Below are 72,089 nucleotides of genomic sequence, written 5' to 3'. Positions count from 1 at the left end.
AAATCACTTCAGAGCAACAACTGCTGAGCTATTATAACCAATGTAATCTAGCTGTTGAGAGTGAAACAATGAGAATGCACATCTGTTTTTATTGTGTGTGCATGGCACTATTTTCACTATAATAATGGGTAGGGGAAGGTGCAGACCCTGGATTTCTAAGGTAATTATTGAGGCTTGGGCAACTTGGCCCAGTTTCTATTTCTCAGATCCGTGCCCTGCTGCTCTTTCTTGCAGTTTCTCCCTGCTAGACATTGCTACAGCATTTTTTCAGTTGTTCTGCTCTAGCAGCTGATTATTTACAGAGAGGGGTGGCAGAGGAATGGAACGGAGGGGATTACTCTTTGCAAATAACATTTGTTATGAATTTAGCCCTTTTTCCTTCTTCACACACCATTAGGGAAATGCAACCTAGATGGAGCTACTATAAGGTGGGTCCAAAACTGGTTGGAAAACCATTCCCAGAGAGTAGTTATCAGTGGTTCATAGTCATGCTGGAAGGGCACAACAAGTGGGGTCCCGCAGGGATCAGTTCTGGGTCCGGTTCTGTTCAATATCTTCATCAATGATTTTGATAATGGCATAGAGAGTACACTTATAAAGTTTGCGGATGATACCAAGCTGGGAGGGGTTGCAAGTGCTTTGGAGGATAGGATTATAATTCAAAATGATCTGGACAAACTGGAGAAATGGTCTGAAGTAAATAGGATGAAATTCAGTAAGGGCAAATGCAAAGTACTCCACTTAGGAAGGAACAATCAGTTGCACACATACAAAATGGGAGATGACTACCTAGGAAGGAGTACTGTGGAAAGGGATCTGGGGGGTCATAGTGGATCACAAGCTAAAAATGAGTCAACAGTGTAACACTGTTGCAAAAAAAGCGAACATCATTCTGGGCTGCATGAGCAGGCGTGTTGTAAGCAAGACACAAGAAGAAATTCTTCTGCTCTACTCCATGCTGATTAGGCCTCAACTGGAGTATTGTCTCCAGTTTGGGGTGCCACATTTCAGGAAAGATGTGGACAAATTGGAGAAAGTCCATAGAAGAGTAACAAAAATGATTAAAGGTCTAGAAAACATGACCTATCAGGGAAAATTGAAAAAATTGGGTTTGTTTAGTCTGGAGAAGAGAAGACTTGAGAGGGGACATGATAACACTTTTCAAATACATAAAAGGTTGTTACAAGGAGGAGGGAGAAAAATTGTTCTTTTTAACCTCTCAGGATAGGACAAGAAGCAATGGGCTTAAATTGCAACAAGGGAGGTTTAGGTTGGACATTAGGAAAAACTTCCTGTCAGGCTGGTTAAACACTGGAATAAATTGCCTAGGGAGGTTGTGGAATCTCCATCACTGGAGCTTTTTAGGAACAGGTTAGACAAACACCTGTCAGGGATGGTCTAGACAATACTTAGTCCTGCCATGAGTGCAGGGGACTGGACTAGATGACCTTTCGAGGTCACTTCCAGTCCTACGATTCTATGACTATGATTCTATGATTTGTGAACTGATCCTGATTTCTGTGACTGTATTGGCTATCTGTACATATTCTCATAATTAGTTTGGATGAATAATTTTTTTAGCCCCGAGGCTAATTGAGAACTGTTTGCTTTGCTCCTTTGCTATTTGTTTTTTTTGGTGTGTCTCCTGAGTCACATGGCATTGTTTCTGCTCCAGGAGGAGTCCACCAGGGGGAGGGATAGCTCAGTGGTTTGAGCATTGGCCTGCTAAACCCACGGTTGTGAGTTCAATCCTTGAGGAGGCCACTTAGGGATCTGGGGGAAAATCAGTACTTGGTCCTGCTAGTGAAGGCAGGGGGCTGGACTCGATGACCTTTCAAGGTCCCTTCCAGTTCTAGGAGATGGGATATCTTCATTTAAAAAAAAAGGCAAAAGGGGGGAAATAAAGTAGCTCAATTCCAAAGTTTGTGAGAAACTGTAAGACAAAGAATATAGAATTGAAAAAAACACTGCTAATTTTGGAACACTTATCTTCATAAGATCCACGAATTTTATAACATTCTGTTTAAATTGCAAAGCACTGGACTTGACCTCTCAAGGTCCCTTCCAGTCCTAAATTTCTACAATAAACCTCTATTCCTTTTATTGAGATTTTGCATTATTCCCAATCGAATGAAGAAAGATGGAACACTTTTTGAATTATTTTTTCTCTCCAAACCCCCCCCCCCCCCTTGGTTTTGAAGATCACATTGTAATATGCAAGAACCCAGCCAAGGACATCTTATTTTCCTTTGAATGTATTAAATGTTGCTTAGATTTCAGCTGAATATGTAACCCTTTATTAAACTATGGCTAATGAGACAGAACTCAGTTAGGAAGACTAAGTCAGAAGACCAGAATGAACACTTGTACTCATTTACTTTTATTAAATCCATTTAAAACTAACTTTTCCATTTATCTTTCATGAGATTTTCATTACTTTCTTATCCAGTGAGGACCAGATGCAATTGTCAGTTTTATCGTTCATTTGTCTAATCTTCTCTTAGCTGATGGGCTATTCAGGCATTGGATGTGATATTTCACTGCCAGTCTGAGCTATTGTTTTATCCCTCTCCTTCCACTCTATCCTGTCTCCTCTTACTGGCTGTCATTACTGAGTCTTTCTTGCAGTTAGGAGGGTAGAATATACACCTTTAAGATCCTGTTCAGAGTCATTCCAGAAAGGAACTCAGCTAGCAGAAGACGCTATAAAAATGGCTGTTGGCCATCCAACTTCCCCCTAGAAGTCTGATAATAATTCTGTACATATTTTACATGGCATGGAATAGTTTATAAGGCCAACCATCAGCATATCCAAGGTCATTCAGAACTGGATCTCACTCAAGGCACCACTCAAGGCACTGTCCAGGAGAAGTCTGAGGCTGTGTACATACAGCAGTGGCACATGTATGTACACTATATATGGGGCAATTGAGGCTTCATTAACACAAACAACTACATTAAATGTAACGGTATTACTTGTGTGAGGAAAGTAGCAGGGTTTGGTCCTGTAATGTCAGTGGGGTTTCTCATTTTGCCTATACTATAAATCTTCTCTAGTCTTATTAAAATGTACCTCCGAAACCTCTTCCAACAATAGGCTCCGTTAACTGGAAAACATTTTATGGGATCCAAAAGTAGCACAATAACTGGGTTTTCACAAGTCAGTTATATAGTTATTTGTGGTAACTCCACTGTAACTTTTGTTGGAAATTCTGCAGTAATTCATATCAACAAAATCATATCTCCAGATCATTTTGCAATTAGCTTGTGTCATTGCTGTGTCTCAGGGAAGGTGGCTTGGATGGGCAGGTATGTCAGTAAAGAAAACAACGTGGTTCCCTTTCCCCTCAAATATTTCACTCAGATCTGACAAGAGTCTTGATTCTGTTTTTAAGTGGAGCTGGCCAAATATAAAAAATGATGATCTATTAATATATTTTGAGCCAAAGCTCTTTGTTCTGTTCACCATTATTGATGGGGTCCTATTACTTGTTATTTATTAATATTCTTTTAGCTGTCAGGGTTTGTGGAAATATACACAAATCCTGAAAGTTGCGTGAATTTTAGCAAAATGACTATGGTCCTTCAAAAATTCACACTGGAAGGGTGCTATTGGCTAGTCATTATCAGTAACTGGATTATATAATAACTGAATATTATTATTATGATGTTATTCTCTAGTTTCATAAGTTTCATTCATCCAGTCAGGGAGCAGAAACAATGCCATGTGACTCAGGAGATATAATTTACTTACCATACAAGCTTACTGAGAATCCTTCTGAGCAGGGGTTCAACAGTGCTAACTGTGAGCAAACCTGACTTCAAACTGATAAATTCTACCATTCAGCCAGCTATGTGTGTTACTGAAGACCAGCCGTTCCAGGCTGCTATTTTCCTGGACTAAGGCCTGGTCTACACTAACCCCCCAATTCGAACTAAGGTACGCAACTTCAGCTACATGAATAACATAGCTGAAGTCGACGTACCTTAGTTCGAACTTACCGCAGTCCAGACACGGCAGGCAGGCTCCCCCATCGACTCCGCGTACTCCTCGCGCCGAGCAGGATTACCGGAGTCGACGGCGAGCACTTCTGGGTTCGATTTATCGCGTCCAGACAAGACAAGATAAATCGAACCCAGAAGTTCGATTGCCTGCCGCCGAACCAGCGCGTAAGTATAGACAAGCCCTTAGTTGCAGCAAAGCTATGAGATATAGGAAGGCCAGTTTCTCCATTTGGTTGCTGAAAATAAACATACACACAAGCTTAGGCCTCAATCCTGGTGACAGTTAAGCATGTGCAACACTTTACACAGACACACAAGTAGTCCTATTGACTTCAGTGGGATTATGTAAGTGAGTAAAGTGAAGCATCACAGCCTTAAATGTTTGTCTGTTTATCTTTATTTCATGGATCTTTTTATGCAAACTGACTTGCTCCTGTCAGCGAATAACATAAGCCCACAACTGACAGCTAACATTCCAGGGCCTCCAAAGCCGAAAGCATGAGCTATTAGTTTGGCTAAAGAACCAAGGTGGGCCTGTAGCAACCCATATCCTCTGTGGGTTCTGCACAAAGCGGCACCTGCAACACAAACTCACCAGTGGGTTACCTCATCATGCACAGGTTTTTTGTACAGCTCTTAACACAATCTTTAGGGGTCCTGGGTGCTACAATGACCACCAATAATAAATAAGAAAAACATGCTTGAAAAGCCAAGTGGGATCTTCACATCTGCTAGGCCAGTGTTTCCCAAACTTGGGATGCTGCTTGTGTAGGGAAAGCCCCTGGCGGGCCGGGCCGGTTTGTTTACCTGCCGCGTCTGCAGGTCCGGCCAATCGCGGCTCCCACTAGCCGCAGTTCGCTGCTCCAAGCAAATGGGGGCTGCGGGAAGCGGCGGCCAGTACGTCCCTTGGCACGCGCCGCTTCCATCAGCTCCCATTGGCCTGGAGCAGCGAACCGCGGCCAGGAGGAGCCACGATCGGCCGGACCTGCGGACACGGCAGGTAAACAAACCGGCCCAGCCCACCAGGGGCTTTCCCTACACAAGCGGCATCCCAAGTTTGGGAAACACTGTGCTAGGCATAAATCCCAAATCCAGTGTTTATCTGTTTAAAAAGGAAGTTTTCTTCTTCAGCTGCATGTGCATGATATTGTACCAATTTTCATCTAAAACAGGCCACACCAACAAAAATGATTGGATACATTTTCTCAGACAACCCGGAACATTTCTGATCTCAGATAAATATTGTACAGTAATTCCACCCATGCCTGTCTGTTGTGAGAACCAGGAAAAATCTTTTGGGATTTTTTTGTTTTGTTTTAAAGAAAGCCACTATTTTTGATGGGTTACTGAATATAACCTGCTGGTGTGAACAGAAATGGTATAACTGCAAGGGAAGTCCATAGGGAATACTAACCACACACATTAAAAACGAGGCTCCCATTCCAAATGCAAATTTTGAAAAAATAAACTCTAGGGTCTATTTGTGTAGTGCCTTCTAATTAACTTCCTCTTAATCACTGCAATTGCCACAGGCTATCGCAATCCTGAAGTTTGTGTCTGTGCTGATCCTTTATGATGTACATACATGAAGGTTGTCGAAATAATTATCAGCACATATTTCACTTACTGTACATATTTTCTAGAAGATGAACAAGAACAGAGTGAAACTTTGGTGGTGGATTAATTTGCTATTCTCTGGCAGAGAAGCAAAGCAGCATTAGAGCTGATTTTAATGTTATCATTCTCAAAGTCCTCAGTCAATAGGGCTATGACTCATGACGCTAGTAACCTACTTTCTACACTCATACAAATTATGGGAGGGGAAAGAAATCACCAAACTCAACCTGTGATAGCCACCACCTTGAAATCAGAGCTTCCTAATGTAGTGTCCTGGGCATGTCACCATTACTATTTCTTAGGCTGAAAGTCATGATCTTGCACGCCTTGCAACAGCATTGTTCACTTGTTAACAGAGTTTATATTTAGCAAAATGTTGTATATAAAAAGCAGAGCACGACAGCCATTTGGGCGATGAGATTCAATAGGACAGAGTAATACGTGATGAAGGTTTAGTATACACACTCACCTTGTCTCACATTCAAGGCTACAAACAACAAACTGTTTTGGGGAAGACCAAATGGAACCAATGAACAGCAAACAAGGGCCTCACAGAGATGCAGAACGATGACATATTACAGCTCTACCTCAATATAACGCTGTCCTCGGGAGTCAAAAAATCTTACCGTGTTATAGGTGAAACCGCGTTATATCAAACTTGATTTGATCTGCCGAAGCGCACAGCCCCGCCCCCCCGGAGCGCTGCTTTACCGCGTTATATCCGAATTCGTGTTATATCAGGTGGCATTATAACTAGGTAGAGGTGTGCTATTAAATTATTTCCCTTGAGACCTCCTATAGCCAGTGTATCTTACAGGAGCCCTTGGGGAGTTCTAAACTATGCTAGGGGTTGGTCAATGCTCAGAAGAGTGCAAAAGTGGATTAAAGCCACCTTTCTCTCTCCAACACTCTAGGTCCCATGCCCCTCACAGAGTTTTCTTGTGTCTAGGGGCAGTGGTTTGTGGCTGGCTGAGGATCTGGGAGCCCAAGCCTTTTCCTAATCCCACAGTTCTTGAGGATTCGTGGGGAAAAGCATCCTTTTTAACTGGGAGGCAGGAGCTGCTCTGTAGGGATGGCTGCTGCTCCAATGACCCAGTCCTTCTTGGCAGCATGGCTCCCGCACCAGCCGTGTGGCCAAAGGATGCATCCTCACATGTCTGCTCAATGGCCCTGTGGAGGGAAAGCAGAGGGACATAATACAGCTCCGCTTGGATTTGTGTATGGAAAAGCAGGAGAAGAGACTGGAGTGTTTTGCAGATCAGAACCCTCCTTCCCCTTCCTCACTACGTCCAAACACACTGGAAGGCTGTGAAGTGCCAGCCATGGGACGCTCCAGCACAGCACCATTCAGCAAGGGAAGGGAGGAGAAGTATTACCACAGAGGCAGTACTCACCACTTCTTCACGAAAGATCCATGTGTGGGAGAGGGGCTTCTGTGCTGGATCAAGGTAGGGATGTGGCTGCTTGGTCTTAGCCCATTTGGATCTATTGTAAGGCAGCTGCTGTGCACTCACTTTGCTGAGTTTAGCTGTCAGAGATACACATTGCTCCAGTTATAAAGCACATCTGCCAACAAAGCAGGCAATTGAAACTGCCATTTCACAGCCTCCTACTGGCAGCCACCATGCTGATGGACACTGGCAGAATGTGGCACCCTGTGTCAGAGATTATAAACCATTTTCTACCCTGCTTTCACAGTGATCTAGTGATCAGAGGCAGAACTTCACTGCTTACTATTTAAACAACGTGTTTCATATTTAGACAGTAATATTAATCGGTGTGCACACATGGTTGCCAACCCTCCAGGATTGCCCTGGAGTCTCCAGGAATTAAAGATTAATCTTTAATTAAAGATTATGTCATGTGATGAAACCTCCAGGAATACATCCAACCAAAATTGGCAACCCTAGTGCCACAATAGTATGCCAGCATGGTGGAAACTGGTTTACAATTGGAGATGTCCCCTGTTACAAATTACAGCAAATCAGGCCCACAAGTTCTAATTTTAGCCAAAAACTTACTTTAAATTTTAATTTACATTTATTTTCTACAAACCAACAACTGCCTTTGTTATTTCCCACTGCTCCGTGTGTTATGTATCCCACTCTGTGCCTGATTCACAGAAAAAACGAGTCTATTACCGCCTCCAGCTACCGCGCTTGGCTTCTTAACTCAAGCTGTGTGGAAATTGCACTTTCGGCTCCCAAGGTCCCTGATTCAATGCCTGGGGCTGGCCAAGATGGTGGCTGTCACGTAAGTGGTTACTGGGAGCTGTAACAGACCCATTTCATTTCAGGATGCAGTGCAGAGCAAAACAATGAAAACAGGCATTTGTAGAGACTTCTAACCAACGATCTCAAAGTATTTTACAAACATTAAATAAAGAGGCTTTGCTATTAATTCTGAGAGCAGTTACCCACTGGGGAAACTGAGGCAAAGCTATTAAATGACCTCTCCAAGGCTACATACTCTCAAAACAGAGAAAACATATTAAAGTGAAGTCACTTTAGGCAGCAAAAGTCTCAGGGAAACAAGCCTTTTCTTCTACTTAATAAGCTGCAATGATGCTTTTAACACTTGCAGAAAGAACAGTATTTATCCTGAAACTGAATGAGTAGTGTACATCTGCACACCAGGTTCTGTGAGGAATCACCAGGCGGCGATTTGCAGAACAACTAGGAAATGACTTGCTTCAGTTCCCCTCCATCTGTTTGATTTCTTGGATTTCTGTTTTTTTTTATTGTCTCTAATCTTTTTAAAGGATTGATGGGTTCACAAAACAATGCCCCCTAAAGATGATTGATTGTATCCCTCCTCTCTCTGAGGCATTATCAAAAAACCCTAAAAAGAAGATCGACACGGTAAAGAACTAACACTTCCGTAGCCCCAGATGACAGTCATCCTCAGATGCCAGAGCCTCAGCACAGCCTGATTGGATGGCACATCTCCATAAAGGTTAAAGCAGCTCCAAGGAAAGCAGCTAGAGGAAATACAGCACAGCTTCCTAGTGTGTTGTTAACATCTCTGCCTGAAGTGTCACCTTAGCCACGGGGTTAGATGAGTCTGAGCTGCAGCAGGTTCCCTCTTTTAATGATGAATAGAGAGAGCAACTCATAAACTGCAGCCCCAGGCCTGGGGAAACAAAGCCATGGTAGCTGATTAGCCAGCTGGAAGGATGATGGTGGTCTTGGTCTCCATTGACATAGTGCGCTCAAAGTGTGTCTTCGTTACACAGTAATTGATTATAATGGCTCCAGAATGATTGGTCTTTTAGATTAGACTTTTAAGCAGGCTCCTTCATAGCTTGTGTTCAGAGACTTATCTGCGCTCCCTGCATTTGCTGTTTTTATTATACGTAGATTTTCCAGTCAGGGTCTCTGTCTTTTGGCTTCCTTCTCTATGGGGACTAGAAGTGACTTTAAAACGACAGAACTCTGTGGCATTTGCTGTTGATCCCTTTTTTGTTATTAAACTCCATTTTGTTCATGTGAATGTTTTAGTGTTGTTGTGCAGTGATTTATGGTATTGCTATCGGAGACAATAACAGCAGCAGAAGGTATGGATGGCCCAGGAGCTTGGGATAGAGGCTTTCAGCCCTAGTTTGTATCCAACCCAAGCTGATTGTGACCAGAAGTCACATCTGACGGCTGTTTGCAGGCCTCTGTAAGTTTAGTGGTCTCAGTCCAGGTCCCACACCACAAGTATCCACATGACAAAAACCATTGCTACAGCTAGCAGTAATTAGCCATTTGGCTAGCACTCTCATTGGAGACCAAGGTTGGTACTTACTATTGAGAGAGAACTAGCTGCTCATCTATTAATTGCTATAATGACTATAGAGCCTACCAGCCCTAGTTGTAGACCAGAACCCCATTGTGCAGTGTACTATATTAACATAGAAGAAAAAAATCCCTTACAATTTAGATCATCCCTACAATTCAGAGCTAAAGCACATTGGTGGGAGCCTTGACCAGACGATAGGGCTTGGGAGTGGAAATCAGAAGAGCCGGGTTTTATTCCAGGCCATGCCACTAACTAGCTGTAATATCCTGAGTAAGAAATAACTTTTCTAGGCCAGTTTCTCTATTTGTAAAATGGGCATCACGATACATCCCCACCTTTGTAAAGCGCTTTTATTGGGCCTGATTTTCCACTGCTTTGCACCTTTCTCAAGTTATTTGCCCTTGGACAAAGTAGGTTTAAAAGCAACTGGTGTGAACGGAGGATTCTGATTTGCGCTCATTTTGCATAGGTGTAAATATCTACATTGTTTGTAAGGCTTTGGAGAATCAGGACTAGAATATGCAGGGAATAGGGGGAAGCTGCCATTGTTCTGTAGACAAATAGAGTCATATAATTTTCTTCTACATGTATGTATGGATATTACTAGCATACAGCATACCATCTGGCTATAACACTCAGGTATACAGAACAACACCCAGGACAAACAAAAGTGACATCATTCAGGCACAGAAAAAATCTTGAGGTATGTAAGGTCCAAAAAAAAAAAAAAAAAAAAAAAAATTATATGCAAGGAAACAACAATCTTGATTAAAATCCTGACAAAGTCCTGACAAGAAAGAAATTCAGACAAAAGCAAGAAGATTTGTAAAAGGAATTATATAAATCCAATATGGATTGTATTTCTATCTAAATCCAGAATGAAAAAGTAATATCCAATTTAATCGGTCTCTATAGCAATTACTCTATAAACCTGTAATATTTAATAGCAAATGATACTCTTCAACAGTTTTATTTTTAACTATTTCAATAGAAAGTATATAATTCTCTATTCAATTCTATAAGGTGGTAACAAAAACCTATAGAAAGGTTTTCATTTTTATTACATTCTATAGGACATTTCCATATGTATTAATATAGATCTGCCATTCCTAGTAATTAAATCTTTGTTTTCAGCTGATAACATTCAAGCCATAGAGTGCTGTCCATTAAATAACTGTTCTTCAAATTTGTATTGCATGCACTTTTCATTTGTCACTTTCCCATGAATAAGCTAAATTATAGAAATGTTGGCATGCCTTTCTTATTCCCTCAGGTACTATTGGATGTGGTAGAATAAAATACGTGTTTATTTTATGCACCATAATCTTGCAGTCAAAGCTATTCTGAAGTCGTCAACATATTTTGTTCCCTAAATATGCATCAGAGCAGTCTCACAGGAACTGTAGTCTTCTCCTGGAATTGATAAGCCATTTAATGCATTATCTTGGTGACAGACAAGATGGCATTTGCTACAAGCATTTTTCTTTTCATGATTCAATAGTTTTCAGAAAGGCTGAGAAACTAAGCAGCAAATTTACACCATAACAAAGTAAAAACTAAGATCTCAGCTACCTGATGAATGACTAAGCAGCTTCTGTGTGTCAATTTCTATCCGACTTGCTTGGTGGAGAGTAGTTATTTGCATTACAGCAGCCCCTAGAGGCCACAATCAGAACTGGCATTGTGCTGGGCGCTATGCAAACAAAGGGTATGTCTACACTACGAAATTAGGTCGAATTTATAGAAGTCGATTTTTAGGAAGCGATTTTATACAGTCGATTGTGTGTGTCCCCACTAAGCGCATTAAGTCGGCGGAGTGCGTCCACAGTACCGTGGCTAGCATCGACTTTTGGAGCGTTTCACAGTGGGTAGCTATCCCACAGTTCCCGCAGTCTCCGCTGCCCAATTCTGGGTTGAGCTCCCAATGCCTGATGGGGCAAAAGCATTGTTGCGGGTGCTTTTGGGTACATGTCGTCAGTCGCCTCTCCCTCCGTGAAAGCAACGGCAGACAATCGTTTCGTGCCTTTTTTCCGTACAGACATCATACTGCTTTCAGCAGATGGTGCAGTAGGAATGCTAACCATCGTCCTCCAACCACCGCTTCCGCTACAACTCTGCTCTCCTGGTGCCATGAATCCACCTTGCACGTCCTCTCGTTGTTCTTTATCAATATCTATTCTCGTGGCATCCCGTCATCATCCACCGCTTCCGCTGCAACTCTGCTCTCCTGCTCGTGTCTTGATAGCGAATTTCTCCATGTTGTCTGTCGTGGGCTCCCAGGAACGTGTGTTCTTCCTTGGGAAATGTGCGCAGTGCTAACTGTCATCCTCCACCGCTTCCCCTGCAACTCTGCTCTCCTGCTGCCATGAATCCACCTCGCAGGTCCTCTCATGGTTCAGTATAAATATCTATTCTCATGGCATCCATCGTCATCCACCTCTTCCGCTGCAACTCTGCTCTCCTGCTCGCCTGCAGACGCCAGACCATGGCAAGCATGGAGCCCGCTCAGCTCACCGCTGCTGTTGTGAGCATTGTAAACACCTCGTGCATTATCCTGCAGTATGTGCAGAACCAGAACCTGCAAAAGCAGGCAAGGAGGCAACGACAGCGCAATCACAATAGTGATGAGGACATGGACACAGACTTCTCTCAAAGCACGGGCCCTGGCAATTTGGACATCATGGTGGTAATGGGGCAGGTTCGTGCCATGGAATGCCGATTCTGGGCCCGGGAAACAGACTGGTGGGACCGCATAGTGTTGCAGGTCTGGGATGATTCCCAGTGGCTGCGAAACTTTCGCATGCGCAAGAACACTTTCATGGAACTTTGTTACTTGCTTTCCCCTGCCCTGAAGTGCAAGAATACCAAGATGAGACCAGCCCTCACAGTTGAGAAGTGAGTGGCGATAGCCCTCTGGAAGCTTGCAACGCCAGACAGCTACGGGTCAGTCGGGAATCAATTTGGAGTGGGTAAATCTACTGTGGGGGCTGCTGTGATCCAAGTAGCCAATGCAATCACTGAGCTGCTACTATCAAGGGTAGTGACTCTGGGAAATGTGCAGGTCATAGTGGATGGCTTTGCTGCAATGGGATTCTCTAACTGTGGTGGGGCGATAGAACGCATATCCCCACCTTGGCAGCCAGTACATAAACTGCAAGGGGTACTTTTCAATGGTGCTGCAAGCACTGGTGGATCACAAGGGATGTTTCACTGACATCAGTGTGGGATGGCCGGGAAAGGTACATGACGCTCACATCTTCAGGAACTCTGGTCTGTTTGAACAGCTGCAGGAAGGGACTTACTTCCCAGACCAGAAAATAACTGTTGGGGACGTTGAAATGCCTATAGTTATCCTTGGGGACCCAACCTACCCCTTAAATGCCATGGGTGATGAAGCCATACACAGGCACGCTGGACAGTAGTAAGGAGCTATTCAACTAAAGGCTGAGCAAGTGCAGAATGGTGGTACAGTGCATTTGGATGTTTAAAAGCGCGCTGGTGCAGTTTACTGACTCGGTTAGATCTCAGCGAAACAAATATTCCAATTGTTATTGCCGCTTGCTGTGTGCTCCACAATATCTGTGAGAGTAAGGGGGAGACATTTATGGCGGGGTGGGAGGCTGAGGCAAATCGCCTGGCCTCTGATTACGCGCAGCCAGACACCAGGGCGATTAGAAGAGCACAGGAGGGCACGCTGCACATCAGAGAAGCTTTGAAAACCAGTTTCATGACTGGCCAGGCTACGGTGTGACAGTTCTGTTTTGTTTCTCCTTGATGAAAACCCACCCCCTTGGTTCACTCTACTTCCTTGTAAGCCAACCGCCCTCCCGCCTTCGATCACCTCTTGCAGAGTCAATAAAGTCATTATTGTTTCAAAATCATGCATTCTTTATTAATTCATCACGCAAATAAGGGGATAACTGCCAAGGTAACCCGGGAGGGGTGGGGGAGGAGGGAAGCACCAGGTGGGGTGGTGGATGAGGGGAGGAGGGAAGGACAAGGCCACAGTGGTTGGGTGCCTGGAGCCTCCCCCCCCCCCCCCCCCGCGTTCTTGGGCATCTGGGTGAGGAGGCTATGGAACTTGGGGAGGAGGGCGGGCGGTTACACAGGGGCAGCAGCTGTGGTCTGTGCTCCTGCTGCCTTTCCTGCAGCTCCACCAGACCCCGGAGCATATCAGTTTGATCCCCCAGTAGCCTCAGCATTGCATCCTGCCTCCTCTCATTGCGCTGCTGTCACCTCTCATCTTGCTCCCGCCACCTCTCATCTCGCTCATCCCTCCTGTCCTCGCATTCATTTTCTGCTTTCCTGGACTCTGACATTGTTTGCCTCCACGCATTCTGAGCTTTTTCCATGTGGGAGGACTGCATGAGCTCAGAGAACATTTCATCGCGAGTGCGTTTTTTTTGCCTTCTTATCTGCACTAGCCTCTGGGACGGAGATGATAGGGGTAGTGTTGAAACATTTGGAGCTGCGGGAGGAAAAAAGGGAGAGTAGTATTAAAAAGACACATTTTAGAGAACAATGGGTAGACTCTTTCACGGTGAACCAAGCTGTTAACATTACATAGCACATGTACTTTCGGTACCAGGTCGCATTTTGCCTCTTATATTGAGGGCCTGCCGGTTTGGTGTGAGAGATCACACATGCAGGGCCGGGCAACAGAATTTGGCTTGCAGGCAGCCATGGTAAGCCACAGTCTTTCGGCTTCTTCAACCTTCATAACATGTGGGAATGGTTTCAAACAGCAGCGCCCTCCTTTCCCATACCAAGCACCCGTTGGGTTGGCCATTTAAAAGGAGGGGCTGTACTGGCCCCGAATGCATCCCAAATCTTCAGGGCAAAATAATTATTAAACATGCTTGCTTTTAAACCATGCATTATATTTACAAAGGTACACTCACCAGAGGTGCTTTCTCTGGCTTCATGGTCCGTGAACCTGCCTTAGGAGGGTTGGGAGGGTATTGGCTCCAGGGTGAGAAACAGTTCCTGGCTGTTGGGAAGAATGGTTTCTCCTCTTGCATGCTGTGCGCTATCCTCCTCCACCTCATCATCTTCCTCGTCCCCAAAATCCTCATCCCTGTTGCATGAGACTCCCCCCTTGCAGGTGTCCACGGACAGGGGTGGGGTAGTGGTAGGGGCCCCCCCTAGAATTGCATGCAGCTCATCATAGAAGCGGCATGTCTGGGGCTCTGACCCGGAGCGGCTGTTTGCCTCTTTGGGTTTTTGGTAGGCTTGCCTGAGCTCCTTAATTTTCACACAGCACTGCTGTGGGTCCCTGTTGTAGCCTCTGTCCATCATGCCCTTGGAAATTTTTTCAAATATTTTGGCATTTCATCTTTTGGAACAGAGTTCTGATAGCATGGATTCATCTCCCCAAACAGCGATCAGATCCAGTACCTCCCGTTCGGTCCATGCTGGAGCTCTTTTGTAATTCTGGGACTGCATGGTCACCTGTGCTGATGAGCTTGCCACGCTGGCCAAACAGGAAATGAAATTAAAAAGTTCCCAGGGCTTTTGCTGTGTACCTGGCTAGTGCATCTGAGTTGAAAGTGCTGTCCAGAGGGGTCACAATGGAGCACTCTGGGATAGCTCCCAGAGGCCAATACCGTCAAATTGTGTCCACACTACCCCAAATTCGATCTGGCAATGTCGATTTCAGTGCTAATCCCCTTGTTGCAGAGGAGTACAGAAATCAATTTTAAGAGCCCTTTAAGTCGACAAAAATGGCTTTGTCATGTGGACAAGTGCAGGGTTAAATCGATCTAACGCTGCTAAATTCGGCCTAAACTCATAGTGTAGACCAGGGCAAAGAGGAGAAGATGAACCCTGCCCCAAAGAGTTTACAGTCTAATTAAAACAAGAAGCTATGAGTAAGTGCAACAAACAACTGGAAGGACTGGGGGAAGGAGAACAAGGAAGAGAGGAATAGAACATGCATTTACATAGGTCCATAAATAAGATAAAAATCAGAAGTCCCTACTTAGTTGCCTGAGTTACCAGCTGACAGTTTCCTATTGACATCACAGTAGAAGTGGGTCTTATGGAGGAATTTGAAGGACAGGGGAGTGACGTTACAGGCAAGCTCTGGAATCACGTTATGTGCACCAACAGATGAGCAGACTCAGTAGAGTAAGGGCTGGCTCATCCTCTGGCAAAATATATGAGATTTAGATGTTTCACCCTCCTCTCCCGAAGGGTGGCAGGGTCAGGTACACAGTTCAGGTCTCCTGACTTCCCATTCTCCTCCTCAAAGCGCTAAATCTCTCTGCCTCCCTTCAAGAAGTGTTCAACACCTGAGAAACTTGGGTGGCAAGTATCCCAACCATATCTGTTTGGCAGAAGAGGGCAAAATAGCCAAACCTCACGCATTTGCAAGTGGATGAACCAGCCATTAACATTGTGTCTGTCCATCCACTGGCACCCAGCCACCTCTCTTTATGTCCATCTGTGATCCCATATCCTGCAACGAGCTCCTCACAAGCCAACATCTGCACCCTTGCAAAACCCCAGTGAAGTCAATGGGGTGCCAGCTATGAGCAAGTGTCCATTTGCAAGAAGCTCACTGCAGGATAAGGCCTATGAACCTCAGCCAAAACCCACTGAGGTCAATAGGAGCATTGACTTCAGTGGGCTTTGGATCAGGCCCATGAGCGTATAACAGGGGTCGGCAAAGTTCGGCACGCGGCTCGCCAGGGTAAGCACCCTGGCGGGCCGGGCCAGTTTTATTTACCTGCTGACGTGGCAGGTTTGGCCGATCGCGGCCCCCACTGGCCGCGGTTCGCCGTCCTGGGCCAATGGGGGCGGCGAGAAGCCGTGGCCAGCACATCGCTCGCCCGCGCCGCTTCTCACCGCCCCCATTGGCCCGGGACGGCAAACTGCGGCCAGTGGGGGCCGCGATCGGCCGAACCTGCCACGTCAGCAGGTAAATAAAACTGGCCCGGCCCGCCAGGGTGCTTACCCTGGCGAGCCGCGTGCCGAACGTTGCCGACCCCTGGCATATAACACCAGGTATATTATTGTGCTATACAAACAACTTTTAAATGATAAATAATTTAAGCCTCCAGTGATTTTGCCTTACATTTGCACCTCACTCACAGATTCTGCACCTCGCATAGACATGAATGTGCTTTTAAAAAGAGCCATTTTCAACCTTTAAGTTAATTTGTCTCTTAGGCCTTTCTTTTGAGGAGAGGGTAATTAAACTAAAATAGCTTGGAAAAGCCCCTTGCAATAAAAAATGTACAAGTTTCTCCCGAGGGACAGTTTTTAATTTTAACTCCTCCATTGGTCAGTTCTTAGTGAAAACTCTGCGATAGCATTCCCTGATGGGATACTGAAGTATAATTAACTTATTCCTTTGGTAATGATATTTTTCCTTCAACTATCCATTTCTTATGAAAGGCAGGCAGACTTGTTTATAAACAAGGTGGAACTTTACTGCTTTGAGTGCTTTGTCACGAGAAGAGCGATAATGATGTTCACTGTATTTGGAGACTGAAACAGACTGTAGCTTACCCATTTGGGGAAAGATTAAACCATTTAGAACACATTTTTATAATTCCTAACATGACATGCCAGCATTAATGGATACTGTAGAAGAACCAGTCAATTCAGTTTTGGCAGCTTGCCCTGCTCCCCCCAAGTGATATTGTATGCTGAGTAAACTTAAATCATTCTGACCTGCATGCCAATTCCTTAACCCTTTCCCTTGGAAACACTGTTATATGCTGTATAGCTGACAATGATATCAGGGTATATGGAAAAAAACAAACACAAACAAACAAAATTGAGTGACAGCAGGAAGGCTTGGATGTCAAATTAAAGCTGTTGCATTTATTTAGCTGCACCAGGGCCGTAACCAGGACAGGATGAGCGGGGCAGCCACCCAAGGCGCAAAGCCGCGGAGGTGGAAAAATGGGCCAGAGAAATGAAGGAAAAATACAGTAGGGGATACAAATATGCTTGCTCACACCGGGTGCTAAAATGCCCTAGTTATGGCTCTGAGCTCCACAATTGTCAAGATAATATAAGTTCATGTTTTTCTATCACCAAATCGAAAGAGTCACCCACAATAACCAGTGTCCAATGGTTCCCAAACTATGGCCAATGGAGCGCTGTTGGCCTACAAAACACCAGTCGGTGATCCGCTGAGAGCTGGCTAAGCACATAGTGCTAACATCTCCTGCTTGTTCCCAAGCAAAAATACATTGAATGTTTACATGGGAAAGTATTAGGAAAGCAACTGCTGTAATAGCCATGGAATGGTTTGTGACTGGGAGGGAAAGTGTCTATGGGAGAATCTCAGTATTAAAGTGTGGTCCGCAATATAAGAAGTCTGAGAGCCCCTGATAAATTATGGCCCCAATCATTCAAAGACTTACACATGTGCTTAAGCTTGTTTACACTAGGTGGTTGCATTGACTTCTGTTGGCTCTTGCAAGTAAAGTTAGGCATATGCACGAGTCTTTGCAGGATTGGGGCCTATATTTTTAGTTCAAATTCTTGCATTTTCCCCCTCAAATTTCCACATGAAAAACTAAACAAAAACATGAAGTAAAATCTATAACAGAGCCCTTAGCTCCATTTCAGTACTTTGTTCTTGTGCTGAGTAGTTTGTGCTGTCCCCAGAACCTATTCATCATATAATAGTTTTTTTATACATGGTTGCTTACCTATTATCATCTGAATGGAATCTGTACCAGTCAGCCTGGCCATTATTCATTTATTAAAGTTAACAAATCAACTCTAGCCAGTCAGATAAGAGTTTATTCAAAAAGGTGATAGTAATTTTGTGAATAAACAGATATCTAATTGGCTAGGTACAATAATCAATCTCTTTTATAGAGAATGCCGCAGGACATCAATGGTATACCCTGAAACCATTATTACACTGGGCCATCAGATAAAATGTTTCAATCTACAGCAGCCATCCTGTTTAAATGAAATAAGTCATTCTAATAGAACATGGTCAAAAGATATGATGTCCTAGTTTGAAAACAAACACGATGGCTTTGCCTCAGCATTTGTGTAGCAGCAGCAAACCATTATCCTCTGACAATGTTCTGTTTCACTGGTGTGATCTCTTAATTTTATGTATAATATGAAACTACAATAGAATCTATGCAGTCAAAATTAGGTGTCTCTAACAAAAAAGGCAAAACTCCTAATGTTGCTTTCAAACCCTGATTCAGCAAACCCAGGAGCGCTGCCAGCTTTCTGCCGCCCTAGGCGGTGGAAGGTCCCGCCCCGAAATGTCGCCCCCACAGAGGCGGCGGAAGGTCCCGGCGCCGAAATACCGCTGTGGTCGCCGCCCCCCAAATTGTAGTGCCCTAGGCGACCGCCTAGGTCGCCTAATGGGTTGCGCCGGCCCCGAGCAAACCATCCCTAGTCAGCAAAGCACTAAAGCATTTGCAGAAGTCCCATTGACTTTAATGGGATTTAAGCATGTGCTTTGCTGAATAAGGATAGATTCTGCTTGAAGTGTTTAGCTGAACTACAGTCTCAGTTAAACAAGTGCGGGTGCATTGACTACAACGGAGCCACACCAATATAACAGAGAAGAATTTGCTCCCAAACTTCTAACAGCTGAGTGCTCACAAGGGGCTAATGAGCAGTGTGCATCAGTCTGCAAAGAGAAGCTAGAATTCTACTCCTGCATGCTAATGTTCACAAACATGCTGCAATCATTTTTTCATACATTAACATAAGTTCAGTGATGGAAAAAGGATTCAAATAGCCAGAACAGGAGCTGTACCAAATCCACATCTTCTCACTCAGCATGTCTACTCCGTGTCTTGAACTGTATCTGCCTGACTTACTGACATAACCAAGTTTGTACAGCTGCCAGTCAATACAGGTATGGAACAGCAAGCTGGAGACTATTCTCCTTCAGGCATCATCACCAAAATTGTCAGCTAACCTTCTGGCTGCAGTCTTTATGATGCAAGAAACAGGAAGACCCAGAATGACTTTCAGATCCCAGGCTGAGTTAGCAGAATAAGAAGTTAAAAAAAATCATCTTTTCACTGATAAAGTGAGCCAATTTGGTATGAAAGTGATTGAAGGCAAAGAAATATGGACATTCACTGGGTTGTTTTTACAGACTATGTTCATAGTTGAGTGTTTCAGTTCCATTTTCTGAGTCATTTCTTAGAGCATATAAAATATATTAACTGAATCCAAATCCTCAATATTCTAAAGTGACTGTATATGAAATGGCAAAATATCCATTTCATTACAACACCATTAATTACATTTTATTAAATTCCATCCAATAATGCACAAGGCTGACATTAATCAAACGCCATGCATTCCATTAAAATCATGTATTTCCAAAAGATCATCAGAACATCAAAAGCCAGACAAAGCAGTTCAATGTACACGATAAAGAGGTGCATAATCCATCTTTCATAAAGCACAAATCCTCTCTAATAAAATCTATATACACTCAGTTTACAAAACTGAAAAATAAAAAACATCAGATACTAATGCATGGGAGCCATAATTTTACTAACTATATCATACCAGAAATTGCTACCACTAATTCTGTTAGGTCTTACACCATCTATCCATCCATCCACCCACAAACAGGAACCTTAAGGAGCTCAAACTGTTTAGCTTATACAAAAGAAGTTTGAGAGGTGACATCATTCTGGGATGTATTAGCAGGAGTATTTTAAGCAAGACACAAGAAGTAATTCTTCCACTCTACTCCGTACAGATTAGGCCTCAACTGGAGTATTATGGCCAGTTCTGGGCGCCACAATTCAGGAAAGATGTGGACAAATTGGAGAAAGTCCAGAAAAGAGCAACAAAAAGATTAAAGGTCTAGAAAACATGTCCTATGAGAGAAGATTGAAAAAAATTGGTTTATTTAGTCTGGAAAAGAGAAGACCGAGGATCGACATGATAATTTTAAAGTACATAAATGGTTGTTACAAGGAAGAGGGAGAAAAATTGTTTTCTTCAACCTCTGAGGATAAGACAAGAAGCAATGGGCTTAAATTGCAACAAGGGAGGTTTAGGTTGGACATTAGGAAAAACTTCCTGTCAGAGTAGTTAAGCACTGGAATAAATTGCCTAGGGAAGTTGCAGAATCTCCGTCATTAGACATTTTTAAGAACAGGTTAGACAAACGCCTGTCAGGGATGGCCTAGATAATACTCAGTCCCTTCCATGAGTGCAGGGGACTGGACTAGATGACCTCACGAGGTCCCTTCCAGTCTTACAATTTTGTGATTCTGGCTGCCCATGAGACACCGACCCACCCATTCTGACTGCATTCTATGGTGTGTAAGTATCTCCACAGGGAGAAAATACCAGGTATTAAACGTCTCTTTTAACCTAGCTGAGAAAGGCATAACAAGAACCAGTGCCTGGAATTTAAAGCCAGACAACTTCAAATTAGTGCTAAATACAAATTTATAACAGTGAGAGTGATTATCTATTGGAACAAACTACCAAAAGCAGTGAAGGATTCCCCAGCTCTTGAAATCTTCACATCAAGACTTGATGCCATTCTGGAAGTTACGCCACAGTCTAACACAAGTAAATGGGCTCAGTACACGAGTAATTGGGTGAAATTCCCTGGCCTGTGTTATACAGGAGGCCAGACTTGAAGATGTAATGGCCTTCTGGCTTTAAGATGTATGAATTAATCTATATATTTACCTACCCAAAGATAGAGCCTTTAAATAGACCCTATATGAAACAATGAGCATTGACACAGCAATTTAATATTATATACACTTAAGTATTATTCCTGAAATTTGTCAGCTTGCTAACGCTGGAAGGAGGAGTTCTGTTTGGACACAAGCAATGATAATACAACAATATTACTGTGCTGCCCAACAAAATTATCAACCCTGGTCTGTCAGGACCACCTGTAGGTGGCCTCAAAGTCCTTCATTCTCCACATTTTGTCCATTATTGACTTCTAAGCTGAGACTACCAGTGAGATCACCAGCTCCTACCAATTAAAGGGCTGACTTTATGGCAGGGGCATCAGTTCACTAAGAACTAGCCTGAGACCACTAACTCATTTCGGATAGTCTCCACATAGCAGTCATGCTTATCAGTCAGTTTATCAGCACTCGTTTGCAATGATCTGCATAACTCACTCATTGCTTCAGCATTTGTGGGTAATGTGACCACCCCAAACTCATGTCAGTACATATTTATCCAGCACCCTCATGTTCTCTCTCTCTCTCTAAAGATTCCGTTTTCTAGAGGTACAACTCAATTTCACTTAAAAATCCCATAAGGATCCTTCTTTGGATGACAGTATATTACTATTACTCATTTCTTCTTCAAGATAAATTTGCCCTTTTGGTTAAATTCAAGAGGGCCAGACCTGCAATCCTTACTTACGCAAGAAATGTGGTTGAAGACAGCTGGGTTGTATCATTAAGCCCTATATGCATTATCAGCTGATGCAGCCACTATTTGAGCAGCTCTATCTATTTTGGAGGTTGAACTCAATGGGTTGATCATTTTTTGCAGCCACAGATCTTTCCAAAGAGCTGGTCAGCAATGCATCTGGATTGGGACCTTTCAAATGCAAATATCCTCCTGGGCTATTTCAAAACAGAGAATTCTGTCAGATCTCTTTGTGGCTGCTTCCATTCCATGGATACCTTCATTATATTTGGGAGGAATTTAACTTCATCCTGAAGCAAATCCTCAAATCTATTGAATTTACAATTACACAGGATTTTTTAACACATAGTTATTGAGTTACTATGGTATCAAAAATAGAAGTGAAATTGAACACAACAGTTCTAGATTAAAAAGCCCATGTATATTGTAGGCATGATTTAGTTCACAAAAATTATCTGTGAAGTCTTAAGGGCTTTCTGTTCTGTAGTCAGTGCTTGAGAATTCATAGAATTTTTAATGTGCAAACAGAGTGAATTGGTTAAAATGAATGAAATAATGTGCCGGTTGAAAGAGAAATTATACATGTACAAAAAATGTATTGAAGGAGGCAAGGGTAGGATTGAAAGAAAATGAAGATTGTGTTCCCTTTCATTATTACCTTCTGTTTATCTTTAATTCTCATATCTGAATATTACATTAAAACGCTAACTACCACCACATCCTTTCAATGGATATTTTTCAGTGTTCACACAATTACTTTGGATGGCACATAGAGCCCAAGACTGGGAATATTTTGGTGCACTCCAATTCTATTTCTTACCTGGGACATGTACAGATAGCTATCTGGCATAGTGCTGCAAAAAAGCTAGGTGCTGAATTGTGCACAGACAATTTATAGATCTAAATACCCACAGGATGGGCTAAATCATGACTATCGGATCTGTCCTGAGCCAGGGGCAACATCCTATTGTGCTGCCACTGGAGCAGCCCGCTAAAGAGAGCGCACAGTGTTCCTCTCACTTTCCAGGCTGCTCCAGGGAAGGAATAAACCATACGAGGTCTATACCCAGTGTAGCTTTGCCAGTAAGAACATCGCCACACTTTCCCACCCACCTGCACTGGGTAAGAGACAGAGCAGCTCTGCGCTGCCCACTTCCCTTCCTGCACTGCTACCTGTAGCATAAATCGCCCACGGAAGAGAGTAAGGGTCTTCTTTCTCCCCACTCACTCCCTTGCATAACTGTACAAGCGGGGCCATGATTCAGCCCTGAAGAAGGAAAGAATTGTTATGCATAGGAATAGATTATCTGAAGCCAGAACTCACTGAAATCAATGGAAAGACTCCATTATCTTCCGTTTGCTTTGGATCAGGCCCCTAGCCCTTTTCCATGATAATTAATTAGAACAATTTATCCTGTTCTCTCTCCCTTTATGTCAGTTATTCTGCATCCCAGAAACGTTCCCTTCCACCATCTCCAATAACCCCTTTCATCAATTTGTACCTATTTAATTGCTTTAACCTTTTCTGAGTCCATCCCTTCTAAACCCTACCATCCTATAGTAGTTGCTCTCCCTGCAATTCCTCTAGGCTTCTCTCTTGCCTTTCTTCAACATATTGTACCCAAATTTCATGCACTATTCCAATACATTATGGAGTAATGACCTGGAAAATTATAGGTTTTAAATCAAAACCATTTCTGAGTTATAGTTTAAAAAATGCTCAGCTTGAGAACTCATCTACCAAGTTTCTGCCCAAGGGAAATTTTTATGGGTTTATATTTGAAACCTGGAGATTGGGTATATATTAAAAACATGGTCCGATCCCTAGCTATGCAGTTGCTAGCATACAGATCTTCTATAATTAGACAATGGTTTAACCACCAAGTATGTAATCTAAATTGATTTTACAATCAAAGGCTTTTTCTATTCACTCCTTTGTGATCATGTTAGTGTGCGGCTTACGTGGTGATTTCTTGGGTACTAATGTTTTCTAGATGGTTGTGCATAATTGTTAAGTACTATGGCCATATTTGAAACTTTACTTCCAATAAATAGTTGCTTTCAGATTGGATGATGAAATCTCATTAGTAACTGAGCTCAATTTTAAAACAGGGCAATAAAACGGTCATGTTAAATATCGGGTAATTCAACAAACAGAAACATGATTAGATTAAATTATCTTTATTTTAATAAAATAATCACCCATTCTTGTTTCTATTGATTCTAGAATAAGATTCACAATAGATATTTGCTAATTGGAATGAGATCAATGCAGTCCTTATTATCATGAATGTAGAGCTTTTTGTTGTTGTTGTTAAAATAGTGTATTTTATTGCTACACAAATAATATATGACTATTACAAGTTTGTGCCTTGCTATGAAGTCTTTGGTTGGTCAGTTTGTAGTCAGCGGTATCCAGATGCTTTTAGCTATCTTCATAAAGGATTTCATCTATTTGGATATCATTTTCTGCCACTGGCACTGAGTCACAGATCTGTTCCTTGAAAGCCAAGGCAATGGTGTAAGGTTTTCCTTTGGGATGATGCATGCATCGTTCAAGGTAGGTATCATAGTATCCTTTCCCTCTTCCCAATCTGTTGCCGCTTTTATCAAACCCAAGGCCCGGCATGAGGATGAGGTCAAGGCCTCCTGTTGGAAAAGATACATCAAATTAAATAAAGATTAGTGGATTAACAAACCAGTGCTGTGGATTTCCTTATGGCTTAAATATTTACACATATCTGCCGATATTAAGCTAAAATGCTGGTTTTAGATTTTGCTAAATGCCTCCTTTTTCTTGCACAGATGAAAAATACCTTGAATATTAAATCTGCAACTTTACATAGTCACCTTATCAAGTGCCTATTAGATCAGCAGCAAAATAATTAGGCCTATGAAAAGCCTGAAGGGAAAAAACACCTACCTTCAAACAAACCCTAGTAAGTGTGGGAAGAAGCAGAAAAGCAACCCACAGTACCAGCCACAAAATGGAGAAGAAAAAGAAATTAAAAGAAAAGATATAGAGGGAGGAAACTTCTTAGCACAGCGGTAGAATTTCCTGTAATTGAACCTCCCCCTGGTTCCCCATAAACCAAGCAAGTGAGATGTGGTATGTTCTAAACATAGGCCACTGTGACAAACTTGCTACCTTATATCTAGGACACACTGTATGCTCTTGTTAGCTAGGTAGGGGTTTTTTAAATGATTACTCACAGTTATTGGGTTGGGGGGAAAAACACTGGTACTAGTAATAATCTTGCTTGAGCCATCGCTGTCGCTCCCATGGTAAGTCCCTCTTACTCCCAGTCTCCTTGATTCATAAACTTTGGCTTCTATGCTATAGGTCACATTCTGTTCTGTGGTGGGGAGCAGAGGCCAAAGAGGGGCTGAGCTGTGGAAACGGATGCATGCTTCACCACCTTCCCCAAGGGTATCTGAGTTTGTATGGAAGGGGGCACCATCGTGGAGCCATGGAGCAGCCACTCTGTATGGCATATTCCCCAAGGTTCAAAGGATTTTCAAGTAGAAATGTACAGAGGACGCAACGCTACTGTAAGCAGTATTAATTCCTCCCTTTGGCTCTCCCTTTCTGGGAGGCAGTGGGGTGGGCAACAGTGAGCAGCTGCTAGGGGCTTCAGGCAGCAGCACAAAGATGTTGACTCTCCTTGTGGTTGCATCAGGATCTGTCAGCTTTAGTACTGAATTCCCCAGAGCCTGAGGGTTTCAAGGCCAGGCCCTTGCCCCTCTGTGATGCTCACATTCCTCCCCAGTGAGGGCATCAGTCTTCTGAAACCCCAGAAGTTCACCCTCTTGAAATTCTACAAGAGCTTTTTTCTCGACATGTTTTTCCCACAGGAGGGGAGAGTTTATCCTTTTATGACTGAGCTTCTAATCCCAAGTGGGTTAGCAGTTAGCTTGGATAGGAGAGAAACCAAACTTCTGTTGGCTAAGAAGTCATTCTCCTAAACAAAACAGATATGTGTTCTAATGTATAAATGGTAAAACCTTTACAGGTGATCCACCCAACCAGACTAGAAAAAAAAGCACAGTACATTCAGGATCAGATTAACCATTTTTTCCAGCGTTAGTAATACTTTGGAAACTGATGTGGTCAGGGTCAAACCAGTAGGGCAACTAGAATTTAGAGTCTGCTGCCCACCTTGTTTTGACAGATGATTCACATCTCTACCAGGCAGAAAAAGGAAACCGACTATGCTGAACTGCTGCCAAGTTTAGAGGCAGACAACATGTAGAGAACCACTGCTTGTCCTGGGAGTATGAAAAGTCCTGCAAAGGTATCTTCTGAACAAATAAGCCTGGCTAACCTAGTGCAGCTCTTTGGAACCACGAGCATCACACTTATTGTTTCACAGTGTAAGGAAACAGTGTTCTGTCCGATGCTGCTGTGGCAGGAAAAAAGATTAAAATGAGGAAGACAGAAATATATGGTGAAGCCTAGAAAACACAGCAGAACTGAAAGAATCTGGAGAGGGCATTCATTAACATCCTGCTTACTGTTCCTTATTTGCATTCCAATAATGGTGTTTCAGCAGTGGTGTTTTATTAAAGTTACTTTGATTACTTTACTTCTTCCAGGTATTTTTACAGCTTGCCCTAACTGCAAACCAGCATCTGCCACCATCTTGAACTGCATTGTTCTCATCACAAACCAACATCAAAATGGGACACCTAGTTGACAGATAACGCACTATGAGTCAGGGATGAGGCTCAACACACAAGGCGGTGTAGGGAAGGTTACACTGGAAGTGCTACAGCTGAGAAGGGATGTTTCCAGGGTCTCCACCTGATGCCATGTACAAGTTAAAAAATACACTCAGGCCAACTCATTTGCACATACAGAGCAGACTGTCAGATTTCCTTTCACTGCTCATCATTCTTGAAAGAAGAATTACCGGTGTGAATGTCCATCCATTCTACCCTTCTGACTAATTAGAATATAAAAAATGCAAAGTGAGATAGTGGAAGTTGTATCTCGCAAATATGGCTTGGGCCAGTTTAGTCAACTTGCTTTCAAAAAAGCCCAGGGAGGAACAGCAGGGAATTGGCCAATGGGAGGGCTGTGAAATGTTTACTGGTTCCCTCCTACCTGAAATAAAAGGGGAAGTGAGAGCACTGTAGCGGTCTGAACGTTTTGATTTAAAAGGGGAGACAAATGGCAAATAGGAGTAAAATAGGAAAACAGAAGAGCTGGGCAGGAGGTCTTAAAATGCAGTTGTACCTTAAAAAGTGACACTGCAAAAACAGCATCACAAGGTTCCATGTTTATGGTGTCTCAGCCACTGGAGATCGTATGTGCTCAGTTTATAAGTCAAAAGACACATTTGCTGACAAGCCTGCAAACTCAGTCTGGGATCTAGGGGTACGTCTACATGGCAATTAAAAACCTACGGCTGGACCATGCCAGCTGACTTGGGCTAGCGGGGCTCAGGCTAAGGGGCTATTTAATTGCAGTGTAGACGTTTGGGCTCGGGCTGGAGCCTGGGCTCTAGGGATCTGAGCTGGGACGATCCCAGAGCTTGGGTTGTAGCCCAAGTGTCTACATCAGGGGTCGGCAACGTTCGGCACGCGGCTCGCCAGGGTAAGCACCCTGGCGGGCCGGGCCAGTTTTATTTATCTGCTGACGCGGCAGGTTCGGCCGATCGCGGCCCCCACTGGCCGCGGTTCACCGTCCCGGGCCAATGGGGGCGGCGAGAAGAGGCGCGGACGAGCAATGTGCTGGCCGCGGCTTCTCGCCGCCCCCATTGGCCCGGGACGGCAAACCGCGGCCAGTGGGGGCCGCGATCGGCCGAACCTGCCGCGTCAGCAGGTAAATAAAACTGGCCCGGCCCGCCAGGGTGCTTACCCTGGCGAGCCGCGTGCCGAACGTTGCCGACCCCTGGTCTACATCATAATTAAACAGCCCCGTGAGCTTGAGTCAGCAGGCCAGCTGCAGGTGTCTAACTGCAGTGTATACATACTCTAAAAGTCAAGTGATCTCTTTCCTCCTTTAGCATTGTCACCAGTAATAAAGGTCAAATTCTCCACCCAGTTACCCCTGTACAGCCCCATTCCCTTCAAATTATGCCTCCGGTAACTCTTGCCTTTCATTGGGGCTGCATGAGTATAAATGATTGGCCCTGCAACTGGAACTTAGAAAACAATTCTGCTGATGATGCACAAGGAATAGCCTCGAGCACACTCTCTCTCAGCTCTGTTGAGCTCATAGGGTAAAGAGCGGTAAAAACTTGTTTTAGTCACTAAAGTCAGCAGATATGAATATATGCAAGGGGCAAATCTCCAGAGTAAGAAGGTGCATTTTACACAGTCACTTTCATTTTACTTTATATGTATATTGCAAGCAGGAAGAAGGCAAGCGAGTGGGAGTGCTGTGGAAAGAGGGAATTGGCAGGGACAATGCTGCGAAGAAATAAATTTTCTGTATCACTTCACTGATGGCATAAGCCACACTTCAATGAATTTAGATATATTAGTTTAAGAAACTGTTGGGTTTTTTTCTGGGATCTCTAGAGAACCAGAATCTGTTCTAATGAGCGTGCCCCTCTGCAATCATTGATTTTATGCTGAGTAACTCAAACAAGCTTGTGCAAATCTTCAATATGAAAAATGATGCTGTGAATATTGTAATAGGCACCCTCACACTTTTCAATATGTCAAAGGGCTGTCGAATTTCTTTGCCCTGACTCATAATGTACTGTCTGATTTCAAAACAACTCACACAGCACAAAATTAAAGTAAAATACCAAACAGGATTTCAGTAGAAAGATGACAGGCCATAGGTGCTACCCTACAAGGAAACTAAAGTCAGTTCAGGTAGCAGTAGCCCCAAATCCTGCCCCCAGACCCGAATCTCTGTAATTTGGCTGAGTGCTGGAGAGCTCCATCGGAGAAGACTCCTCCAATCCTCAGGCTGCAGGGGAGCAGTGAAGCTCCTTATGACAGGGGTTGGGAACCAACTATAGTGGGATCAGAGGTGCAACCATATAATAATTCACACAGGGGTACCAAGAATGAAGATGCATAAGACCAGCATCTGCACTGAACAGGGCCTCGACAGGATAGTACAAGGTTGGGGAGGGAAAGTCCCTCTCACCCCCATAACGCTTGCCCCCATTCATAGAATCCTTGCAGTAATAGTGACACCTCCAGCCCTGCCACCCAAGTAGCTGCCAGTCATGGACATGCTAGCACCTCCTACCCCCATAGAACCATGCTCCACCCAGTATGGACCCTTGCATCCTATTTTCCTTTTCTCCACACACAGCTGGGTCCACGTCCACTGAGGGACAGGGTGGGGATTTGGGCTGTATTATGTAAACAATGGTTTATTTTTATTATCTTTCAAAACCTAAGTGCAGTTTAAACTGGAAAGGAGAGAATGGCTGCATGCCCCATTCATTTGCCTTTCCATATAGGCTTTTTCCTTCTCTGCAATGTCCACAAAAAAGACCATTATCAATGTCAAATATGAGGCTGCCAAAGTAGGATTAAAAAAAATCAGTGAAAAAAAAAGGAAAGTCATGATCTTTGAAAGAGGAATCAGCAATTATGGTGCGTATGTGATTGAGAGCGAAGAATACAGCAGAGTTAACAAGTCTGTATATCTTGGAAGCACAAGCAGTGCTGATGGCCATCTCCATAAGGAGGTGAAAGCAAGAATTGGAAAGGCAAGTGGAGTTTTTCAAAACTGGCAAATATTTGGAAAACTAAGGAAATTCATAGAAGAGCCAAGATAAAGTTATACAGTGTTATTGTGATCCATTGTTACATGCTTCTGAAACTTGGCAAAGAGATGCTTGTGGAGAATACTTGGTGGGATAAAGTAACTACAGCAGAACCTCAGAGTTACAAACATCTCAGGAATGGAAGATGTTCATAACTCTGAAATGTTCGTAACTCTGAACAAAATGTTATGGTTGTTCTTTCAAAAGTTTACAAGTGAACATTGATTTAATACAGCTTTGAAACTTTACTATGAAGTAGAAAAATGCTGCTCTCCCTTTATTTTTTTAGTAGTTTACGTTTAACAAAGAACTGTACTGTATTTGCTTATTTTTTTTTGGTCTCTGCTGCTGCCTGATGGTGTACTTCCAGTTCCAAATGAGGTGTGTAGTTGACTGGTCAGTTCGTAACTCTGATGTTTGTAACTCTGAAGTTCTACTGTAATGCTGACGTGTTACAAAGGACTGGCCAACATACTACAGTGACAATGATCCGAGAAAGAAGGATAAAGCGGTTTGGCCATGTTGTATTGATGTAAAAAAAACCCAAAAAACTGTATTCCTAGACAAAACCTCGATTGGATACCACTTGGAGGAAGAGGGAAAAGAGGAGGACAACAGATGACATATGAGAACACCCTTGAGAAAGATGTTGCTGTCATGGAAACAGACTATGAGGAAGCAAGAAACATGGCATTAGACATACGGAGGAGGAAACACTGGGTTGCCTCATATGTCACAAGGCATGAGAACATTTAATAATAAAATAATACATAAAATATATAATCTGCAGTGTTCACTGCCTACTTATACAATAATACATTGCACTGATATAGCATCTTCCTTTCAAGGACTTTATACTTTACAAACATTAAACAAGCTTCACAGCATCCCCGTGGGTTTGGAAAGTACAATTCACAAAGGGGTGAAGTGACTTGCCCAAGGATTTGACAAATCAGTGGTAAAGCCAGAAACAGAAACCATGTAGGCAGGTTTCCAGTCCCCTGTCCTAATCACGGTTAGCTCACAGTCACTGCCAGTGGTGGGTTGAAACAGGGATACCACTCTAAGCTGATTTAAACACTGATACAATGAGGCTTCACTTCCTCTTACTGCTGTGGTGGATTTGCCCTCATTAGGCTGTGTGAAGCCATGATCTCACCTCCTCCCACCCTTCCTGTCCCCTTTGGGGCTTCGTATATGCCATAAGAATCAGGGAAAGAGCAGCCCCTCTACTCCCCAAAGCACAAGGCCTGCAATTCTGTTTGTCCCTAACATGGGCCATGCAAAATGCGAGGGAAGACTCCTTATGCCCCCGCCCCATTGCGCCCACACAATGCCGAGGCAGAATCTGGGCCTTGGTAGTCAGAGGTAGAATCACAGTGTTTCCTGTGTCCCTGTAAGGGTGTGGCAATGTATGTCAAAAATACATGCTCTCAGCACAGAAGCCTCCTGAGCTTAGGATCACAAAAGGTCAGATAGTAACCAGCTCTACATACCATAGTCTCCTCCTTTCACAGCAGCCATTTGGCATTTTAAGCATTTTCCTGAAGTAGAGCGTTTGTGCTGCTTATATTCTTGTTAGGGCTGTCAAGCGATTAAAAAAATTAATCACGCGATTAATCGCACTGTTAAACCATAATAGAATACCATTTATTTAAATATTTATGGATTTTTTCTACATTTTCAAATATATTGATTTCAATTACAACACAGAATACAAAGTGTATAGTGCTCACTTTATATTTATTTTTGATTACTATTTCTTTTTTTTTTCCCCAGTGCAAATACTTATATTTTTCAATTCACCTAATACAAGTACTGTAGTACAATCTCTTTATCATGAAAGTTGAACTTATAAATGTAGAATTATGTACAAAAAACTGCATTCAAACATAAAACAAACAATGTAAAACCGGGGTCGGTAAGCACCCTTGTGGGCTGGGCTGGTTTGTTTACCTGCCGCGTCCGCAGGTTCAGCTGATCGCGGCTCCCACTGGCCGCAGTTCGCCGCTCCAGGCCAATGGGGGCGGCGGGAAGCAGCGCGGGCTGAGGGATGTGCTGGACGCTGCCCCCATTAGCCTGGGACGGTGAACCGCGGCCAGTGGGAGCCGCGATCGGCCAAACCTGTGGACGCGGCAAGTAAACAAACCGGCCCGACCCGCCAGGGTGCTTACCCTGGCGAGCTGCGTGCCAAAGGTTGCCGACCCCTGATGTAAAATTTTAGAGCCTGCAAGTCCACTCAGTCCTACTTCTTGTTCAGCCAATCACTCAGACAAACAAGTTTGTTCATATTTGCAGGCGATAACACTGCCCACTTCTTGTTTACGTCACCAGAAAGTGAGAAGAGGTGTTCTCATGGCATTGTTGTAGCCGGCATCGCAAGGTATTTACGTGCCAAATGCGCTAAAAATTCATATGTCCTTCATGCTTCAACCACCATTCCAGGGGACATGTGTACATGATGATGACGGGTTCTGCTCGATAACAATCCAAAGTAGTGTAGACCGATGAATGTTCATTTTCATTATCTGAGTCAGATGCCACCAGCAGAAGGTTGATTTTATTTTTTGGTGGTTCAGGTTTTGTAGTTTCCACATCGGGGTGTCGCTCTTTTAAGACTTCTGAAAGCATGATCCACACCTCGTCCCTCTCAGATTTTGGAAGGCACTTCAGATTCTTAAACCTTGGGTCGAGTGCTATAGCTACATTTAGAAATCTCACATTGGTACCTTCTTTGTTTTTTGTCAAATCTGCAGTGAAAGCGTTCTTAAAATGAACAACATGTACTGGATCATCATTGGAAATTGCTATAACATGAAATATACAGCAGAATGTGGGTAAAACAGAGCAGGGGACATACAATTGTCCCCGAAGGAGTTCAGTCACAAATTTAATTAACATTTTTTTTTTTTTAAACGAGCGTCATCAGCATGGAAGCACGTCCTCTGGAATGATGGCCGAAGCATGAAGGGGCATACGAATGTTTACCGTATCTGGCATGTAAATACCTTGCAATGCCAACTACAAAAGTGCCATGCAAATGCCTGTTCTCACTTTCTCGTGACATTGTAAATAAGAAGAAGGCAGCATTATCTCCTGTAAATGTAAACAAACTTGTTTCTCTTAGCAATTGGCTGAACAAGAACTAGGACTCAGTGGACTTGTAGGCTCTGAAGTTTTATATTGTTTTGTTTTTGAGTGCAGTTATGTAACAAAAATAAATAAATCTACATTTGTAAGTTGCACTTTCACAACAAAGATCGTACTACAGTACTTGTATATGGTGAATTGAAAAATACTATTTCTTTTGTTTATCATTTTTACAGTGCAAATATTTATAATCAAAAATAATATACAATCTGATTTCAATTACAACACAGAATACAATATATATGAAAATGTAGAAAAATATCCAATATATTTAATAAATTCCAATTGGTATTCTATTGTTTAACAGTGTGATTACAACTGTGATTAATTGCGATTAATTTTTTTTAAATCGAGATTAATTTTTTTGAGTTAATTGCATGAGTTAACTGCAATTAATTGACAGCCCTAATTCTTGTAACCCGCACAGAGGGCCTTGCAGCTTGTGTAATATTTATTTGTTATACAGCGCTTTCAATCCCTAGATCACACATTGATTTGGTAGCGTTTGCCACCCACTTTCATAGCTGTGAATGATTGCAGATCAATGGAGAATCGAGCCCAGAGAGCATCATTTAATTTTGTGTTTAAGCCATCCTCCTGAAAAAGATATTCTCTCTCCATAGAATGGACACCATAAGCAACAGGAAACTGGTATATGCACCTGCCTTTTCAACACCACTCAGTGCTGACTGCTTTTCAAAACCTATCCAACATCAGGGAATGAAAAGTTTCTCTGATCTCAGAGTTATGCAGCTCAGCTGGGTGACAGATCACAGAAATAAAAATATCTACATTTTATTTTTTTGTAAAGCTTCACTTTTCAAACAGGGAAAAAACTCTAACTGCTTGCTGCCTACAGTTCTATTCTGATTGCATAGACACAAAAGTTAACACACTCAATTGCCTTCAACATTAAAGATATCCACCCTGGTGGCATACAAAGCACAGAAACATGTACCAGCAGCTGGAGACAGGGCTTGCTTAGCTTGGGAAAGTTCTAATACTAAAGGCTAAGTGCTTGCAAAGGATCTATGCACCTCATCACGTAATGAAATTCTTTATTTCCTTCTAAAAATAATCTCTCTCTACATTTTAGCACAAGATTCATTTAAACATGGGTAAAATTTTCAAAAACATGTAAGGCCCAGATCCTCAAAGATATTCAATGGGTGTTAGGAAATATCTTTGAGGATCTGGGACTAAGTGATTTAGGGGACTATGACTGGATTTTCAGAAGTGCCATTGAAAGTCCAATGGAGTTAGGCACCTTACCTTGCTTAGGCACTTCTGAAAATCCCATTCTAAGACTCATTTTCAAAAATTACCTAGTCATTTAGGAGCCCATTAACTTTCAATGAAACTTTGGCTGCTAACTGCCTAAATCACTTTTGAAAATGAGACTTAGCCTCCTAAATCACCTACGTGCTGTTCAACATTTTACTCAAGATAAACCCATTCAACAGCATCCCCAGTTGTGACAAATGGATGGAGGTGGGAAATACACAAAGTGCTACACAGTCACTAGACATGGAGCCAGATTTCCAGCAGTACTTAGTAGCTGTCACTATGGCTCTTACAGACAAGATGCTGAACTCTTTAAAATCTATCTTCTCAAACCTGGCTGCTTATTTTGGTGCCTAAATGGAAGCAGAGCTCTTTTGAACACCTGACCCAAGACGTCATTTGTACTGACATCCAGGGGATGAAGTTTAGACTATTTGTTATGGATTGGAGGATCCAGCCATGGGAACTAATGATGTGAATAATCTAGGAGTGCCTTTTAATAGTGGGGTACTTCCTTTTGAGCCAATTAGGGCACACTCATGGTTATCACTTAACATCATTCCTCATTCACACACAAAGTTTACTGACATTTATTTGGAAGTTTCATTAGCTCCAAGACTCACTTATCTCCAGTGCTGTGCTTTCCCACGCTAGCTTAGCCCCAGACTACCTCTGGTACAAATTTTCCTTGCTCTGCCACTTCTTTGGTGGGGTTTTGGGGGAAGGACCCGGGTATGTTCCTGGGCATGACTGGGGGAAAGTGAGAGGCTTTTCTGGAGTGTTTGTACTTCTGTTGACTGAGGTAAATTACTACCTTTGATTAATGAAGTTAATTTATTTGTATATTAGTATTAATGCTTCTGAGTGGTTACTGCAAGTTTAATTATGCTCAGGGTGCTTGGAGCTTTTGTATGGGCATTCTTTTTTAATGTAAGGTCTTTAGGGCAGGGACTGTCTTTTTGTTCTGTGTTTGTACAGCAGCTAGCACAATGGTGCCCAGGTCCACAAGTGGGGCTGTTAGGCGCTACCCAGGACCGGCTCTGGCTTTTTTGCCGCCCCAAGCAACAACAACAACAAAAAAAACCCGTGCGGGGCGGCCGGAGCCAGGGTGCAGGGGGACTCCCTGCGCTGCACATGTGCCCCGGCTAGTGGGAGGAGAGAGAGAAGGGGAGCGGCCAGGGCTTCCTTCAGCGGGGCGCTTGCCACGCGGCCCTTCCCACTGCGCCGCCTGCCGGGAAGGCTCCACGCCGCTCCGGGCGGCGAGGAGGGAAGGACGCGGGCTGCCCTGCCAGGCTTGCTGCAGACCTGGCACCGGCTGGGGCAGACGGAGTACGCAGCCCGCTCCCAGCAGGGCGCTCTCCTCCTCCGTGCCGCCGCCCCCTACAGGGCGGCTAGAGCTGTGAACCAAAAAAAAAACCTGCGGGGCGGCCGAAGTGGCGAAGCAAAATAAAAAAAAAAAAAAGAATTGGAGGGAAACCGCCCCTTAGAATCTGCCACTCCAAGCACGAGCTTGCTCGGCTGGTGCCTGGAGCTGGCCCTGGCGCTACCACAACATAGATAATAAATAGATAGATAAGAATAATGTTATATCTAAATAAATAAATAATTTGATAAGTAGCAGTGATGCTAGGCTGAGGGGCCTTTTCCCTGCCTGGTCTGGATGGGGCCAGCACAGCTGCTGCAGTTGTTAATAACGCTAATACTTCAGCTCTAAATTTTAGAAAAGTCCTGAGCTTTTGTGGAAATATTTGAATTCAAAAGCAGAGTCTTGGGTCATTGCAGAGGTTGCACTATCTGAGATGACGGGTGTAAATGAGAAACTTCTCTTGATCAGTTTATTGGCACTTGATTTATTTACAATGTTAATCAGCATCCTGAGTTTTAAAGGGCTACAGCCATAATTCTTCCTTAAGCACTGCAGTCCAGACCCTTCCTCCAGCACAAAAGCCCACAACACTGCACTGTATGCTGAGGAGTTCTTTGGAGCCTGGAGAAGAGCTCCTTACCACCACAGTGCTGGATGATTCTGCTGCTGCTTCGTAAACACTGCTCCAGGCCAGAACAGCCTCTGTGGTGCCTGTGCACCACTCCTCCTGCAGAAGGAATGGCCAATGAATTCACATCACAGCAGGTCCACAGTCCTTGCTACAGCTGCTTCCTTGGCCCACCTCACCGTCAAATCCCCACTGCACAGGGAGTTCTGATAGAGCTGGGCTCCATAGCTCACAAGAGGTGCTCCCTTGGAGCCCCTGCCCCCAGCAGTGGAATCACACTGGTTACACTGCAGGCAGTGCCTTGTGCATGTCCACAAGAGGTGGTGGTGACCTATGTTGACATTCTCTATGCCAGTGTTTCCCAAACTTGGGACGCCGCTTGTGTAGGGAAAGCCCCTGGCGGGCCGGGCTGGTTTGTTTACCTGCCACGTCCGCAGGTCCGGCCGATCGCGGCTCCCACTGGCCGCGGTTCGCTGCTCCAGGCCAATGGGAGCTGCTGGAAGTGGCACGGGCTGAGGGACTTACTGGCCACCGCTTCCTGCAGCCCCCATTGGCCTGGCCACTTCCTGCAGCTCCCATTGGCCTGGAGCAGCGAACCGCGGCCAGTGGGAGCCGCGATCGGCCGGATCTGCAGACGCGTCAGGTAAACAAACCGGCCCGGCCCGCCAGGGGCTTTCCCTACACAAGCGACGTCCCAAGTTTGGGAAACACTGCTCTATGCAATACCATTCACTCAGAAAAATCCCAGTGGAATACTGTCCCTTTATACATTAAGATCCCCCAAAAGTATATCCATCCAATACAATGACTCAGAGTAAGTTAAATATTTTTTGTTATTACTTCAACAAAATATTTTGCAGAAAACAAAATCATCAGTGGACTCTACAAACAGGTATTGAGCAACTCAGCATTTATCCATCTACTCATTCATGTCAATGTTTTGTGTCAGCACTAAACATTAGTCTTCACAATTCACACTTGTCCTGCCGAACTATGGCTTAATAAAATATTTACACCTCTCCCTGAGAAACTACATGATTCCCATCAGTCATACAGGTTTAAAACAGATGAGTGGCAGTAATTCTTTCATTAGTAAAGTTGCAAAATACACTAATAATGCTCTTTGCTCAGCTTCTATTCCAATATGCTGAGATACAAATAAACATTCTCATTCCTTTTATTCCCTTTTTTAAAAATACATTCTTGTAAATTTAGTGCCCAAAAATGGGAGAGGCTTACAGCACTGTCTGGAGCCAGATACAGAGTACATGACCGTATTGCACAGACATTCCTACTAGCTTCACCAATAAATATCCTTTCATTTACAATCAGAGCCTCTAGTGGCATCATTTTAAGACTTGAGCCAAAACTGTAGCTGGTTTCACAATATGAAAAAGACTATGTTAGGGATCAGACTGAAACCATCACATGCTGCCTTTCACTTGTGATTTAAGTATATGTCAGCTCAGGTTTAAAAGTTTAGTATGTCCCCTTTTCAGAATTTGCTAGGAGAAATGCAAATTTAATTGGAGTGGTTCTTTGAAGTATTTTCATAAAGTACATTATGTAAGCAAAGCATGTAAGCCACATTCCTCACTTAAAGCCATTTAAAACACTTTCTGGTTTTGCGTGTCCAAAGTAAAAGAAATCATTGCTTAGAAATGCTCTGGTTATCTGCCTTAATATTTCCTTCTTTGATAGGTGAGTTATTTGCTCCCGTAATCCTGAGCAAAGAGGCTAGAATAACTTGACTGGGAAAACACAGATAGTGAAAGCTTTCTGGCGCTAAAGGAGTTGCACCTGGGTAAATGCAAAGTTAAGACAGCAAAATACAGAGCACCTGCTAAGGAAGCAAAAGGAGGAGGACAAATCTGTGCAAGAGCAACTTGCAACATGTTGATACCTTTTGTTAGATCAGCAAATGCTAGTCACAAAGCTTCTGCTTTAAAGAAACTTGCAACAGCACTGGCATTTGAAGTGTTCATGCCAAGATGGACCTTACACTTGTAAAACAGTATAAAAATATGCGGATTTTAGGCTTGGTCTACACTGCAAACTTGTTTCTGTACTACTATGTCGCGCTCAGAGGTGTGAAAAATCCACACCCCCGAGCGACACAGTTATACCGACCGAACTCCTGGTATAGACAGTGCTATGTAGCTAGAAGGTCTTCTCCTGTTGACATAGCTACCGCCTGTCGGGGAGGTGGAGTACCTACGCTGACGGGAGAAGCTCTCCTGTCGGCATAGGTAGCATCTTCATTAAACACTGCCGCTGCACCTCTGCAGTGCTGTATGTGGGGACAAGCCCTCGGTGTACATGACATTTTCAAACCTTATTATTCTGCTTCTCTGTATCGTTATTACCTGTACACTTTAAAATCAATAAAAATGACTACATCGAAATATGACAGATAAAAAAAAAATCCCCAAACTATAAACTATTTATAACAGATTATGCTGTGTTACTATCAATATTTCTACTCCATTGCTGGAGCAACTAAATTGCCTGTGAAATATAAACCATTAAGATGTAAGCCATTAATTTCTTCTTTGATGCATAAACATAACTCCCATAAAGAGTTAGTCCACAGGATAGAAAGGTTAGGAATGTTTATATGGCAGGGTTTATTGTGCATGTAGTCAGCAGGTAACTGCACCACTGCCATCCGTGTCAGACATGTTTTATAATCACAATGACTGAGAATGGCTGCTTTCTACCACTATATTTCTTACACACAAACCTTGTACAGATGATCAGCTTTATAAAAATGACCACACCTGGAATCCCAGCACCCACTCCGTGATTGCTCATTTTTTTAGACATTAGGTTGGAACGTTTGCTCTCCCCAGTGTGTGACTGCAATGCCTAAACAAGATTTTAATTATAGGAGACAGCAAAAATGACACTAGCTCGCGCTACTAAATCTGTCGAATCCTGACACCTGCTGGTAAAGGGAAATCATCGCATCACTTCAGTGCACGAAAGTGCTGGCTTGATGGGTCTAGTCCTCACATCACAAATACTCAAAATAATTACAGTCAGCACAAACTGGAATTGTTGAACCAAAAGGTGATGCTCACGCTGAGTTAGATCCTTACTCACATTATGAAGCAGCAGGGGAATCATCCCGCACTCTGGCGCTGAGGAGCCCTCCTTCTCCAGGCTCCAAGGTACTTCCCAGTGTACATGATGAGGAGATCAGGAGTACTTGTGGCACCTTAGAGACTAACAAATTTATTAGTCTCTAAGGTGCCACAAGTACTCCTGTTCTTTTTGCGGATACAGACTAACACGGCTGCTACTCTGAAACCTGTCATGATGAGGAGGTGCTATGAGTTAACTGTATTACAAACTGGTCCACTGCTAGTCATCTCAGCAATGAGGACAAGGATTAAATGGGCCAAGGAGGGAGATCTTCTCTCCCCAGAGATGGTCCATCCAAGACCAGGCTGAAGCACACTCTTGGGCAGCCTGGAGACATATCCACTCCTATTGCCCATACTGTCTCTACTCTGTGGACAAAGAGAGGGGTACAGGCTCCAATGCTGCCAATCCAGCTCTACATTTACTCCAAAAGTCATGAACAAAAATCATCTGTAAGAATAAAAGCAATGAAGATAAAATCTCTCTTTAAATTAGTCTCACTGAGGGAGAAAGTAATACTCGCATGTTCAAATTTTTCTCTTAAAACTCTGATGTAGGTCTCAGGCCATAATCCAGAACAACCTGATACTTGCTTTTGAAAGACTTCTGTATCTAGGAAACAGTACCAAGAAAACAACAGTGTTATTGTTCACACTGTAATAAAATTAGCCCTCTTTGAGACAAAACACTTCAGAGCCACTTGCAGTGAATTTACAACCTTTTACAATGCCATTTCCACTTTCCTTTACACTTCAATTAATTACAGAAGAAGTAATCTTTTCAGTTGTTTTGCTGAGTGAGAGAGATTAACAAGGACATTTTATGCACGGTGAATAGTGATACAACACTTAAGTGTGATTAAAAGGAACAGCAACCTTTTGAAGAGTTAATGAACTTTACAAAAGTGAACAGCTTTAATATTCCAAAGGATTTTAGAACTTCAACAATATGCTGTTGGTTAGATATGCAGTTAGAATTAAGCCATATTTTGTTCATTTTCTATAGGCTACACAAAAGGAGTTCACAGTAAAGAAGTTTAAAACATTACAAAATGATGCCAGTGAAATCCACCTGCTTTTGTACTTCAGCAGTTCATTTATTTATTACGTTCCAAAGAAAGGGAGAGCAGCAGTGGTAAGGGAAAAGGGATATTTTATGAAAAGAGACTAGAAAGATTGGGATGGTTTAGTTTAGAGAGGAAAAAAATACAAGGTGATATAACAGAGCTTTAAAAGAACAATTAATATTATAGAGAAGGTAAATCAGGAGGTCATAGTTACCCTCTCATAATACAAGGACAATAGGCCAGTTGATGAAATTGAAAGGTAGCAAATTTAAAATGGATACAAGGAAATATATTTTTACATTACACATAATTAACCTGTGGAATTCATTGCCACCAGGCAATATTAAGGCAAAAAGCTTAGCACAATTCCGAACAGGATTAGATTCTTATAATAATGATGAGAAAGAGAGAAAATATGGACACATTATTACATAGCTATACACTCAGGGGTTTCTCGCACCTTTCACTGAAGTATCTGACATTAGAAACGGTCAGAAACAGGATACTGAACAAGATGCAACACTGGCCTTATCTAGAATGGCAATTCCTATGTTACAAGAGAGGAAGAATCATCTCTTCACCAAAGAACTCAAACACCAGAATATTAACGACCCACTAGAACTGAACTGATTCTTCCTATGCAACAAAATACTATGGCTCATTGTCTTCAAGTAGAAGTTCAATCCAAACTTTAAATCATTTCATTAAAAAATAAATTACATTAAGAGCTAAGCCTCAGTTTTCAATTTGGTTTCATGCCATGGTCTCAGTTTTTCTTTTTATGACCATTCTAAAGACATTTCAAATTATAATCTATCCCCTGACATATATTGTACTGTAAATTTTAATCAAGTCTCCCCAAAGAGAAGACAACCTACTAGTACCCTCAATCACTTTAAAATCTTGTTTGGAGAATTCTGTTTTCCCACTATGCAGTAATATTTAACATCATTGCTTCCAACATATCCATTTATCCAACATTCAGAACATATTTTCTTTCAGTCTGTCTCAGTAACCCCCAGAGTATTGTATGCAATGTGTCTTATTTCAGAATGCTTAACACAGTTTTATAAGCTACCATCATATTTTCATGTATAGCTATTGAACAACTAATGTATCTGAAGTGACATAAAAGACATTTACTTTGCTTTCAGTTATACTATTTTCCTCTTATATTGTTTTCTATTTCTAAACTCCTTTATATGCCTCATATTTCCAAGTTCTCTTATTCCTGGTGCACTGTTTTTAAAATTCAGCCTCTTATCTTTTTTAAAATGCCATCTTTCTTTTGTAGCCATATGTTTCATGTGATCCTCTCAATAATATATTGCCAATCCATATGTCCCAACACTAAAGGCTCTATATATTTTTAAGTTGTTAAGAATTCTGAGCTGACTATCACTACCAAAGTCCTGCGTGCAGTGAGTGCAACATAAATAAATAGTAGGACTTTAAAGGTGGCTAAAACAGTGTATTTCCAGCTAAAAATATTTCCACCAGGTAGTTCCCAATGGCAAACTTTGAAATGGGGCTAATGCTCCCTCAATAACAATTTCAAAGTACTTACCAGTGGGTTGCTGCAATTGTAAATTGAAAGTATCCATTTTCCTTTCAATGGGATCATGCTAACTGGTGTAAGCAGCTCTACTCAACCCTAATGCATCCCCAGAGCAGGTCCATCCTGTGCACTGAATTAGACAGGAGTTTTGTGTTAAAAATAGCATGTTATCATGTAATTAAAGACTGACTCAAAACGCAGACTCACAAGGGGGCTGAACTTTGACTTTGCCACTGTTGCACATTTGCTCGTTTTATTGCTTAGTATCTAGAAAGGCCAACAGAAAGCAACATTTTAAACGACAAATGACCCTGTGTCATTTTTACGTGGTAGAGAAGATGAAAGACTTCCTCTTAGAGAAATTGTCTTGATCTATTTTTACGTCAATAATGTGTGTAATGTTGTGCACTGCCAAGATGAAAAGGAACAATCCTGATCTAACAGAGAAAGACTATAATTAAAGGGAGTATCTATCTGTTAGAACCTGGAATGCAAACCCAAGATTTAACAACACCATTCATAGACTAGATAGTGAGCTATCCTCCTTAAGAGTCAGACTTGTGAGATGCAAAGAAGTTTTACAGATAATCTGGATCTGAGCTTTCTGTTTTGTCATGTATAAATGAATATAGTCAGTGGTGACATAACTTATTTATGTACCTGCAAGATATTTCATGGAAATTAATAGCAATATATGCAAGCAATGGGAACTTTACTATTAAAACACCATGTTATCTACTCATAAGAATGTAAATACCATTCATCACTACAGTATCTGATAACATCATGGAGATAAAGGATTCAGACATTCATAATTACAATGGATGATAAGGGTGGTAACAAAGCAGTTTGGCATTCCTGCATATATACCAAAGTTTAATAAATATGGCAACACCCATAATAAAAATATGGCAACAACTCTTTGCACAGGTTCTGTATGTTTTTCTGTTAGGAATAGTCTGTCTACTTCATGTCTCATCATGCAATAGCCTCAAAGACCCTAAATGCACTTTCTAACCTTCCAAAAGCTATTCAGGGGAAGAAGAGGGAGGTCTGCATTTCCAGTCTCTGAACAGGATAACCCCTGAACTCATCTAAAGATATCACAAATTGATAATAATAAGTTTCCATACAGGAAGATTGAAGAGGAAAACTCCACCCCCTCAACCCAGGACCAAAACATGTGTTGCCATGCGCGCGCGCACACATCAGTCGTTATTACAGAGAACCGAAAAATGGGGAACATTTTTTCCTAATTCTTTTTTAAATTCAAACTTTCATCAAAACATTGAAATTTGAAAAACTCTGACCAGCTTTAGCTGCTATTCCAGCCCCTCTGGCACTACTTGCACTGGGAGGTACAGAATCCATGTAAACATGCCTCCCCAGGCTGCCCTATTGCAGACTTCTGTGCCAGGCTCCTTCCACAATGCACAAGAGCTACAGTGGTCCCTACATTACCCCTCCTTATAATAATAATTATAATTAATGGAGATATCCTATCTCCTAGAACTGGAATACAAGTCCAGCCTGCCTTCACTAGCAGGACCAAGTACTGATTTTGCCCCAGATCCCTAAGTGGCACCCTCAAGGATTGAACTCACAACCCTGGGTTTAGCAGGCCAATGCTCAAACCACTGAGCCATCCCTCCTCCTTGCCATTCTCCTCCCCCCAACTGTAGGTGAGTTTCACCCTATGATTTTCCTGTTTTCTCATTCTGATTTCTAACTTAGGCTTGTTAAATGCAACTAACTATAGTTCATCACACGTAGTAAGTTGTCTCTTATGGCTGAACTAAGCTGAACTAAATAAAACGCTAAGACATTTTAAGAGCCACCTTCCAAAAACCTCAAACCTGCTGATTAATGATTTACAGAATTTCATGTAAGACAGACAACAGGAAAGGAAGTAACAACAAAAAATGCTGGATACGGGGGAAAGAAAGAATGACCATAGGTGGCAAATGAAATCACCTGCCATCTAACACATAGAGAATTCTAAAGTGAGAAAAATGGACAAAAGAGAAGAAATTAACAAGTCAATCAACTGAAACAAAATAAAGTGAAAATGCTGATAGATGGAGACTTAGGCCTGGTCTACACTTACCCCCCAAGTCGAAGTAAGGTACGCAAATTCAGCTACGTGAATAACGTAGCTGAATTCGACATACCTTACTTCGAACTTACCGCGGTTCAGACGCGGTCCACACGCGGCAGGCAGGCTCCCCCGTCGACTTCGCGGTACTCCTCTCGCCGAGCTGGAGTACCGCAGTCGACGGGGATCACTTCCTGGTTCGATTTATCGCGTCCACACCAGACGCGATAAATCGAACTCGGAACTTCGATCCGCAGCCGTCGAACTACCGGGTAAGTGTAGACTAGCCCTTAGTACTGATGCTATGCTGATAACACTAAATGACTAAAGAGAATTCCCATGAAAGAAAACTAATGCTTCTGGGAAAAGAACATGCTAATAAGAAACATTTAAAAATCCAGTTAAACTGAATTGGTTTGAATTGCTGCAGTATCCAACTTCCAGGAGCTGTTGGCGACTTCACCCAAGGTGTGCAATCTGGCAAGTCTCTGTATAGGTGAGCAACTCTCAGGCCTTGTCTACACTGGCAAGTTTCTGCACAGTAAAGCAGCTTTCTGAGGTGTAACTCCCGAGATGTACGCACTGCCAAGCCACTCTGTGCGCAGAAGCTCAGTTGCAGCGTTGCAAAAAAACCACCTCGACGAGAGTCGGAAGCCTTACAGCACAGAGGCTCCAGCACTGTATTGGCAGTGTAAACACATTACAGCGCAGAAAGCAATCAATTGGCCTCCAGAAGTGTCCCATAATCCCTCAAGTGGCTGCTCTGCTCAAGACGGCTGCCCTGAAGGCATGTGCCCCTCCCCTTTCAAAGCTCAGTTTCTAAATGCCCTTGAAAAGCAGCTGACAATGTAGTAGGATGCCCATGGAACAATGTGATTGGGAAACCTGCATCATGTGACGCTGTGCCTGCCCCATGAGGCATTGCAAACCCTTCCCAAAGCACCCTGCGGCCAGTTGCACAGTGGGATAGCTACCACAATGCACTGCTCTCTTTGCCATTGCAACAGCTGCTAATGTGGATGCGCTCCACCGTCACAAGGAGCACAGTGTGGACACGCAACAATGGTTTAATTCCAGCACTTTAATAAAAGTGGTATAACTTGTTGCGCAGAAACTCACCACCGTAGACATATCCTCAGAATCAGGTTTCCCACATGAATTCAGCATTTGCTTTCCATTAATATTCTTAAATATTTCTGCCAGTGAAGATGTTCACTGAAATATTTGCAGAAAGCAAACAAAGAAGGAATGTGAACAAAGGCAAAGCAAGTTTGTTTATAATTTGTGGGCAGTTGGAGAGGGTTGTATTGAAGAACTGGATGTGGTGGGGGTTGATCTGGAGGTCAAATGGCAGTAAAATTAGTTTTCTACAGACTAGAATTTTTATATGACTTATAAAACTAACAAACTTTTAGATCTTGTAAAGTGCCAAGAGCCAGAGGCTGAAATGAATAAACAAATGAAAATGTGAATGAATAATGACAGAAAATAAATTGAAATATTCCCCCAGCTCTAGTAGAAAGTGCTTTTATTTTGCAGTCTAAGACCTCAATCCTAAAAGCTATTCTGCAGGCTCTGCGAAGACACTAGGATACATCCACACACAACATTTAGGATCCAGGATTCTATAAAAATTCCTACATTCCAGCTTACAACTTCCAGAAATTAGGACATCAGGAACCAGAGTGCATTCTAACACACTGTCCTTCCCTTCTAATAGCTTCTTATTGACCCCAGGCAACTCCTGCTCATTGAGTCTGAGGATGGGGCTACACTACAACTTAAGTCGTCATAAATTGGGTCACTCAGGGATTGAATTAGCTACCCCCTTCAGCAACATAACTTACGCCAATTGAAGCGCCAGTGTGGACAGCGCTACGTTAGCGGGAGAGCTATCGTCAGTTGTGAGGGCTGGAGTAAGCTCCCTAGTGTAGGCATCGCCTGAGATTCAGCATCAGAAAGAAGGAAACACTTACCCCCAGACAAAGCTTCTTCCCTTACATCATTATCACAAGGCTGATGAATGTTCCAAGATGTCAAAGGAAGTGAAGAAATTTCTTCAGCGGAAGTTAACTTGACCATATCCATGTGACTGCTCCGGGGCTTGTACTGTGGAATGAAACACTCCTTCCCTCTCTGAAATATGTCTTTAATGATTTCTTCTGTCTCAATTTCGTCGTGCATACTCAGAAAGATTGCAATTCTTTGGGACTCTTGGTACTTGGAATGCCCAATCACCTACATGGGAAATTATTGCAATGAGGTTTAAAAGCTTATGAAAAGATCCACTTATTCTTTTTACATAAAAAATCAGGTTTAAGCAATATTCTCCGTGAAAAGGTTGAAAATATTAAAGAGAGTTTATGTTTCACATCAGGAAAACTTTTTCCTCCCACCCCGGTGTTTACTAAAAGTGAAATTAACATAGATGATTTTGTGTACTCAGTTTATAAACCATATTAGCATTATTGAGGATATAGCAACATAGCTTTGGGACAGCATTTGTGAGATAACTCATGGATGGAACATTTCCCTCTTGTCACTAGCACAGGACCAGTGTTCAGTATAATTTTGCTGATCCTATAAGCATTTGTACTTTATGCATTTTTAAAATGTATAGTGCAAGCACGTTCAGACAATCAACATCACTACAGAAAAAAGTGCATGGGACAGGGAGATGCTAGTCCACAGAGCAGAGAAAGTGTTTGTATTCCTCATTTATGTTTTAAGTCATACATTTTGTCCCGGTCTTGGCAGGTGAGAAGTACATCAATGACAGTGTCAATGTCCAAAACTCAAAAGAAAAAGCTAGCTAAAAGCTTTAGCTCAGGCACAGAGTTGTTTCCTCCTGCCTACCTAGGAAAATAAGCTGAGGCTCAATGCCTTGCGAGATCAGGCCTTTAGTTCTTTAGCCCAAACTGACCTTTGTACAGGAGTTTGAGGTCCCAAATGCTTCTGCTGATAGGCAGTCTTACTGCTGCCCACTCTCCTAGCTGATCTAGGGAATGTCGGCGAAATTGCCTTTGCACTTGTTTGATCTAAAAGAGGCCCTCTAGACCAAAAAGCTGGACAAGGGCTGAACCTAGGAAGAGAATTAGAAATTGCATATGTGGTGTGCGTGATAAAATGTAAAAAGTTTCAGATCTTGCATAACACCCTCCTGAACCACAATGAAATTTTAAAATAGGGTTTTTAAGGCCAGGGTCCTGATTGCCCTGCACCTTGTGTCATCACTTACAACAGTACAAAGCAAGTGTAATATGCTTCCATTCTGATTTGAAAGTGATTTACACTCAACTTTGTAGTGGTGCAAATGCAAAGTGCAGGGGAATATAGGGGCTACGCTTATTAATTTAGTCTTATTTAATGAGACTGGAGTATGCAGACCAGAATTAGAATTCTCTTTTGTGTGTCTGTATAATCCTGGGCTAACTGCCTTTCTACCCTTTGACCCTTGTCACTTTCCTTTTTTTATAGTTCTCTAATTCTCACCTATATTCCTTTTTCTACTTGCACTTGTTTTTAATCCTTACTTAATTTTTCTCCCTGTCCTCTGACTAAGTCTCTTACATTTATTTAAAAAGCCTATAGTTGTTTGGCTACTCCCCCCCTTTGTGTGTGTGTAATATATAAAAACTAAATCAATTGTATCTCTTTATTGCCTTTTAAAAAAATAATTATCCCATTCCCACTCTTCTCCTCTCTCTCTCTTCAGGTTTCCTCTTCCACCTACTCCTCCCCTTCCACAGTGTGGAAAATTCATAGTGCGATCAATGCATGGTGCAGTTACATTGTGCCCTTGAAGACAAATACAATCAGACAGTCATTCACATTAGTACCAACAGCCAGAAGATGTCTCCCTGGCCCAGGCAGTAGCTTCTGTCACACCACAGAAGTTTCCAAAGAGAAAACGCTTTGGCCTTTGAACATTAGCTGATGACTATTATTGCAGAATCAGAGCATGCAAACAGCATGACTTTAATCAGGAACACAAACATTAAGCAAGCACAGTCATGCAGTAGCTAATTAAATACTAGTAAGAAGGTCAGCCTAGTGCAGCTATTCCAATTAGAATTTAAGATCTTTCCAAGACGGGAATTTACGTAAAGGCATTCTTCAAGTTCTAAGTAAAGTAGTCAAGTCTCTTTTATCCTTCTCAACTGCAATTCCTATCATCTATTATGAAGATAATTTTTCAGCCTTTGCTCAAGATGTTTTCTCAACATTTTCAAACATTTCTCGATGCCCACTACACTAGTCTCCTGATAATGAAGGTAATTCCTTTATCTCAATTTACCACTGACAATCTGTTTGAAAAGAGCTTTGGATTTAGATTTTCACTGTATATTTTGCAAATATTTAAGTCCCTGGCCTTGCAAACTCTTACACATGGGCTACTCACAGCAGTAAAGTTAAACACTTGTGTGTTTGCAGAATCAGGCCTTAGTCAGTTTACATATTCTGCTGCAAACTAGACAGTGGCCCAGTATCTTCCCTTTAGGCCAGGGGTCGGCAACATTCGGCACGCGGCTCGCCAGGGTAAGCACCCTGGCGGGCCGGGCCAGTTTTATTTACCTGCTGACGCGGCAGGTTCGGCCGATCGCGGCCCCCACTGGCCGCGGTTCGCCGTCCCGGGCCAATGGGGGCGGCGAGAAGTGGCGCGGGATGTGCTGGCCGCGGCTTCCCACCGCCCCCATTGGCCCGGGACGGCGAACCGCGGCCAGTGGGGGCCGCGATCGGCCGAACCTGCCGCGTCAGCAGGTAAATAAACTGGCCCGGCCCGCCAGGGTGCTTACCCTGGCGAGCCGCGTGCCAAACGTTGCCGACCCCTGGTTTAGTTGGTGCTGTTCAAGACACAAACAGCAGCCAGTCCAAAGAGCTCTCAGTAGAAGACAGGCTATGGGCTTGTCCACACTGGAATAAAAGGTGTATATTTATAATATGCTAGCTGACAGGTTTTTAAACCCTAAGAGAGACAGAGCAAGTTGTATTTTAACATGTGTTAATTAGTTGAGGTGAACTCTATGCGCCGCTACCCTAACTACACTACTGTTTAAAAACATGTTGGAACACATGTGCTAGCTTAGCTACCCCCCCTTTTTTTTAAATAAATACTTCATTATCCTAGTGTGGCCAGGCCCCTAGTTAACAGGCTGCACTGGAAAATCCAGAGCTGATTTAAAGGTTATTCATTATTTTAATATTATGAACTTGCAGCCGTGGAGGAAGCAATATGTATTTTGGGTGGGATATGAACGGGGGTCTGGCACACAACCCCAGAGATCAGTCCACCTGTGGGGCATGGGTCTGGAGGCAGGAGTGGAGAGCAGAGGTTTAAGGGAGAGGTAGGGAGAGTTCTGCAGCAGATTCAGGCAGTTGGAGGCTCATCTGCACCTGGGGCGGGGGAAACACCCCCAAACCAAGGCTGGCCCAGAGCCCCAACTTAGGGGCAGGGCGGGCCTGGCCCTAGAGGACTCGCGGGGCCCGCTCAGGGCAGAGCCGTGGGTAGGGCCTGCGGCTGGTATTCGGGGCATGCTGGAGCCCGCGGGACTCCACGCGGGAGGGCTCCGGCCTCCAAGGCGATCAGGGCTGAGTGGGGAGAAGGGCGCAGGCGGGGTCTCCGTCCCTGCCCCGCAAACGCGGGAAGCCCGTGAGTCACCGACCTCTACTAGCTGCTGCTAGTCCTAGGGCGGGGGAAAGGCCGGAGGAAGCCCAGCTACAGGGCAGCCAGGCGGGGTCCTAGCCCCGGGCCGCTCCTCAGCCAGGCCGCCGGGCACCCACCTTGCGGCTCAGCAGGCGGGACTGGCGCTGCTTCTCCGCCTCGCTCAGCGCCCTCAGCCGCCGCTTCAGTTCCGCGCGCAGCGCTTGTTTGGCGGCTCGCAGCGTCGCTGCCATCTCGCTGGACTCGCCAGCCGGGCCGGGTCCCTCCCCTCGGCTCTCCATGCGCAGAATGAGCCCCCGGGTGTTCGCTGCTCTGCGCCCCGCGCACCGCCCCCCGAGGCCTGCTTCTCAGGGAGCTGCCGCGCTCGGGCCCTGAGCGCTAGAGATCTCATAGGGATCCCCAGCGCCGCGGCCCAGGTCCTCGCTGCCCGATTGGTTTCTGGTTCCCCGTGCCCAGGGGGATCCATAGCGTCCACAGCCCCCCACTGCCCAGGGGGATCCCCAGCCCCCGCTGCCCGATTGGTTTCTGGTTCCCCGTGCCCAGGGGGATCCCCCAGCGCCCAGCCCCCGCTGCCCGATTGGTTTCTGGTTCCCTGTGCCCAGGGGGATCCCCCAGCGCCCAGCCCCCGCTGCCCGATTGGTTTCTGGTTCCCCTTGCCCAGGGGGATCCCCCAGCGCCCAGCCCCCGCTGCCCAATTGGTTTCTGGTTCCCCGTGCCCAGGGGGATCCACGCGTCCGCAGGCCCTCGCTGCCCAGGGGGATCCACAGCACCCAGGTCTAGGGTGACCAGATGTCCTGATTTTATAGGGGCAGTCCCGATTTTTGGGTCTGCTTCTTATATAGCTCCTATTACCCCCAACCCCTGTCCCGATTTTTCACATTTGCTGTCTGGTCACCCTACCCAGGTCCCTGTTGCCCGACTGGTTTCTGGTTCCCCGTGCCCAGGAGGATCCACAGCGTCCGCAGGCCCCCACTGCCCAAGGGAATCCCCAGTGCCCAGGCCCCCGCTGCCCAGGGGGGTTCCGTTAGGTTCCCTGTGCCAGGGGATCCCCAGTGCCCACATTCCTGCTGCCCAGGGGGTTCTGACTCCAGGGGCCCGGCACCCAGATTCCCACGGCCCACATGCTGAGGGTTAAGCCCCTGGAAGTGTTTGCAGGACAGGGACCCAATGGCAAGGCCATATATGGGTCCAATGTGGTTTTGTAATGTAAACTCTTCCTAGGTGTTTTTAATGTGTATTACCATCTTTAAAAAATGGAAGCTCTTGCACAGGACCCTTCTGGAACAAAAATGATTAAAGGTCTAGAAAACATGACCTATGAGGGAAAATTGAAAAAATTGGTTTGTTTAGTCTGGAGAAGAGAAGACTGAGAGGGGTGATGAAAACAGTTTTAAAGTACTTGAAAGGTTATTACAAATAAGAGAGAGAAAAATTGTTCTTCTTAACCTCTGAGGATAGGACAAGAAGCAATGGGCTGAAATTGCAGCAAGGGCAGTTGAGGTTGGACATTAGGAAAAAACTTCCTAACTGTCAGGGTGGTTAAGAACTATAATAAATTGCCTAGGGAGGTTGTGGAATCTCCATCACTGGAGATTTTTAAGAGCAGGCTAGACAAACACCTGTCAGGGATGGTCTAGATCAGAGGTGGACAAACTGTGGCCCGCGGGCCACATCTGGCCCGCACGACCATCCTGCCCGGCCCTTGAGCTCCCAGCTGGGGAGGCTAGCCCCCGGCCCCTCCCCTGCTGTCCCCCCACACCCTCAGCTTGCCATGCCGCCAGCTCTCTGGGCAGCGGGGCTGCGACCTCCTGCTGGGCAGCGCAGCTGTGAGAGCCACTGGCCTGCCTCGGTGCTCTAGACTGCGTGGCGGCATGGCTGGCTCCGGCCAGGCGGCGCAGCTGCCAGTCCTGGTGCTCTGAATGGCATGGTAAGGGGGAGGTGGTGCCGGGGGGCAGCCAGGGGACAGGAAACGGGAGGTTGGGTAGGCGTGGGAGTCCTGGGGGGCCTGTCAGGATGCAGGGGTGTGGGCAGGGGTCGGGGCAGTCGGGACAGGGACCAGGGGAGGTAGGATAGGGGGTGGGGTCCCAGGGGAGTGGTTAGGGGCGGGGGTCCTGGGTGGGGGCAGTCGGGACAAGGAGCAAGAGGGGTTGGATGGGTCAGGGGTTCTGAGGGTGGCATCAGGGGGTGGGAAGTGGGAGGGGGTGGATAGGGGGCAGGGGCCAGGCTGTTTGGGGAGGCACAGCCTTCCCTACCCGGCCCTCCATACAGTTTCGGAACCCCAGTGTGGCCCTCAGGCCAAAAAGTTTGCCCACCCCTGAGATAGATCAAAATCCCTAGATCCAAACATCCCCTGACTCTCATCTTTATATAGGTCAAACTAAAATCCAGATGTGAAGATCCCTTAATTATGGGGATGTTTGTATCTGGAGACAAACTTTGCAGCTTTGGGTGGCTTTCTAGTTTAAATGTGAGGTATGTGCAATCATCTCCTTCCTCTCTTTTTCTTCCTCCACCAAATGACCAGCTAAACCAGGGGTGGGCAAACTTTTTGGCCTGATGTGCCCTGCGTGCCGTAGTTTGCCCACCTCTGGCCAAGACCCTACCTGTTGAGAGTACAAAACTAGGAGAATGGGTTGTTTTATTGCTTAGAAATTTGGAAGTCACATTCATATGTCACATTGTTTTCATGAGAAAATCGAGACAACAATTGGCTTACTTTTTTTGCACCTTTTCATTTCCCCCACCTCTTAGAAAGTGCTGAATAACTCTATTTCATTTCATCATTAAATAAGCTTCATCAGATGCATGAAGATGTCATCAATGTAGCGCAAGTAGAGTAGGGGCGTAAGGGGACGAGAGCTGAGGAAGCGTTGTTCTAACTCAGCCATAAAAATGTTGGCATACTGAGGGGCCATGCGGGTACCCATAGCAGTCCCGCTGACTTGAAGGTATAAATTGTCCCCAAATCTGAAATAGTTGTGGGTGAGGACAAAGTCACAAAGTTCAGCCACCAGGTTTGCCTTGATGGTATCGGGGCATCCAGGATTCCCAGGTTTATCGATTTTGGGTAGCAGGTAGAATACCCCTGGTCAGGGCTCTAGGGGTGTGTCAGTGTAGATTTGTTCCTGTGCTTCTTTAGGGAGTTTCTTGAGCAGATGATGTAGTTTCTTTTGGTAATCCTCAGTGGGGTCAGAGGGTAATGGCCTGTAGAATGTGGTGTCAGAGAGTTGTCTAGCAGCCGCTTGTTCATATTCCGACCTATTCATGATGACTACAGCACCTCCTTTGTCAGCCTTTTTTATTGCAGTGGGGGAGGTCTAGGTTGGATATTAGGAAAAACTATTTCACTAGGAGGGTGGTGAAGCACTGAAATGGGTTACCTAGGGAGGTGATGGAATCTCCAGCCTTAGAGGTTTTTAAGGCCCGGCTTGACAAAGCCCTGGCTGGGATGATGATTTAGTTGGGGTTGGTCCTGCTTTGAGCAGGAGGCTGGACTAGATGACCTCCTGAGGTCCCTTCCCACCCTAATCTTCTATGATTCTATGATTTTATGTCAGAGTTGTTTCTGAGGCTGTGGATGTCATTGTGTTCTGCACGGCTGAGGTTATGGGGCAAGGAGGTGCTGTAGTCATCATCTCAGGCATTGGCACCCTGATAGCAGGATTATCTGGCTATGTAGACTCTCTCGTCAGGCCCTACGCTACCAGCACTCCCAGCTATCTTTGAGACACCACTGACTTCCTGAGGAAATTACAATCCTTTGGTGATCTTCCAGAAAACACCATCCTAGCTACTATGGATACAGAAGCCCTTTACACCAGTGTTTCCCAAACTTGGGATGCCGCTTGTGTAGGGAAAGCCCCTGGCGGGCCGGGCCAGTTTGTTTACCTGCTGCGTCCACAGGTTCGGCCGATCACAGCTCCCACTGGCCACGGCTCGCTGCTCCAGGCCAATGGGAGCTGCTGGAAGCAGCGGCCAGTACGTCCCTCAGCCCACGCCGCTTCCAGCAGCTCCCATTGGCCTGGAGCAGCGAACCGTGGCCATTGGGAGCCGCAATCGGCTGAACCTGCGGACACGGCAGGTAAACAAACCGGCCCGGCCTGCCAGGGGCTTTCCCTACACAAGCGGTGTCCCAAGTTTGGGAAACACTGCTCTACACCAAAATTCTACACAAAGATGGACTACAAGCCATCAGGAATAGCATCCCCGATACCATCACGGCAAACCTGGTGGCTGAACTTTGTGACTTTGTCCTCACCCACAACTATTTCAGATTTGGGGACAATTTATACCTTCAAGTCAGCGGGACTGCTATGGGTACCCGCATGGCCCCTCAGTATGCCAACATTTTTATGGCTGAGTTAGAACAACGCTTCCTCAGCTCTCGTCCCCTTACGCCCATACTCTATTTGCACTACATTGATGACATCTTCATCATCTGGACCCATGGGAAGGAGGCCCTCGAGGAATTCCACCAAGATTTCAATGATTTTCACCCTACCATCAACCTCAGCCTGGACCAGTCCACGCAAGAGATCCACTTCCTAGACACTACAGTGCTAATAAGAGATGGTCACATAAACATCACCCTATACTGGAAACCTACTGACCACTATACTTACCTACATGCCTCCAGCTTTCATCCAGACCACATCACACAATCCATTGTCTACAGCCAAGCTCTAAGATACAACCGCATTTGCTCCGATCCCTCAGACAGAGACAAACACCTACAGAATCTCTATCAAGCATTATTAAAACTGCAATACCCACCTGGTGAAGTGAAGAAACAGATTGACAGAGCCAGAAGGGTTCCGCAAAGTCACCTACAACAAGACAGGCCCAACAAAGAAAGTAACAGAACACCACTAGCCGTCACCTACAGTCCCCAACTAAAACCTCTCCAGCGCATCATCAAGGATCTACAACCTATCCTGAAGGACGATCCCTCACTCTCACAGACCTTGGGAGACAGGCCAGTCCTCACCTACCTACAGCCCCCCAACCTGAAGCAAATACTCACCAGCAACTACACACCACACAACAAAAACACCAACCCAGGAACCAAACCCTGCTACAAACCTCGGTGCCAACTCTGTCCACATATCTATTCAAGGGACACCATCATAGGACCTAACCGCATCAGCCACACCATCCGGGGCTCGTTCACCTGTACATCTACCAATGTGATATATGCCATCATGTGCCAGCAATGCCCCTCTGCCATGTACATTGGCCAAACCGGACAGTCTCTACGCAAAAGAATAAATGGACGCAAATCTGACATCAGGAATCATAACATTCAAAAACCAGTAGGAGAACACTTCAGTCTCTCTGGTCACTCAATAACAGATCTAAATGTGGCAATTCTTCAACAACAAAAACTTCAAAAACAGAGTCCAACGTGAAGCTGCAGAACTGGAATTAATTTGCAAACTGGATACCATCAGATTAGGCCTGATTAAAGATTGGGAGTGGTTAGGTCATTACAAAACCCAAACTTAATTTCCCCAATACTAATTTCTCCCTACTGTTACTCACACCTTCTTGTCAACTGTCTGTAATGGGCCACTCTCTTACCACTTATTTTTCCTCCCTTGGTATCCTGCTGTTAATTGATTTATCTCGTTAGACTGACCTCACACTTGGTAAAGCAACCCCCATCCTTTCATGTATTTATACCTGCTCCTGTATTTTTCACTTCATGCATCTGATGAAGTGGGTTCTAGTCCATGAAAGCCTATGCCCAAATAAATTTGTTAGTCTGTAAGGTGCCACAAGGACTCCTCCTTGTTTTTGCTGATACAGACTAACATGGCTACCAGTCATTAAACAGAAATGTGCATTTAGGCTTATGCAAATTACTGTCTATCAAGATTCAACAAGGCTTTGCTGACTCTTGTGGAAACAGCTACATTGACATTTAGATACTTAAAATCAAGGAAAATTAGACTCCACACTTGAACTTTAGGCCAAATTCTGCTCGCTGTGTAAATCTACTGCCATCAACTCAAGTTTTACTTTAAAAAATGTGTGCAAAAAAAAGTAGGTTTGGGGGTTTTTTAGTCTAAAAAATGTGTATATTTTCCTCCCAAAATAACTGAAAACCTGATGACTAGAGATTCCTCAAATAAGAAACAGAAAATCACCGATTACTAATAATAAAAAGACAATTGCTCGACTCATTGAAACATGAGTAAATCTGAGATGCAAATTCACCAGATTCACACTAAGACGTGTGCTGCCAGGCAGACTTCCATCACCATCACCCAGGGTTGTGAGTTCAATCCTTGAGGGGGCCACTTGGGGATCTGGGGCAAAATCAGTACTTGGTCCTGCTAGTGAAGGCAGGGGGCTGGACTCGATGACCTTTCAAGGTCCCTTCCAGTTCTAGGAGATGGGATATCTCCATTTATTATTATTATTATTATTTATTTACCAACTCTCATTCTGACCCGTGATAGTCTCATAAGAACATAAGAACGGCCATACTGGGTCTGACCAAAGGTCCATCTAGCTCAGTCCTGTCTTCCGACAGTGGCCAGTGCCAGGTGCCCAGAGGGAATGAACAGAACAGGTAATCATCAAGTGATCCACCCTCTGTCGCCTATTCCCAGCTTCTGTCTCCCCTCCCTTTCCCCCTCCCTCCTCAGCCTTTTCTGTGGCAGGCTGCAAGAGGGGCCTCAGTGGGAGTCATGACCTGCTGTCCTTCCTGTTGGGTCTCCATTTTAGTGCTCAAGGGAGCAGATAAAGGAAAGCCATTAATGCTCTTTTGGGCAAAAAGAGTCTGAAGGGAAGGGACAGGCTGCCCAAGAGAGAACTGCTGCAGGAAATCTCCCCATCCCCAGAGGGAAGACAGGCTTGGGGTGGTTTGAGAGACTGGAGAGCCACTCAACAGCAGCCTGGCCCCAGTGAGAGAAGCAGCTGCTGGGGGGTGGGAGGAGTAGAGAGCTGCTGTACATTTGAACAATCCCCAGGGCCAGTGCTACCATTAAGGCGAACTAGGCGGTTGCCTAGGGCGCCAAGATTTGGGGGCGCCAAAAAGCGGTGCCCCCAATTTTTTTTTTACAGCGTTCCACCCTGAGCACGCTGTTGTTGCTCCACTTCTCCCGCCTCCCAGGCTTGCAGCGCCAATCAGCTGTTTGGCGCCGCAAGCCTGGGAGGAGAATTAGAGCGGGGGCGGCGTGCTCAGGGAGGAGGCAGAGCAGAGGTGAGCTGGGGTGGGGAGCTGCCGCACGGCTACCCGGGGGGGGGGGGGAGCTGCCGTGGGGGGGGAGCGCCTCAGTGCAGGGGGGGAGCTGCTGCGAGGGGGCGCCTCAGGGCGGGGGGGGGGTGTGCGGGGAGCTGCCGCAGGGCTGGGGGGGGGGCGCAAGGTGGAAGTTTCACCTAGGGCGCGAAACTTCCTTGCACCGGCCCTGACAATCCCCCTCTGGCCCCAGTGACAGAAGTTGTGGCAGCAGTAGGTGAGAGGAAGAGGAAGTTCTGGCAGTAATGGGAATGATTTTGGGTGAGCTCTGAACAACCAAGAGCAGTTGACAGTGGACGCTGAGCTGCACTGTCTCACATTTGTTTTGCGGTAGAAGTTTGAATTCCCAGCCGCTATCTTTGCGACGGTGCATTCTGCACAGGGCCAAATCCTGAAGTCCTTACTCAATCCTGGGAGGTTTGCCTGAGTAAGGGCCTCCAGCTATGGTCCCTAGTGTCTAGAGGAGCAACGCAATATGGTTTACACATGCAGCGCATGCAGAGTTGCAAACAGATACAGCACTGACTGCAGGGGCTTTGCTCAGGTCAGCTCTGTGCTTTTATCAAGCACTTAGTATGCTTATTATTCAACCCCCTCCCCCCCATTCCACCCCACCCCACCTCTGTAGACACAACTCACATCACCATATCTGTCTGCCAGTCACTAGGGCTGAACTGTGTTTTCTGAGACCTCCATTAAGGTGTTCCCAAGCAGTCAGCAGGTGTCACTATTGAACAGCAAAATGTCAACCCTCCTGAACCCCCTCTCCCCCCAATTTCCAGGAGCTGATTGATTGCAGAACGAATGACAGAAGTTGATACTGACACTCTCCTAAAGGGATAAAAGGTTTCTCTTCTTTCTGACTCATCTAAGCACACACTAAAATAAAATAAAATAAACAAATATTACTTATCATCAGATGGGAAAGTAGTGGGGAAATTACTTTTTCCCCCTCCAGAGCATGCTGTACAACATCTGTATGTGAGGTAATTTAGGGGAAATGGGCTTATTTGCAAGGATTGGCTTTTGAAGAGCACAAAAAATGTCACAGAATTGCCCCAGTCCTCGGAAAGCCTTCAGTCCTTCCTAGCAGTTTGCATACGATTAGCTAACTCCTCAGCAGATCTGTGAACCGTTACAGAATATGGAATTGTTTGACCTGAAGTAACTTGGGAGTTCGTCATAACGTTGTTTGAATGACACAGACATTTAAAGGGATTTGCTCAAATGATAGTGCCAGCCTTGTTTTCTCTTTTATATGGAGAAACCACAACTAAATACATGCTAGGGTGAAAGTCTTCGCTCCAATCTGCACTGTGTATCTCTGATGCTGTTCTGCGCTGCATGGGAATATTGAACTAAAGAAGAATCGTTGTTTGCCATCAGCAATAATATGGCTTTTAGCCCATTTGCAGATAAGGCAACAGAGGATTATATATTTCACAGAAACTTGAATCACCTGACACTCTGTTCTGTAGCGTGTGGTGTTTTGAAAACTGTGTTACAATTGTAGGCTGTCCCTTTAAATTTCGGAGGTTTTCCCCTGACCTTGCTTGCAGGTTAGGATCTGGCCCTAACAGCAGTCAGTCTGAAGATACCCCAGAGTATGGTGGGGTGAGTTGTACCTCTCTTTTAGGGAGGGTTTAGGTAGCCTGCTTTGTCTCTTTTTTGGGAGGGTTCTTGTGTGTTATTCTTCTGAATTCTAAGAAATAAAGTTGTGTTACGTTGCAACCTTCCCGCAAGAGTACTTTATGTTTTTATCTAACTTCTCGGAGTGTATGTCATGAACATAACATAGAGGACAGTGGTGACAAGTACACACACGCACTGGCTAGTGCAAGACCACCCAATTTACACTTGGGGCAGCCACACACATAGAACAAGGGAACCTGCATTACAGTTTCTCTGCAGAATCCTTGTAAGTCCTGTGCCTGACTAGCTCAATGAGTCTGCCTGAGATGTGGGAGGAGAAAAATGGAAAATGTCCTACACTATTGTGTAATGCCTCCAAGCAGGTCTGCTTATGCCCCATTTAACATTTCGTTAAGTGGATGGAATTTGAGACTTGCCCAAGTTTTTGTAGCTGGCTGACCCTAGAAACAGGCCTACAAACAGGATGCTCTATAAGCCCTATTACTTCACTGTACCGGGGATTCTTCTTTAGCTCAAATGCTAGAGACCAGTGTTTCAAGTAGTAAGGTCATACGTTCTGTTCTCTATTGTGCTGTTTAGTTCAGAGATGGAGCTAGACCAGAGGTGGGCAAACTACAGCCCACGGGCCATATCCGGCCTACGGGACCGTCCTGCCTGGCCCTTGAGCTCCCGGCCGGGGAGGCTAGCCCCTGGCCCCTCTCCTGCTGTTCCCCCTCCCCCACAGCCTCAGCTTGCCGTGCCGCCAGCGCTGTGGGCGGCGGGGCTGCGAGAGCAGCCAACCTGCCCTGGTGCTCTAGACTGCATGGTGGCGTGGCTGGCTCTGGCCGGGCAGCACGGCTGCCAGTCCTGGTGCTCTGAGTGGCATGGTAAGGGGGTGGAGAGCAGGGGGGTTGGATAAGGGGCAGGAGGTTCCAGGGGGCAGTTGGATAGGCGTGGGAGTCCTGGGGGACCTGTCAGGGGGCGGGGATGTGGATAGGGGTTGGGGCAGTCAGGGGACAGGGACCAGGGGCGGTTGGATAGGGGGTGGGGTCCCGGGGGGTCGGTTATGGGCAGGGGGTCCCGGGAGTGGGCGGTCAGGGGACAAGGAGTGGGGAGGGTTTGATGGATTGGGAGTTCTGAGGGGAGCAGTCAGGGGGCGGGAAGTGGGAGGGGGCGGGGGCCAGGTGTTTGGGGAGGCACAGCCTTCCCTACCTGGCTCTCCATACAGTTTCGGAACCCCGATGTGGCCCTCAGGCCAAAAAGTTTGCCCACCCCTGGTCTAGATAATACTTAGTCCTGCCATGAGTGCAGGGGACTGGACTAGATCAGTGGTTCTCAAACTTGGGCCACCGCTTGTTCAGGGAAAGCCCCTGGCGGGCCTGGCCAGTTTGTTTACCTGCCGTGTCCGCAGGTTCGGCCGATCGCGGCTCCCACTGGCCGCGGTTCGCCGCTCCAGGCCAATGGGGGCTGCAGGAAGGGCGGCCAGCACGTCCCTCAGCCCGCGCCGCTTCCTGTAGCCCCCATTGGCCTGGAGCGGCGAACCGCGGCCAGTGGGAGCCGCGATCGGCCGAACCTGCGGACGCGGCCGGTAAACAAACCGGCCCGGCCCACCAGGGGCTTTCCCTGAACAAGCGGCGGCCCAAGTTTGAGTACCACTGGACTAGATGACCTCTCGAGGTCCCTTCCAGTCCTATGATTCCGTGATTCTGGCCACCCATGAGACCCCGACCCACCCATTCTGACTGCAAATCCTTGTAAGCTTGAAATCAGCCTTGGCAGCTCTTCTGGTTTTATCACCAGTGGTGCAGTGGTTGATGTTCTTAAACCTGTAGCTTTTGGAGTCAAGTGCTGACTAACAGTCTCTGCTTTCAGAAACTTCTAATCCTCATAGTTCCAAAGAACAGTTTGAAAATGTGAGCCAAGTGCACCCTAAAGAGTCAGAAGCCAGGCAACTAATTAAAGTCTTGTGATTTTTAAGCCAATCTCATGATTTGACTTCTGATTTTAGAACGCCTGGAGATTCACTACTGTGAGGGGTTTTTAATGATTCAGACTTTAGCATCTACTACTAAAATCAACCAATTGAAAGTGACTGTCAAAAATACTTTGAAAGATGTCGGGGGCCTGTGTTGCTTCTTTCTGATGTATGAAGAGACCTGAAAGGTACTTTTTAATGTATTTTGGGGTTTTTTGCTACTCTGTTAGAAATATTGCTCCAGATTCACTGGCCTGCCTGAGCTGTGCTCAGCACAGGACCAGAGGCAGGTGGCAAAGATGGTTTAATGTTACCCCCCACACACCATAATTTAGAGCAGTCTGAAGTTGACTGTTGTGTTTGTAGAAAGGCATCCCATCCAACACTTGGTTGCAAATCATTTTTGCCTAGTGTAGACAGAACATCATAAAGAAACCACCCCCATCATGGTTTTGCTATCCAAAGGGGGAGTACAACTTAATATAATTTAACAGCCGTTGACCAAGTGATTTCCCATCCTCATACTGACTAAATGGCAACTGGTGGAGAGTCGGAGACAGTGTCTGGAACGCTAGGGGAATTTTGTGAGTTACAGGAATGGATGATGGCTTTTTTTGTCAGTGTGGTTTCTCCCTTTCAGTATGTCTCAGCAGTTTCTGTGGCCTGCACTGTCTTGCATCAAGCCTGTCAGGAACATGTATTAACCCGTGCAACAATCTCCCAAGGAAAGGGGCATAAGCCACATCACTTGGGGCATTTAAAACACCTGACCAAACACTAGTAAATACAATAATGACCAATGCTCCATTGGTAAGAAAATGGGATTAGGTGATCTGGTAGGTCTCAATGCCATCATGTGCTGCAGTGACATCCTGATACTACCTGACCACTATACTGATGTATTCATCTTCTGTGCTGTTCCACTGCCGTTTGACTGCCCTTTCCTCCAGAAACAGAGCATTGTCTGCTGCTCCAATATTTTGCCTGACAGTTGAAGTGATGTCTTCAATGGCTGTGGTATAGATATACTGCAGATGTGGTGGTGCATAACGTGATGTCAGTAACCAAACAATGTCAGTAGTGTTCTACACGATTGAGGCAGTAGCATTAAAATATACTACAAGTATACTTAGATACCACATAGAAATCAAGATATACCAGCGTAACTGCATCCCTTCACTGACTTTCTTCTCTATTGTATCAAATGTTAGCTACTTGTGTTCACTTTCAAAGCCCTTCACGACCTATCTCCACCCTACCTATCATCTTTCATTCAGTATCAAAAGGTTGACTCCTGCCTCCGATTGGCCCATAATGCCCGCCTCTATTGACCACTTGTTAAATTTTCAAACAAGCATCTTTGTGCTTTCTCCTATGCTTCCCCTCAGCCTTGGAAAAAGTTCCCTGTAAACAGCTGCAAAACAAACTCATTATCCTCATTCAAAACCCTCCTTAAAAACTCTTGCTGTGAGGCCTACAAAAACTTGACAATGGTTAGGCTGTTGGGGTGCTGAGACTACTGCCTCTCAGGCTGACCAATATTGTCTCATTGTTTCCCTGAACTCCCCATCTGTCTGTATCCAGCTGCTGTCTATTGTCTTGTACTTAGACTGTAAGATCCTTGGGGCAGGGTCTATCATTTCTAGCACACTGGAGTCCTGTTCCAGGCCTAAGGATCCTGGAAACTACAATAGTACAAAGAATGAATAATAAAATAATAAAAAGAGGTACCAGATAGACTAGCTGTTCTTTTTCGTAAATCCAGAGCAGCTATAGATTTTGTTATTGGTAAAGATAGTCCATAGTCCCAGTGGATCATTTAGTGGATAATCCTAGCTTCCCTTATTTAAACCCATGTTTTAGAGATGAAAGACAAGTGCTAAAACCATTACACTGTCTATCTGTCATTCTATGTCTATATAAAAGGCCAAGTCTGGCTTTGTATATTTAATATACAAGTTATACAAGTTAAGTTATTAGACAAAAAATGAACTTGTATTTTTCCATTGGGGCAAAATATACCCAAAGAATCTCAATGAATGTGTCATTTAGTTGACAGAGGAAGTTCACAAGGAGAGCTAACTACAAATCTTTAAACACTTAATTTACAACCGTTTTGTTCACAATTAGCAGTAAGGTCATTTTTGATTCCCTGCTGCTGATCTACAATCCCTAGGAATTACTGAAGTTCTTTGCCTGTACAATAGTAATAATAATGACAACTAAAATAAACATTGAGAATTGTGTCTGAAGGTGAACTGAAATGCTTTAAAATCCCTAATCCTTAACAGTATATATGAAAGGTTAGATTACAAATAAATACATTAAAGCTTTTATTTTTAAAAAGCCGTAGGAACTGCCTTGTCCGATATTCTGCTTCTTACAGTGGCCAGTATCAGGTGCTTCAGAGGAAAAGGTAAAATCCCATAATGGACACTTATCCTCCTTCACATCTGTCTATTTTCTCTCTAATGCATTCATAATGCACTCATAGTGGTGATATGCAGACACATATACCTGTTAAGAGACCTGAATCCAGGCTTTTGGGGTTCTGGATTTTCCCTGCTACAATTGTTGACCTAACATTGCGTAAGGAATACAACTACCTGGACTCTTAGGTCTTAGGCACCACTCCCTGCAGGTGAATGACCAGGGTCAGTGACTTAGTGACCAGGATTCCTGTAGGAAGAGACAATGTGCTGCAGAAACTCCATGAGGTTCGTCACATGACGCTGGATTTGCACATCCCTGGGTTGGCAAGGATCCACATGGAAGGCATGTCACGTGATCTAGATCCTGGGCTATCTTTGAAGATGGCTTTCCACCTCAAGAGTCCTCCTCCTTAACAGCAGCTAGATTCTCCAGGAGCTGTACTGTCAGGAACCATTCCCTTGCAGCTCTGCAGTATCCCATCTTCAAGTGAGAAGAGAAACTGTGGAGGGAGCTAATACTGCTTGTAACTTTTTTTAAACACTGGAGTATTTTCTATCAAAAAGCCACCACGTCACATAGGGAACATGCCCTCCAAAAGCAACTGCTTGCCTTCCTGCTATGGCACATCCAACACCACAGAACCATGCTTCTATAGAGGGCTCTCAGAGAAGAAGTGGCATGGCACAGAGCCACTGTTCCCCAGCCATATGTACTTGGTGTTTCCTACCCTGGTTCACGCTCTCCATTCCTGTAAGGGAAGGAGACCAGCAAGTCCCAACTCTCATTAGCTATTCCAGGAGAATCCTAGGGTCCTAGTAGTTAAAGAAAAGGTCTTTTAGTTAGCATAAATTGAAATCTTTAACAATCACTATATGAAGTCAGAAAGCAAGTGTAAGACTTGAGTCAGTACAAATGTGTCCACCTTTGACAAGGGAAGCCAAGAAATCCATTAGAGGGTGTTCTGTGACTTTTCAGAGGCTCCTACAGTAACTCTTCACTTAAAGTCATTCTGCTTAACGTTGTTTCGTTGTTACGTTGCTGATCAATTAGGGAACATGCTCGTTTAAAGTTGTGTAATGCTCCTTTCTAACGTCGTTTGGCAGCCGCCTGCTTTGTCTAAACTGCTTGCAGGAAGAGCAGCCCCTTGCAGCTAGCTGGTGGGGGCTTGGAACCAGGGTGGACTGGCAGCCCCCTATCAGCTCCCCCTATCAGCTTCCCGCTCCCCTAAGTTCCCTGTGCAACAGCTGCCTGCAGTTCAGCTGTGTCCCTCCCCCTTCCCTCCCTCTGCCTTGGAGCTGCTCCCCGAGACTCCTGCTTGCTGTGCCAGAAGGGGGGGAAGGAAGAGGGGGGCTAATGTCAGGGTGTCCCCCTCCCCCCTGCTCCTGCACCCCGCTTACCCCATCTTCCATAAAGCAGGGCTTAGGATGGAGGGAGCTTGCAGCAGCTGAGGTCTCAGCGAGCTGATCTAATTAACAAGGCAGTGTACTTAAGGGAAATGCGCATATCTCCCTCCATTCCTGCTGCCTTGTAGAGTGAGAGAGTTAACCCTTGAGGGCTCAGCCAATTGCTAGTTCATCATTTAGCAGTAAGGGAAATATCTCACCCTCTGAGTCCTCCACCTCAACCAAGCTTCACAATCATCATCACTGTGTACCAGTATTAAATTGTTTGTTTAAAACTTATACTGTGTGTGTATGTATATATATAATATAGTCTTTTGTCTGGTGAAAAAAATTTCCCTGGACCCTAACCCTCTCATTTACATTAATTCTTATGGGGAATTGGATTCACTTAACATCGTTTAGCTTAAAGTCGCATTTTTCAGGAACATAACTACAACGTTAAGTGAGGAGTTACTGTGCTTCATTCACTAAATGTATCCCCTAAATATCTAGTACTGTACTGCCATCCAAATCTGATCCATATATATTATTTCATCAAGATCTAACAGGCTGCTCATACAAGTTGCCAGATAATACACCAAAAATGCTACAGACTGGCTTGTGAACAAGTCTTTTTATTGACTTCAATTGGCTTTGGATCAGGCCCATACTGCCTAGATTTGCACCTATGCCCACACTTACTTTACCAGGTGTATCTAACTCAGCTAAATAGAAACAATGTTTTTTCAGAGATGAAACTTGGTAAAAATAAACTTTCAGCCTAAGTATATGTTTATATTTTAATGTATTTTTCCAAAAACCCATTGGTCACATTTTAATTATAGAAGATACAAATAGTTTATTGATTTCGAATAAAGTTTTTGCACTTGGCCATTTAAAAGCATCTCTTTAAACAAATCAGGTGGTCATTGCAGGTGGAAAGAACACCATGCATATGAAGAACCTTTTGTAAAAAAAAAAAGAAATTATTAAACAGATGCCATCGTACTGATTAGTAAATATATACACACATTTTAAATTGCTGGTCCCAAGTGATCATTTGATCCATCTCATGAACTTGCACGTACTTTCATGAGTGAGTGTTTTAGCCCCTTTATTTAAGAAGTCTACTGCTGATAAAGTAAACAACAAAATGCAATAAAGTAAGAAATTTAATTCACAAAATTTTTAACATTCAGAATTAAAACTGATACTGCTCCTAACCCATTGGATTATGTGTAGGTGAAACAATGCACGTCTTTGAAGGTGCATCAGAGAAGATAGACACTGAACTGCTCGCTGTCTCGCCTAGAGGTGTTCTCTCCAGGTCAGGGTTGAGGCATATTGGGAGTCAGTTCTGTACCTCTTCGATAGCAGGAGGACTCCAGTCTTTACTGTTGTCAAATAAGCCAGCACCTAAACATTTACTAGTAAATATATAAATTAAAATATAATATAAGCAAGAAAACATGTCCTTAATTCTAGAAGGCTGATTCATTTTCCTCTTGCTTGAAGAAAGCCACTGCAATGTGTCTTGTGGCAACATCCAGTTTACATGGGAAGGCTGATCTCCATCTTGTCAATAATACTGACTGAAGAAGGAAAAAGCATCCATGATTTTTGCTTTAATGTTGAATAAGGACAGCCATGATCGTTTTTCCTCAAACATAGGTAGGAAGCCGTTTTCCTGTGGAGAAGAATATGTACAGTCTGGTTATAGCTTTCAAATAATGAGCTCGTGAAAAATGCACCATTGTTTCGTGATAGCAGGAGGCTTTCAGTTCAATAGAGCTGTTGAGCCTTTATTCCCATAGAGGCAGGTTTACAGACAACTACCTCAGAAAAAGATGAACTGGGCTTTAAAAACAATAGCTTTTCAGCCTGTCTCATCTCCAGGTCATAACATGGCCAAATTTGCTCCCTCCCTGCCTACTCCCTTCTGGGGAAAGTTCATTATTTAGGTTGGATTTAAACTTTGTGGTTTGGGCTCATTTCTGCAAGTAACATAACTGTCTGTGTTTCAGTTTTAATATGCTTATAAATATTCCCCCTTTAAACCTTCTCTTTCTGGTGTTATGAGGTACTTATTGAAAATTCCAGATACTGTGAGAAAAAAATGTCAGGAATAGATGGTGACCTTAAACAGGTTTGACTGAAAGAGGCAGGCAAAGGAGCTTCTATAAACATGATGTATGAAGCACCACTAACTCACTGCAACTGTTATCCAACAGAAATAGACAAAAGCAAGCTAGAAAAAAATGTGGGAAAGGATAAAGACAGTAGTAAAGGGAGACAGGTGAGAAAAGAGAAAATAAGCCTGATTCTGAGCTCATCTACAATGGTATAAATCAAGAGTAATTGCACTGAGAGCAGAATCGGGCCCAAAGAGGCGATATGAAGAGAATGTGACATTTGCATACAGACACACACACAAAATACCAGGGGATCTCAGGCTCTGATGGCATTTACCATCAACTTCCCCTAAACACCTACAGAAAATCAAGTTTGCGTGATGAAACCCTGCAAAGCAGAAGAGCGGAGTTTCCTACAACTTTCCTCTGCATCAGCACAGGAACTTTCATTAAATGGTCATATATATGACGCTGGAAAAAGAGACCTACTGTTTGTCAAATACTTTACTTGTATTTGTAAAATAACCATGGGGAAGTCTTAGGAATATCTCAGCCAATTTTTCTACTCACACACGTAGTCTCAGTGCATGAATAAGGCAAGAGGGATTTGACCCCAATTATACTTAATTATCAGACTGTACAACTAAATTGACAAGGGATGAAAACCTGGCTGTATGGAGCTCAGTGGCAAAACTCCCATGGACTTCAATGTGGACAGGATTTCACCTATAAAGATTTCTCTTTCCATTGACTTCAAAAGGTTTTGGATCACACCAGTCATAGCATTATTATTGCATCCTTTCACTTTAATTTCAGTTTGGAAAGTGTACTGTAAAAATGATTCAGGGCTTACTTTAGTGGTTTATACTGTCACAAGCACCTTAAAAAGGTCTTGTATTTTCCTCTAATTTAGATCTGAAGCAAGATATTTGCTTTAAGTCTTAAGGAAGAATTCAAGATATAAAAGTTTTAAATAAAGCAAATGATAAAGCCCTGGCTAAGTTGACAATTCTTTTTGACAGTAGTTAAAAGAACATTTTTTTTTAATTTATTAAGGAAAATTCTCCTGATCTAGACAACAGTGAAAAATGGTTATAAAATACAGCACTGAAACTTACCCAACCTCCATTTGCCTCTATCCACTCAGCCTTGTTGTTTATAATGTACTCCGTGATGAAATAAGAAATCTGCTCTTTATTATCTCCTGTAAGCTGAACTTTGTGTTCTTGAAGCCTCTTAGAAAGAATTCCTCCAAACATAAATATTGTCAAAATCCGTCCCCAGTTAGTGTTTCCATCAGCAAATTCTTTATCCACGACTTCAGTGAAAATTCTTCTGGCAGCATCTACAGAGGTAATATCAAGTGTGTCCAAACATGGTTTCAGACTCTCTTCATTTTCCTTTTGCAGAATGGATGCCTTAGTTCTTAAGACATGAGCAACTCTGCTTGGGGCTGGTCCAAGCTGTGGTTCCTGAAGAATGTATTTCAGATAATCTTGGACTAAATTGTAAACATAGCAAGACTCAGAGTGTTCCATTTAGAAGCTGGCTCAGAGCAAATCACAGCCTTTGACCAGTGTGAAACTGCTAATCCACCCTAAAAGCTGAACTAAATAACTAACTACAAGCTAGGCACTTGCATCACAGAAAGTTCCTGTAAAGCTTCCTTAAATTAATGTGTGGGTTGTGGCTATGAGTTCAGAAATGAAAGAAAAATTCTGACTGAGGTCAAAGAGTAGAAAAAAAAATTATCCTAAATGATGTAGCATGCAGGAAGTGAGGCCTTACACGAATACATTAGTAGGGGCCACATCCTCATCTGGTGTAAATTGGTGTAGCTTCAACGGGCCTGTGCTGATTTACACCCATTGAGGATCTGCCACATTTTGCTTTTTAAAAGAAAAGTGCACACTATTGGAACAGGCAACTCTTGAGAAATACTCTGCCACTGGCAGTGGCCAATGCTTCACTCTGGACTGCATGGAGATGGTGACTAAATCTTCACAGTTAGTGATAAGAGGGAACCCAAATCTGGTATATCTTTCCTCTTGCCTATGGAAGAAGGGGGTGTCAGCTCTATAAGATTATACCTCTGCCCTTATTCCCACAAAAGCCCCCATGTGAGTGAAGATCAGGCTCTGACGATTGGAATGGAGTGACTGACTGTGACAAAGTTCTTCCCACACACAACTCCTCCATCTCTCAGGGAATCCAGGTATAAGAGAATACTGATCCAGTCAGCATTAAGTGATATGGCCTACTGTACTGTGAACACACACACACACAAATTACAGGGGGTTTTACTGGGCAGCAGCCAGGGCCTTCTCCAGGGTTTTGGCCGCCCCAAGCAGCCAAACAAACAAACAAAAAAACAAAAAAAGCCGTGATCGCGATCGCGATCTGCGGCAGCAATTCGGCGGGAGGTCCTTCGCTCCGAGCAGGAGTGAGGGACCGTCCGCCGAATTGCCGCCAAACAGCTGGACGTGCCGCCCCTCTCCGAAGTGGCCGCCCCAAGCACCTGCTTGGTAAGCTGGTGCCTGGAGCCGGCCCTGGCAGCAGCTGAGAAAGAGGTATTGGTGCTCCCAGTGTCAACAGGGTGCTTGGGAGGAAGGAGAGAAGAGCAGGGTCTCTGAATGGTAGGGGCCAACAACCATGCCATCCTCTACCTCTGACTTGTCCAAAAAGACATCCTTCAAAAATTAGAAGCCAAATCCTAGTGAGGAAAATAGAAAGGAGCATAAACTCTGGCAAATCCAATATAAAAGTACTGTATAAGGCAGGCCAAGAAAGAATCTGAAGAGCAACTAGCTAAGGGCACAGAAACTAACAGCAACAAAATGTAAGTACATCAGAAGCAGAAAGCCTGCCAAACAGTCGGGGGGACCACTGGGCAATCGAGCTGCCAAAGGAGCACTCAAGCAAGAGAAGGCCATTGCGGAGAAGCTAAATGAATTCTTTGCATCAGTCTTCACTGCAGAGGATGTGGGGCAGATCCCCACACCTGAGCGATTTGTTTTAGATGACAAATCTGAGGAACTCTCCCAGATTGAGGTGTCAATAGAGGAAGTTGTGAAACAACTGATAAATTAGTTCTGAAGGAACTCGTGAAATTGCAGAACTATTAACTGTAGTATGTATTCTGTCATTTAAATCAGCTTCTCTACCCAATGATTGTAGGGTAGCTAATGTAATGCCAATTTTTAAAACGGCTCCAGAGGAGTTCCTGGCAATTACAGCAGGCCAGTAACCATGTGGCAAGGGTGATTCAGTTCATATAGTGTACTTGAACTTTCAGAAAGCCTTTGACAAGGTCCCTCACCAAAGGCTCTTAAGCAGAGTAAACTGTCATGGGGTAAAAGGGAAGGGCCTCTCATGGATCAGTAACTGGTTAAAAGTTGGGAAACAAAGGGTAGGAATAAATGGTCAGTTTTCACAATGGAGAGAGGTAAATATCAGGGTCCCCCAAGGATCTGTAGTGGGACCTGTGCGGATCAGCATATTCATAAGTGATCTGGAAAAGGGGGCGGCAAAATTTGCAGACAATAAAAAATTACTCAAAATAGTTAAGTCCAAAGCTGACTGCAGAGAGTCACAAAGGGATCTCACTAAACAGGGTGACTGGCAACAAACTGGCAGCTGAAATTCAATGTTGATCAATGCAAAGTAATGCACATTGGAAAACATAATCCCAACTATACATACAAAACGATGGGGTCTAAATTAGCTGTTACCACTCAAGAGAGAGATCTTGGAGCAGAGGTGACCCATGGGCCTTTGAGGGGCCTAAGTGACTTCCCCCTCTAAATTAATGAAAATTATTAATACTTCAGAACCAACCTGTCTGAGAGCATAAATGATTAATTTATGTTATTGTCAAGCAAAAGATGGTTTGGTTTGCTCAGTGGTGTGCTGCCACCTACCCGCGGCAAGCATTCCTGCATGCACAGAAATGTTCCAGCAGTATAGGAAATAATGTCACAGCAGTTATCTGCTCAGGGTTTCTGTGTCTTGTGTCTGTTTGTATGCACAGTGAGGAACAGCAACACAATGGTATTTGTGCTCACCCACTGCCTCTCAGTATAAATGATTAGGTGATTTTTTTATTCTTATTTTATTTTTATTTTTTGCATTTCTCAGGGTATTCAGTCAGTCTAGAAACCTTAAACACTTCATTTCCAAAGTTTTGGGATGCTCATCTCCTTAAATAGAGATGTGCATCCCATTCAATTTAAAAGATTTCTCTTCTCCTAATCTTTACGTGACAGAGAAATAGAAGAGGAAATAGTTGCAGTAGGGTAGCAGTTCTTAGCTTCTTAAGACAGTTGAACCAATTCACCAGGCTGTGGGCTGGGGCCAGAATCTGTGCTGTACCTCTCACGAGATGAAGCACAGATAGCACAGGCCGAAGGGGTGGGGCTAGGGTGAGACCAAGCTACTCTTGCTTGCCCCTCACATATTCTGGGATAATGTGCAGGTCAATTTGGATCCCAACATAGAGGGGCTCCTCTAACTTGTAACAGCTTCTGCACAGCTGCCGTTGGGCTTCAGTGGAGCCCACCATTGCCAGGTGCTGAGCACTCTAGCCATTCCCCCTCCCGTCCCTGAAACAATCCATCGGCTCTCAGCATGCCCATACACCAGAGACTAAGGATGGGCAGTGTAAGGCTACATATGCTGCTCCTGTTCTGCCCCTGCACAGAAAGAATTCTTGTGCGGGTCCCCTTTGCACTCTGTCCCCTTTGCAACCTCTCTCCACCACTAGAATGGCATAAAGAGGCCAGGGCCAGGGGCCTGCCACCTCCCACTAAACAATACATAGCCTAACCCACAATGCAACTCCAAACCCAGCCTCATAATCATGAGGTGAGACATGGCAACATACCGGGTCCCAGAACCAACATTCATCATTAAGATGGGGAGATGGAGCTTGGCATGGTTGGTAACCAGGGGATACTGTTCTGGAGTGTTCCTCTATCTATGGCTTTGTCCCGAGCCCTCCTTCACCTTCCTTTCCAGATTTTTACTCAGCACTGAGCCAGTTTGAATGATCCCTATATCTTACCAATGGTGAAACAAGCAATATACACGTCTCTTCAAGCCTCCCTTGCAGTGGAGTATGACTCTAAGTGAAGCCCTGTTAGAGCCCTACAAATCCTCCACAAAGACTTCATGTGTCACTGGTAAAACCCTCAGGCTCCAGCCAAATTCATTTTGGTATTCTAAATACCCATCTCACCATGGTACTACGTGGCAAAGGAAAAGGCTTGCAGGAATCAATGTCATTATAAGACATGGTCTCATGTTGCAGCATTGGATCCAAGAGCAACATTTTCAAACACCTCAAAGTTTTAAGGTTCTCAGATCTTGAGTTTGGGTTTGGCCTATTATAAAAACAAGGGGAATTTGGACACCTGCAAAGTTCACTTGCAAGTGGATCAATAGCATTGGTTCAGGTCTACATCTAACTATAAGGCCAGCAGGGAAGAGAGAGAGAGAGTGTTATTGCAGTCTGAAATGCATTAGAGCCGGGCTGTGTGCATGAGCATGAAGGTACTTTACATGGTGATTTGTCAATAGATAACTCCTGCCACATGTAAACCCCATTTCAGCAAACTACTTAAGCACATGCTTACCTTTAAACATTGGGTGAGATTTTTCAAAGGCACAAATGGGAAGTAGGTGCACAATTCCCAAGGATTTTCAGTGGGACTTGAGTGCCTAACTTCCTTAAGTTTCTTTAAGAGTCCCAGACACTGACTTCAGTGGGACTATTCACATATTTAAAGTAAGGCATTTGCTTGAGTATCT

The 72,089-nt window shown here is 44.3% G+C and overlaps 2 protein-coding genes across 2 annotated transcripts; both read right to left on the bottom strand.

Annotated features, from left to right (window-relative positions):
• Positions 1-24,208: 24,208 nt before the first annotated feature.
• Positions 24,209-49,947, bottom strand: MTHFS (methenyltetrahydrofolate synthetase). Its single transcript, XM_065412773.1, is given in 4 exon segments — positions 24,209-24,432; positions 45,796-46,057; positions 49,601-49,806; positions 49,809-49,947. Coding segments are annotated over 4 exon segments (831 nt in total).
• A 15,781-nt stretch (positions 49,948-65,728) lies between these two features.
• BCL2A1 (BCL2 related protein A1) lies at positions 65,729-67,819 on the bottom strand. Its single transcript, XM_065412828.1, has 2 exons — positions 67,400-67,819; positions 65,729-65,836 (listed from the first exon to the last, which is right to left on the bottom strand). The coding sequence occupies exons 1-2, from the start codon at positions 67,817-67,819 to the stop codon at positions 65,729-65,731; spliced, it is 528 nt and encodes a 175-aa protein (XP_065268900.1).
• Between the last annotated feature and the right edge of the window lie 4,270 nt (positions 67,820-72,089).

This window comes from Emys orbicularis, chromosome 10, assembly GCF_028017835.1.
Source record: "Emys orbicularis isolate rEmyOrb1 chromosome 10, rEmyOrb1.hap1, whole genome shotgun sequence".
Taxonomy (NCBI): domain Eukaryota; kingdom Metazoa; phylum Chordata; order Testudines; family Emydidae; genus Emys; species Emys orbicularis.
Note: the sequence above shows the minus strand (reverse complement) of the source record. Positions and strands in the feature narration are given on the sequence as shown.

Coding starts and splice junctions, on each gene's coding strand:
- BCL2A1 (XM_065412828.1), bottom strand. CDS start 67,819: ATGGAACACTCTGAGTCTTGCTATGTTTACAATTTAGTCCAAGATTAT. Junction 65,837..67,399: donor TAGAGGCAAATGGAGGTTGG/GTAAGTTTCAGT, acceptor TCTTCTCCACAG/GAAAACGGCTTCCTACCTAT.